Raw genomic sequence first — 72,089 nt, forward strand, 5'->3', positions numbered from 1 at the left:
CCAGAAGCATCAGATCTCATGGAACTAGTGTTATAGGCAGTTGTGAGCTGCCTCACATGGGTGCTGGGGTCTGAACTTAGATTCATCTAAGAAGAACAATATGTGGTCTAAACTGCTGAGCCATCTCTCCAACTTCACTTGTTATTTAAAAGGCTAAAACATTCTAACTCTTCATACTTACTCATATCAGTTGTTGGAGTTTTAACAGCATAGGTTCAATTTGTTGGAAGTTTCAACACAGATCCTGGAGATCCTCAGTCCATAGTTTTTATGCTGGTCAAACATCAAATTTTGTGCACATAGCATGCATAGCCTCATGGCCCATTTGGCTAGAAGCTTATCCTAGACTCTCCCAAAGATAAAGCTGAGATGTCAGGAAAGAGTATAGACAAGGAGAGATCTGATTACCAAAGCATTAAGGGAGAAAATTCTGGATCATATTAATCTACTAGCCATTGCTTTCTGGTCTGCTTTTGTGTTTGCCGTTGTTTTTTATGTACTACTTTTGCAATAATATTTACAGGTGACATTTTAAAATTAAAATAACCAAGAAATTAAAATGAGCAAGAATACGGTATATCTTATAGAAGGTAAGATAGCAGATGGAGGAGGCATTCTATTAATTTACGAGAGTTTGTTTAAGCTTTTGCATGTTCCTTGTTCCAGAAAATAGAGTTAAAGTTAGAAGTAGTAATTTATATGATTGGACCAATTGCTTTAAGTAAGACAGGAGGATGGGGTATACAAAGGTTTAAAATTAAACATTTTAACGTAAGGATTTAATATTAAAGTAAGGATATACACATCACTTTAAAAAGATAAAAGATAGAAACTTCAAAAGATGCAGCAAAGGCCTTTGATCACCTTCAACATCCATTTATAATGAAGGCGCAGGATAAATTGGGAATAGAAGCAGCATATATCAATATAACAGGTGATAGATACATTACAAACCAATGAACACCATTAACCTAAATGAAGAAACTACAGAGTATTTTATCTAAGATCAGGGTGTTCACTCCTGCTGCTTGTATTCAATGCACAGAAAGAAGCCAGTTTTCTTACTTGCAGACAACATGGTACTACACTTAAAAGACTGTTCAAACTCTTAAAGTCTCAGTTTCAAAGAGAGACCTTGCCTCAAAGAAGAGTGACAGAAAAGGACATCTGGTGCCTTCTTCTGGTCTCTGTGCTTTCATACAAGTTCGGTTGCCCCCCCTCCTCCCCATACACATATGCACACAACACACACAATTATACACACAACACTCACAATAAATAAGTAAATCTTTCAAAAAGAAAGGAAATGAAGGTAAAGTTGTTATGATTTGAATCTAAAATGCCTTCCATGGACTCATGCTTTAGTGGTCATTTCCCAGTTTAATGGCAGTATTTTGGGAGGCTGTGGGGTTTCAGGAAGTGGACCCTGGCTAGCAGAAGAATGAAACCAACATATAGGAACCCCTGGGTGCAACACATTCCCTCTGTACCTGCCTTTCTTAACCTTTTAAAAGAATTTTGGTGATGCCTATATTTCTGCGTCTAGCTTGGTTGGATCTTGATTAACTTAATTTATCTTTCTTCACTAGAAGATTGTTGACAGAAACTGTGATGACAGAGAATTCACTGCTCAGTCATGTTTGGTCCTTAAATATTCTCCTATACAAGTAATACTGCAGAAATGGGGGGAGGTGATATCATTATAGTGCCATGCTAGGGATGTCATTATAATGCTGTGCTATGTCAGGTGTGTAATAAACTCTGGTAATATGTAGCATCAGCAATAGAATCTCCATTTCACAGATGAGGTCATAGGCACTCAGGTAAATTTCAGGATTTTGAGGGCCACACCAAAAGAAATTATATCCTTGACCTTAGCAAAACTGTTAATTTTCGTTTTTCGAAAAAATTTGTGCATATGTGTTTTTTGGTTAAATTCATCCACACTCCCCCTTCTACCTTTACTGCTTCCAACATATCTCCCATTTGCCTCTCAATTTCATACACATTTTGAAAGTAACTGTGGTAATTACTTTCCTTTTACAGTGATAAAGCACCACAACCAAGGCAATTTGTAGAAGATGAGCTCATCAAGCCCACCACAGCAACAAGTGGCAGCAGTAACAGAAGAGAAAGGGTAGGTGAACTGGACATTGGTCAAGCTTTACGTATTCAAAGCTCATTCCCAGGTATGCACTTCATACAGCACCTTGCAAATCTCCCTGAAGAGCCATCTGAGGACTAAGTTCAAATACCAGCACTTGTGGGGGGGACACTCATTAAAAACCACCACAATATCCTATTAAGTTTAATTAGTGGGGCCCATCTACATGTATTTGTGGTGTCAGCCACTAGAACATGAACAACCCAGCAATAGCTGCACTTTCCCCCTTCCCCAAAGCAAAGCGATTCTTCCTCCCTCAGCAGCTGTCTGTCCATCTGTCTGTCAGCTTCGGGGGTCGGGGGCTGGAAGCCTCTTCCACCTCTATGCTGATATTTTAACTATCTGGGTCCTGGGACAGTCTTGGGTGGGTACAGCTTCCGTGAGGTTATGTGCATAACAGCTGTTTGTGTCCAGAGGATGGCACTTCACAGCACTCCTCCCCACCTGACTCTTCCTCAGCGTTCTCTGAACCTGATGGGGTTTGTTAGATGTGTTCCATCTAACAGCTTATTCTCAGCATTGTGACCAGTTATGAGTCTGCATTAACTGCTACATTCCTCAATACAAAGCTTCTTTGGCCAGGCCAAGAGAAGCATAGATGTACAGATATGAATGTAAATATTTGGAGGGGAGTTTGACAGCATGGCAGTCATCCACACACAGTGTCAGCTTTTAACTCCTCACTTTGAGAACCAGGGCAGTAGCTCTCTTCTTCATTAAATGTGTTCATTGATATTTTAAAAAATATAGTTGACATAAAAATTGCATAGTTGAGGGATAAATGATTTTTCAATACATGTATAGAATATGTGATGATCAAGATGAAGGAAGTTTGAATTTCTTCACCTCATTCATAAGTTCTGTCTTCAATGACTGCTTGCTCAATATTGCTTATGTCATTCTGTGTCAGAGTTAATCAGACCTATCAGACTTGCCAGCCTCGTAGGTCTCCTTAGTACTTTAAGAATTTATACCCACAATATAACCGCGAAGTCTCACCTGAGGCAGGCATTTTTAAGGAAGGAGGATTAATTTGGATCACAGTTTGAGGGCACACTCCATCACAGCGGAGAAGATATGGAAGTAGAAGAGTACCAGGATGCAAAGACAGAGACGTGTATTTTAGCTCATTACTGCCTTTCTCCATTTTTTCTGCAGTCCTGGCCACCATCCTGTGGAGTGGTACTGCCCATATTTAGGGTACTTCTTCCCACCTGTCTAAGTTAGGGTTTCCATTGCTATGAAGAGACCACACCATGACCAAGGCAACTCTTACAAAGGACAACTTTTAATTAGGGTTGGCTTACAGGTTCAGAGGTTCAGTACCATTATCGTCAAGGTGGGAAACATGGTGCCAGAGAAGGAGCTGAGAGTCCTATATCTTGATCGAATTGCAGTCAGGAGAGAACTGTCTTTCAGGCAGCTAGGAGGGTCTCAGAGCCCACTCCCATTGTGGCATACTTACTCTAACAAGGCCACACCTCCTAACGGTGCCACTGGGTGGGGAAGCATATTCAAACCACCGCTCCACCTCAATTAACATAAGCTAGAAAGTCTCTCACAGGCATGTCCAAAGGCTGAGACAAAACTCAAAAGAATTATAAATCATCATTTTATGTTCAAAACTGGTATCTGTTTTTTGAAGGAAAAAAGTAAGATGGCTGGTCATGGTGGTACATGCACTAGGGAGGCAAAGGTAGGCAGATAGAACTCTGGGGCAGACCTGGTCCACATGGTTCCAGATCAGCCAGGACTGCATAGTGAGAACCTGTGTAAAATAAAAACAATAATAATAATACAGTTTAAAATGTACTTGATAGTGTATATAAATACTTACTAGCAAAGACTTATTATGTAAAAAATAAAATTGATGATCTCATGGCAATTTATCTGAGGCAGTCCATCATAGAGTTCACCCCGAATGGGCCTGATTCTATTTGTGTTTATGTGTTTGTTTGCTTTTTCCCTTGGATAGAGTGGCGATGGTAGTAGTGGGATGGTGGTGGTGTCTTGTTATGAAGCTCAGGATGGCCTTTAACTTAAATATTTCTCTGCCCCAAGACTCCAGACTGATGGGGCTGCAGGCCTGAAAATCTATGCCCCTGTCTTCCCACCATCCCTCATCCATTTCCTGGGACTCTACCTTGAGCCTCACACTAAGCTAAGCAAGTACTTTCCCACTGGGTTAGAGCTTCAACCCTGACTCCTACTGTTTGCGATCAGTTTAAATGGTTCAGATGGTATGACATGGTTTTACTCATCAATTTGAAAGGTTTAAACAATGATCAAACAAATGTGAACACTATATGTGCTGTGCTTTATGACCTTGGAAATAGGGAATCGGAAGCCCTGGCTGGCTACACTCATTTCTTACCTGGGCCCAGCCTGCTGAAGACACTGTGTTCAGCTGTACATTAGTGTTGATGAGCCAGTCACAGACAAGAGCACTGATAGGCAGCAGGCTCCTCGGGGGTTTATGTGCCCTGCAGCTACCTTTTTGAGATGGCTTTATAAGATCATACACTGCTGCCTCGAGCACCAGGATTGAATTCTCAGAAATACTCATTTCAAATTTAGAGATGCCCTTCAAGTTTAGTGTAGCCCTTGCTAAAGCCTTGTTAGAAATGAAAGAAATCCTGTCCTCTCTCTTTTACCAAGCAGCAAAGGTGTGAACATTATTCCAAATGCCAGTTCTCTTTGCCTTGGCACTTTGTACATAATCATTCCAGCATTTTTATGTTCCTCAGGTATTAATCTTAGGGTGATTATCTGGTCCACGGTTGACAAGTCAAAGGTTTATATAAAGTAATAATATACAAGGATTACTGATATTAGTATTAAAAATAATACTGTACTTTTGTGGGTATGCTTTGTTATGTGGTCATGTGCTTGGGTACATGACTTCTGAAGAAAATAAACGTCAAGGAAAATTTGTCATGTACCTGAAGTGGATTTTTGTTTTGTAGGATTTTATTGTTCAATAGCAATGTAATTAATACAAAATGCCCATATGATTATGAGTTACATTTATTTCATTTTTGGTAATAAAGTAAGCAATAATAACAAAAGAAAATATACAAAGAAACTTTTACTTCATCACTTTGAATAAAGATCTATGCATGAGAAAAGGTGAATGAGCAGTATGACTTTATCAGTGTGGGTGATCGAATGGTAGAGGCCTTATGTGTGTGGGTGTATGAAAGCAAACATACATAGGTAATGTGTATAGGTCCAAGTACATGTGTGCATACTGAATACCTCTCCTGATTGGCTCCTCCTACTTAATTTCCTATTTGGATCACTCTTCATATTATATTGGGGATGGGGAGGAGTTTCACAGTTGTCAAGGCTGGCAGTGAAATGATCCCAGAAGAGACAAAGAGGAAAACTCATTTTACCCCATGTAGTTGGGCCACATCGAACTTCAGGAGTTTGATGCTAGTTGGCTATTGTCAGCATATTTAAACTCAGTACAATTTGGATAAAAGTTTCTAGGCAACGATGATTTTAATTCCAGGTTTAGAGTAAAGCTTAAGACTTGGCTACATAGACACTTTTTTACAAAGTGCATACGATCATGAAGGTGACTTCTTTAGTTAAAAGACCTAGAATATAATGTGGTCTCTGACTAAGATAGCATACAGGGTAGCTATAAAGTACAGCAGGCAGTAAAGTAAATGGGACAGATCTAGAAAAGGAGAGTCTGGAGTAAACACTCTAGGGGATTTGGGTGATGTTTGGCTCTACAGAGAGCAAAATTCACTAGGCCGTTAACAACATTCATTCCCAACTTTCTGAGTAGAAACCTTTTTCTTCCTTTGAGGATACAACCATGCATGATCATCATTCCCCATAGAAAGAATCTCTTGAATATTGTATGGATATATCTCCTATCAATAAAATAACCTATGACCTATAGGAAAGGATAGAATAGAAGGTGGAACATCTGGTAGGCAGAAAGGATTCTGGGATACATCTATACATGAGAGGATTCTCCCCAAGGTGTGAGAGAGGATAGACACATGGAACCTGAACAGAGGTAACTAGCCATGTGACAGAACATAGATTAAAATAAGTGGGATATTAAATTATGAGCTAGTCAGAGAGCATGCCTTGCTACGTGGCCTAGGTATTTGTAAGTATATTTGAGTCTTAGAATTGTTATTTTTGGGAACAGGGTCACAGCTTCTAGTAAATACCCCAAAGCAATTCGTGATTTTCTTAGTGATTTGTGGGCTCAAGGACCTTTGTAATCCCAAAATAATATTAGTTTATATGTGTGTGTGGGTATATATGAAGGTCACAGACATGGAGTCTTTGGTTGAGTAGGAAGGGAGTTGTTTTCTCCTTTCACCTTTACACTTATGTTTCCAGACTTTTGGGTCAAGCACCATATTTGTTGATCTATCTTGATGGTCCTGGATAATACTTCTTAATATGTTACAGTAACAAGGCATTGTCACACATATAGAAAACCATTTTTGTCCTTATAAATGGAGAAATTAATACAGAAAAATACAAATATATAAACTTTCTGTATGAGCTAGGTTTCTCTAAAGGAACAGAACTGATAAATGACATTTATTAGAATAGCTTACAACTTATAGGCTGTGGTCTGGGTAGAAATCCTAATAAAAAGGCCAAGAATCCCTTCTTTAGTCCAATAGATTGGATGCCTCAACAGTCTCAATTAGGCACTGGAGTCCCAGATAATTTCCAGAGAGCTGCTAATCTTCTGTTAACAATAGTGTCTTAGTGTTTTTATTGCTATGAAAAGACAGCATGGCCACAGCAACTCTTACAAACAAAAACATTAATTGGGGCTAGCTTGCAATTCAGAGATTTAGCCCATTATCATCATGGCAGGAAGCATGGTGGCACACAGGCCAATATGGTGACAAACAGGCAGAGAGGTAGCTATGAGTTCTATATCTGGATCCTCAGCAGCAGACAGAGAGAAAGAGAGCGAGAGAGAGCGAGAGAGAGAGAGAGAGAGCGAGAGAGCGAGACAGAGAGAGAGAGAGAGAGAGAGAGAGAGAGAGAGAGACTGGGCCTGGCTTGAGGATTTAAAACCTCAAAGCCCACCCTGATAACAAACTTCCTCCAACAGGGCCACACCACTCCAACAAGGCCACACATCCTAATAATGCCACTTCTTATGACCATTGAGGGAGCTAAGAAATACCTCAGCAACAGGACAGATAAACTTGCCATTGAGAGTAAGCAAGAAGCCAAAAAGCAAAAGCTTCCTTCTTCCATACCTGTTTACATGAATTGCCAGTGAAGGAGCAGCCTAGATTTAGGGTAGATTTTTTCACCTTCCACAGTCCAATCGAGAAAAATTTTTATAGGCATGTTTTAGATATAACACACTTTGTATCTTCAGTTTTGATATAACAGATATAGTCAAGTTGACAATCATGATTAGCTATCATTCTCTCCTTAATTCATTGAAAGAAATAAAAGGAGACTGATTTGCCTTGATGTGGACTTGGTCATCAGTCAATACAAACTTGGTTAGTTTATATTAGTCATCAATCAAGACAATGCCCTACAGACTTCTAACAGGTCAATTTTATGGATGTATTTTCTCAATTAAGATTTCTTCCCTATTAGATGAATCGATCTATGTCAAATTGACATAAAACTTAATATCACAGTTGGATTAAAATATCATTAGTCTCGATAGTATAGACTTTTGGTACTGTTTCAAGTCTTTATGTCTCATGCTATGGGTCAGTACATTCTCCAATTCCAGCCTGGCTATATCATTCTTTTTTTTTTTTTCCGGAGCTGGGGACCGATCCCAGGGCCTTGCGCTTGCTAGACAAGAGCTCTACCACTGAGCTAAATCCCCAACCAATATTTTTTTTTATTAACTTGAGTATTTCTTATATACATTTCAAGTGTTATTCCCTTTCCCGGTTTCCGGGCAAATATCCCCTTCCCCCCTCCCCTTCCTTATGGGTGTTCCCCTCCCAACCCTCCCCCCATTGCCGCCCTCCCCCCATAGTCTAGTTCACTGGGGGTTCAGTCTTAGCAGGACCCAGGGCTTCCCCTTCCACTGGTGCTCTTACTAGGATATTCATTGCTACCTATGGGGTCAGAGTCCAGGGTTAGTCCATGTATAGTCTTTAGGTAGTGGCTTAGTCCCTGGAAGCTCTGGTTGCTTGACATTGTTGTACTTTTGGGGTCTCGAGCCCCTTCAAGCTCTTCCAGTTCTTTCTCTGATTCCTTCAACGGGGGACCTATTCTCAGTTCAGTGGTTTGCTGCTGGCATTCGCCTCTGTATTTGCTGCATTCTGGCTGTGTCTCTCAGGAGCGATCTACATCCGGCTCCTGTCGGTCTGCACTTCTTTGCTTCATCCATCTTGTCTAATTGGGTGGCTGTATATGTATGGGCCACATGTGGGGCAGGCTCTGAATGGGTGTTCCTTCAGTCTCTGTTTTAATCTTTGCCTCTCCCTTCCCTGCCAAGGGTATTCTTTTTCCTCATTTAAAGAAGGAGTGAAGCATTCACATTTTGATCATCCGTCTTGAGTTTCCTTTGTTCTAGGGATCTAGAGTAATTCAAGCATTTGGGCTAATAGCCACTTATCAATGAGTGCATACCATGTATGTCTTTCTGTGATTGGGTTAGCTCACTCAGGATGATATTTTCCAGTTCCAACCATTTGCCTACGAATTTCATAAACTCGTTGTTTTCGATAGCTGAGTAATATTCCATTGTGTAGATGTACCACATTTTCTGTATCCATTCCTCTGTTGAAGGGCATCTGGGTTCTTTCCAGTTTCTGGCTATTATAAATAAGGCTGCGATGAACATAGTGGAGCACGTGTCTCTTTTATATGTTGAGGAATCTTTTGGGTATATGCCCAAGAGAGGTATAGCTGGATCCTCAGGCAGTTCAATGTCCAATTTTCTGAGGAACCTCCAGACTGATTTCCAGAATGGTTTTACCAGTCTGCAATCCCACCAACAATGGAGGAGTGTTCCTCTTTCTCCACATCCTCGCCAGCACCTGCTGTCACCTGAGTTTTTGATCTTAGCCGGCTATATCATTCTTGACACAAGCCCATGTTTTATGAGCTCAGTCTTTCTGGAGCTGTGAGCCTCCTCTGTTGTGGTTAGGTGAAAGCTCCCATCCTCATTCAGTACTTGATTTTGTTGTAGTTTGCACTTACTTGTCCTGGACTTGACTTAGACTGTTTCTTGTGTAAGTCTCTGCAGTGACATCTGCCAGAAAATAAAAGCATTAGAAGATAGATGTATTAATTCCTTGGGAGAATTAAAGAGGTGACTATTCACATTCAAATAATAATGAGGGAAGCTCAATCTTAGTACTGGGAATGAAGTTAACGTCCCTGGGCAGAGCCCTGCTTCCTCAGGGAAACACCAGCTCTGGCTTTTCACCTGTTCGAATCAGGCCCCTCAGATGATCTGGGCAAACCTCCCCTGTCTTACTTAGTCAAGTGACTGTGGATGACGATCACATCTGTAAAGCACTTAAATCAAGGTGCAATCACAGAGACATAGCTTGACCATGTAAAGCTATCTGTGCCAGTCCTCAGGAGTTTTGATGAGGCCATATCCATGTGAGATTCTCTGAAAGTGCGGTAACTCATAAAGTTCAACAGCAATGTGTTGCTGAGTGTGTTGGCTTGTTTTGTTTTATTGCCTGACACAAGCTGAAGTCACTGGAGAAGAAGAAATCTCAATTGATTAAAAATGGAGAAAACTTTCAATTAATTGTCCTATAGGCAATGTTGTGGGGGCATTTTCTTGATTAATTATTGATCTCGGGGGAAACAGCTTGCTGTAAGCAGTGCCATCCTTGAACAGGTGCTCCTAGGCTGTATAAGAAAAAGACTGAATGTGTTATGAGGACCGAGCCAATGAACAGCACTCCTCTATAATTTCTGCTTCAGTTTCTGCCTCCAGGTTCCTGTCTTGAGTTCGTGCCTTGTCTTCCCCTGATTATGACCTACAACATATGAGTCAAATAAAGTCCTTGAATTGCTTTTGGTCACAGTATTTTGTCAGCAATAGAAACTATAATAATAATAATAATAATAATAATAATAATAATAATAATAATAATAATAATAACAATAAAAAGCATTTTTAAAGCAGGGTTAGTACTCCACATGCAAACTTTCCTTAAGTCGCTTGGAAGAGCCCGTCAGTAGTATTTGTTTTTAACAATACATGGAGCAACAGTATTATTTTCTAAAACTTTAAATAAACTTCTTAAAATGTAAAACATATTCAATCTATACTAATTTCAAAGTCATTAGAGAGGCAGAATTTTTAATGCCCCCTGGACTAGAGAACAAGGTGGGGAAGGAAGAGGGAGGTAAGAGGTCCTTTCTCTCTGTCTCTCTCTGTCTCTGTCTCTGTCTCTCCCCATGAAATTTGAAACTGTGTCTTGGTAGCCCCTATTGCTCTTTTTGCCTCTGTGCCTAGAATCTTGTGGCTTCCTGGATACCCTAGACCTTGCAGATCACGCCTTTGTGTCCACTGCTGCTACCAAAGGACAGAATGCTGCAGCTCTATGCAAGGCCTACCCAAAGGTCAGCAGATACCCTTCTCCTACCTCTTCCCCTCTTCTGTCTTTCCTAACTTCTCTTCAGCTTTCCTCTACTCTTATCTTCTGTCTTTTCCCAGTCATTGTCTTTGTACTCTCATTAGTTCTGTGTTGCCCTTTTCAGTGCCCCTTTATGCCCTGCTTCTGGGTGCTCTCCCCTTCTCAGCATGGAATGAGTGGCTGTTACTGTTGAGACCCTGCATTGGTCATCGCTTGCTTTTCTCCTGCACTCAGCACAATGCCTTCTGAAACAGGCATTCAACGAATGTTTGTGCAGTGATCTTGAAAAAGCGGTGGCCTGGGTGACTGACACTTCTGAAGTCTGAGTAGTGGTGGAGGTAGGAGACCACAATTTCAATTTACAAATGCTCTTCTGTGGGAAATGAACAAGAAGTTTAAGCTATAACTACTCTTCCTGGGTAATTAAACAGAAGAAAAGATAATAATAGTTAGCCCAAAACGCAATCACATTTTAATAGATTCTGGAAATTAAACAGGCTTTCTGACAATACATCTGAAAACACACATTAGAGAATCATAATTCCTGATGCTTTAAATCACCCAGTTCTTTGAATTATACTGAAGTTATTACCATAAAGCCTGAAAACAGTTTCGTTGGTATTAAAAAATCAAATGTGGTTCCTCTGAACCACCAAATGCCAGATGTTGCATTGGTTTAATCCCACATACCGAGCTTGTAAGTTATCCTGGCAGAGGATACAGACTCCTGTGATAGAGGAAAAAAGTATTTCAGCACAGTGAGTTACTTCATTGGCTCTGGTTCTCTTGGCCTCAAAGTCCAAAGGGGATGAACATCCAAGCTGGGCATCTGCATGTGGAGTAAGAGGGGGGTCAAACAAGAAGGAGCCTCCACCAAGTCAGCGAATCTGAACTGCAAAGCTCCAAAGAAGGCATTATCTATCCTTCAAGATGGGTCACTGCAGACAACCCAGAGGATTGACTGTGGTAGAGTTAAGACTTTTAATAAAAGTTTTTGTTGCTGGGGTTGGAACCCAGGGCCTTGGACATGCTAAACAAATGACCTACCACTTAGCTACACCCAGACCTGAGTCCTGTACTCATGAGAGATCTTGACAGTCTGCAGTGATGGTTAATGTTCCTGGAGGATAGCCTTTGCCAGTATGTGTTAGAGAATTTATATTCAAAGGAGCAAGAATGTCATTTACAGCTTAGTGATCTAAACATAGGTATTATTATGATCAGAGAGAAAACAGTACTGCAATTAGAAACTTGGTAATCATTAGAACCAATTTATCAAAAATATATCTAAATATAGAGTGTAAAGAATGATCAAAGCTATAACTTAATATTTTTTTATTAATGAGATATTTGTTTTGTTTATGTTTTGGATAAGGCCTTGTGTGGTACAGGCTGAGTTTAAAATTACTAAGTAGTTAAAAGTCACTTTGAACTCCTTTTCCACTCAAGTCTCCAATTTGCAAGTGCTGGCATTTATAGGTATGTGCCATTATACCCAATTTCAGTAGCAACATTGATCACCAGTGCATCAAAATGAATCAAATGAAACCTTCAGTCAGACACATACTTGTGACGTTTTGGAATACATCTCTTTTATGAATTTTTAGTCAGCTGTTTGTAACTGTGACAAGGTACCTTATGTAATGTAGGGAAGACTGGTGTGTCTTGGTTCACTGTTTCAGAGGTTTTACTCCATAGCTCTTTGGCCCTGTTGTTTTGGGTTGGGATAGCATAATATGTCAAGGAAGGAGTTCATGATGAAGAAGGGATGTTCAACACATGGTGTCCAAGAAATAAATAGATAGGACAGTGCCAGAATCCTAATATCCTATTCAAAGGTCTTTCCCAAATAGCCTGACTTTCTTCTCTTAGTACCTTTGCCCTAAAGCTTCTTCTACCTCTCAAGATCTCCATAGACTGGGAGACAACAGGGCCTTTGGGGACATTCATGATCCACACATGCTGTGCTTGATTTTTCTTTGTGATGACTACTACACTGTAGAAGTGTCTGACATGATTGCTAATAGAATTTATTTATAGGACTTTTGTTAGGAACACAAATATCCTTGAGCTCAGAGTCAGCACAGGGGAAACTAAAAATGTTAAACATTTAGGCTTATCTTTTCAAAGAAAAGATGTAGAGAGTACAGGGAAAGATGACTAAAATAGGTGATATTTAGGGGTAATATTGGAAGCCTAGTGCAGTGAAGACTTCCTGGAACCTATGAGGTCAACTTGAGCAAGGACTCACAGTAATGGAGGATATGGAGACTGAATCACCATCTTCTCTAACTAAGCGAGGTTCCCAGTGTTAAGACTGAGATACCAACCCAGCCACTAAATTTACAACCTACACCTTGCCCTGCCTGCAAGATATTCTGGGGCAATGGTGGTTCAGAGCTTGTGGGAATCACCAACCAAATGACTGGTCTAATTTGAGGTTTATACCATGAGATGGAACCCATGCCTGATACTGCCTACATGGCCAGGATCAGAAAGCTGGATGGCTCAGAGACCTAGGCTAGGATAGAATCAAACATGACCACCACCACCAAAAACAACAACAACAATGTCAATAAAATGATTCCTATTCATATTTTGCTATACATATAAATTGATACCCAGCCCAGTCATCATTAAAGAGTTATCTTCCAGCAGCTGATGGGAGTAGATATGAGACCCACAGCCAAACATTAGGCAGAGCTTGAAGAACTATGCAGAATATGGGACAAAATGACTGTTGGAGCCAGAGGGGTTGAGGATACCAGGAAAATGTCCCACAGAGTCAACTAAACAGGGCTCAAATGGGCTCCCAGAGGCTGAAGCAGCAACCACAGAGCCTACATGGGTCTGTACCAGGCCCTCTGCATACAAGCTGTGGTTCTGTAGTATTGGGTTTTTTGTTGGACTCCTAACTTTTTTTGGTGATCATTAAATTTTTTTTTATTCATTTAGTATATATAAGTACACTGTAGCTGTCTTCAGTACACCAGAAGAGGGCATCAGATCTCTTTACAGATGGTTGTGAGCCACCATGTGGTTGCTGGGAATTGAACTCAGGACCTCTGGAAGAGCAGTTGGTGCTCTTAACGGCTGAGCCATCTCTCCAGCCCCCAACTTTTTTTCTTCTTTGCTTAAGGGACCTATTTTTTTCTTACTGGGTTGCTTCGTCCAGCCTCGATATGGGTTTATGACTAGTCTTATTGCAACTTGATATGCTGAGTTCGGTTGACATTTCTGGGAGGCCTGCTCTTTTCTGAATGAAAAAGGAAGAGGAGTGGATCTTGGGGAGAGGGAACATGGGAGGGGTGGTGGTGAAGCTGTGGTTGGGATGCATTGTATGAGAGAAGAATACATTTAAAACTTAGGAAAAGAAAGATGTACAACCTGTTTTCAAGCCAGAAGGCTGGGAATGGAGGTGGCTAATAACTAGGTAAGTCTGTAATGACTGTAGGACCAGGCCATAACTGATTCTCCCAAGCTCCCACAATACAGGCCAAAGGTTGCTAATAGTTTAGATCACCTCCACACAGTCTATATGACCAAACATACACCAGAGGCCTCCCCTCGGCCCTCAAAATAACACATATAACCTATTTTAGGACCTCTCTTCATGGAAGACAGGACAGGTACTTTGAGAACATTTCATTGTAATTATGTCTCTTTTGGTACAGTGGGTTATGTTACACCAGGAAACGTTTTCTAAATTGTATGTATTTATATATGGCTAAAATAAACTGCCAGACTGTAGAAGTTTGAACCAATACTAGCTACTAAATCCTGTTGAATCAGATTTCCTTCCTGCCTCACCAGTCTGCTAGCTGGTGTTATGCAGAGAACACACAGACTCTTACTTTTTTTTAAAATTGCATTTTTTGTTTGTATGTAAATATGTGTGTGTATGAGTGCATGTGAATGGGAGAGACATAGAGATAAAAAATAGAGAGAGAGGCAGAGACAGAGGAAAAGAAGGTATAGAGGTCAGAGGACAACTTGTGGGAATCAGTTATCTCTTTCCATCATGTGGGTTCTAGGGAAAGAATTCAGATTATCAGGCTTAGCAGTGAGTACCTTTACCTGTTGAGTCATCTTGCTGGCCATTGTGGAACTCTTACTGCATATTGCAAATTATATTAGCGATGCACATTTAGAAAAGACTAAATTACTCCTCATAAAGAGATGCTGAGTTCAGTAGGCAGCATTGGTCAAAGTTCTTGGTATCTATTCTGGAACATTTAAGCTTACAGGAACATCTTAAACCATATGTATGTTGCAAATGGCCCCCAAACCAGGGGGAGATGCTGAAATTCAAGAAAGAATGCAATGAGGAGCAACACACCTAGGAGATATCCTACTACAGGGCAGTTTGACAGAAGCCACACAGCTGCCATGGTCCTTGGCTTAGCACTGAGAGTGGATGTTACCAGAATCCAGAATTTCAGTCAGGGATGCCCAGAAAGTAAGGAGCTTGTATTGTTATACCCATGAATCTTCCCTGCACATCGTCTTCTTTTTCTCATTGCTGCTACTAATTTCTAACCACATAGTGCGAATATGGAATCTGCCCCTCCTACGAAACCTGGCTGCAAAGGTCTTAGGAATTTAGGTTAGATCTGTATGTGCAACTCAGAGAGAACAGGCTAGGAAGATTGTTGAAACAGTGGAATCAGTCTCTATGCACTGTCATGAGAAGGTAGAGTACACAGTATATGCCTATGGCTGGTGGCTTTAGTGAATGGTTGCAGAAGAAGGGCCCACTGTGATGCACACTGTCTGATGCTGACTGAGTGTGCAGAAGCCCTGTCCAACTGACACACAACATGAGCCACAAATGCGGTTTCCTGTCTTACAATAACCATATTAAAAAGAAAAATTAATTTTCTTACATATTTAACTCACAATGTCCTATATATGATCATTTTTATAGGAAACCAATTAAACATTATCAAAGTAATTTATATTAGTTCTTCATACTAAGTTTAAGACCTGGTATATATTTTTTCCTACTAGAACACCCCTAAGTTTCCACTAGCACAGGATCTGAGCTCTGTGGTCTAGGGGGTCTACAAGAGAGGTGACTCTGCCTAGCTGTTACATGTCCAAAGTTCTGGGGAGCTTACAGAGAAAACAGTAGGCCCGAGTTAGAGCTGTTAGGACAAGCATAACAAGACCTGAGTTTGAAATTGTGCCAATTTACTTACTACCACTACTTATTTCTTTGCTGACACTAAATTCAGCTTCTTCTGGCTTCCCTTGTGGATGGAAGACCGATAGTTCTCCAGGCAGGCCCCAGGGACCAGGATCAGCTGCTGAGATACTCAGCCTTGTGGATGGAACAACGACCTAGTTCTTGATCTATTGGGTGTGAAACAGCCATGGTTACACTCTCCTGTGAGTGTCAAGTAAGCCAAGCTAACACCCCCTCTGTCAATACATACATTTATTCTGTTGGTTCTCTTCCTAGTGAATACAGAGAATATCCTCCAAAGAGGCGGAACTGCACGTTTCCAGCATCCATGTGTGAACGGTGTCAGTTGTCTACATCTTTCACAGCCTTTGCAGTTGTCATAGTTATTTATCTTAGCCCTTCTCTGTGGCATTTAGTGACATTCATTGCAGCCTTAATTTGCATTTCTCTAATGGCTAAAGATATTGAACACATTTCCATGTGATTAGTACCATCTGCATATGTCCCTTAGTGAAATGTGTCTTTATGCCTTTCAACATTTTATAACTTGATTATTTCTTTATTTTTTCTATTGCATTTTAAGAGTTACTTTCCTAAACATATTCCAGATGTTTGTCTTTATTTGATGTACAGTATCATTAGAAATTAGAAATATTCTTAGGGTCACAAAGAAAAAGACCACCCCTCTGAATAAGATGACACAGAAAGGTAATTAAATGTAGTTCTAATCAGAAGGGTACACAGCTTCCAGAAGCCAGGGTACATGACTAAGGTGGTACCCTTATTCCTATCTCATGGGGAACTTGGCTGTTTCTTACTGGTGAGGTTTAACCTCACAATCTACACCAATTATCTACTTGAATAAAACACAGCAGAGATGGGGGGAGGAAAGAATTCAGGACAGGGGTGGAAGAACAGGGTGTCTTGACAGTTGAAAATTTTCAGGACAGTTACATCTGGCTGAACAAGCATTCTTTCCTTTGGCACAGGGGTCAGAAAGAAGAGGAACAGAAAGACGTAGGTGGGAAACAGCCATAGCATTGTTTTATAGAAAATCTCTTTACATGGGATGCTTATGAGTTGTGTAGACAGTTCTGAAAACATGTAAATTATTCAGAAGTAATATTTCTGAGGTAAAACTGGTTTTGCACAACTTGGCAGAAAAAAATTACTTTACTATGTCTTACCACATGTAAACATTTTTCCATGCTCTTATTAACTCATGTTTTAACTGTCTTTAACAGAGCAAAATTTTTAATTTTCTTTTTATCGATCAATCTTTTTGTAGGTGTTCAAGGCTTTCTTCTCCTCATATTAGAGCTCAATATTTTCTTCTATATTTTCCCCTAAAAGTTGTATAATCTTTATGTTTTTCAATTTCAAAAGACATTATTGTCAACAGAAGGCTTCATGCACGCTAGGTAAGTTCGATCCTGCTGTATTAAAGACCCTGAACCCATGCTGGTTCATTTTGAACTTTTTTTAAACATATAATGCTTAGGCAAATGTTCATATTTTTTTGCTTATGGATACACAATTACTTCTGCCTATGCATTGAAAGTAGCTTTATTCTATCAGATTGGTTTTGAACTAAGGTCTTCACCGGAGATGCTGGACAAGTTTGTTTGTTAACATGGCTTTATCTATGTCTTGCTCTGCTAGAGACCCACAGTTTTTAATGCTGGAACTAAAAACAGGACTTCAAAAGAGTTCAATTGTTTCTTCTTTATTCTCTTTCAAGGTTGTTTTAATTATCCCTTTTATGAATTTGATATATCCTTTCATGAGCTCTGTATATGCATCTCATTGCCAAGATTTTAGTCTGGGATTGGCTTCAGTTATTCTCATCAGTTTGGGAGAAGGTACATCCTTAGCTCTTGTGACTAATGTTAAAGCGTGTGATATATCTAATGTTAAAGGCGTGTGATATATCTCATTGTGTCTCAAGTGCTTCTTTCATTGGTGTGGTGGAATTTAGATTTTAATTGTAATCTTAATTTCCTATTAAAAATAGAATCTTGCCTAGCTCAGCCTGGTTTCAAAATCACTATGCAGCTGATCCTGAACTCTCTCTTCCTGCTCCTACCTACTAAGCGCCAGGAGTGTAGGCATTATTTTTAAAAACGTAAATCCTGTTAATGCTCTGGTAGCTTTGCAGTTAAAGGTATTCTGTTGCTGAGCAGTTGAACACAGTAGCACATTTTAACTTACTATATGTCTATGACTGCTAGAATAATCTCAGTTCACACAAAGAAACACGAGTGAAGTGGAAGTAGCACATCTAGATAATGATCTTCAGAAAAAAGGGACACCAAGGACCAACTCAGGCTGGAAAACACACAAAGGGGAAGGGAAATTTCAGGAAATATGAGTTCTTGCTGGTCTGACTACCTTTGATAACATTTTTCTTACAGTTATGCATAAGTAACTATAATTACATTTGCATGTTCATTTTTTATTGGATTTTTAAATTTACATTTCAAATGTTATCCCCTTTCCTGATTTCCTGTCTATAAACCCCCGATCCCATCCTCCTTCCCCTTTCTTCTATGAGGGTGTTCACCCACCCATCCACCTACACCTTCCTCCCATTCCCCTACACTAGGAGGTCCAGCCTTGACTCGGCTTCTCTTCTCCTTGGTGCCCGACAAGGCCATCCTTTGCTACATATGCAGCTGGAGCTATGGCTCTGTCCATGCATACTGTTTGGATAGTGGTTTAGTCCCTGGGAGCTTAGGTTGCTTGGTATTGTTGTTCTTAGGGGTTACTAACCACTTCAATTCCTACAATCCTTTCTCTAAACTCCTCCAATCGGCACCCTGTTCTCAGTTCAATGGTTGGCTGTTAGCATTTGCTTCTGTATTTGTCATGCTCTGGCAGAGCCTCTCAGGAGACAGCTATATCAGTCTCCTATCACCATGCACTTCTTGGCATCAGCAATATTGTCTGGGTTTGGTGGCTGTGTACGGGTTGGTGAGGTGAGGCAGGCTCTGAATGGCCATTCCTTCAGTCTCTGCTCCAACTTTGTCTCCATATCCCCTCCTATGAATATTTTTGTTACCCTTATAAGAAGGACTGAAGCATCCGAACTTTAGTCCTCCTTCTTATTGAGTTTCATGTGGTTTGTGGATTATATCTTGTGTAAACTGAGCTTTTGGGCTAATATCCACTAATCAATGAGTGCATACCAGGTGTGTATTTTTGCGATTGGGTTACCTCATTCAGGATGATGTTTTCTAGTTCCATACATTTGCCTATAAATTCCATATAGTCATTGTTTTTAATAGTTGAGTAGTACTCCATTGTGTAGATGTACCACATTTTCTGTATTCATTTCTCTGTTGAATGACATCTGGGTTCTTTCCAGCTTCTGGGTATTATAATAAGGCTGCTATGAACATAGTGGAGCATGTGTCCTTGATATATGTTGGAAGATCTTTTGGGTATATGCCCAGGAGAGGTATAGCTGGGTCCTCAGGTAGTACAATGTCCAATTTTCTGAGGAACAGCCAACATGTGTTGGCACCTGAGTTTTTGATCTTAGCCATTCTCACTGGTGTGAGGTTGAATCTCAGAGTTGTTTTGATTTGCAATTCCCTGATGACTAAGGATGTGGAGTATTTCTTTAGGTACTTCTCAACCATTCAATATTCCTCAGCTGAGAATTTTTGTCTAATACTGTACCCTATTTTTTAATAGAGTTATTGGATTCTCTGGAGTTAACTTCTTGAGATTTTTGTATATTTTGACTATTAGCCCTCTATCAGATGTAAGTTTGGTAAAGATCTTTCTCCAATCTATTGGTTGCTGTTTTGTCCTAATGACAGTGTCCTTTGCCTTACAGAAGCTTTGCAATTTTATGAAGCCATTTTGTCGATTCTTGATCTTAGGGCATAAGCCATTGGTGTTCTATTCAGAAAAATTTCCCTAGTGCCTGTGTGTTCAAGGCTCTTCTGCACTTTCTCTTCTATTAGTTTGAGTGTATCTGGTTTTATGTGGAGGTGCTTGCTCCACTTGGACTTGAGCTTTGTACAGAGTGATAAAAATGGATCAATTTGCCTTCTTCTACAGGCAGACCTGCAGTTGACCAGCAGCATTTGTTGAAAATGCTAGCTTTTCCATTGGATGGTTTTAGTTCCTTTGTCAAAGATCAAATGATCATAGGTGTGTTGGTTCATTTCTGTCTTCAATTCTATTCCATACATCTACCTGCCTGTCTCTGTACTGATACCATGCAATTTTTATGACTATTGCTCAGTAATACAGCTTGAGGTCAAGGATGGTTTTTCCCCCAGAAGTTCTTTTATTGTTGAGGATAGTTTTCAATATCCCGGGTTTTTGTTATTCCAAATGAATCTGCAAATGCTTTCTCACTTTATGAAGAATTGAGTTGGAATTTTGATGGGGATTGCATTCAATCTGTAGATTGCTATTGGCAAGATGGCCATTTTTGTAATATTAATCCAGCCAATTCTTGAGCATGGGAGATCTTTCCATCTTCTGAGATCTTCAATTTCTTTCTTCAGAGACTTGAAGTTCTTGCTATACAAATATTTGATTTACTTGGTTAGAGTCATGCCGAGGAATTTTATATTACCTGTTACTATTATGATGGGTGTCGTTTCCCTAATTTCTTTCTCAACTTGTTTATCCTTTGAGTATAGGAAGGTTACTGTTTGTTCGAGTTAATTTTATATCCAGCCATTTTGCTGAAGTTGTTCATCAGGCTTAGGAGTTCTTTTGTGAAACTTTTGGGGTCACAGGTATAGTATCATATCATACATAAATAGTTACATTTGACTTCTTCCTTTCCTATCCCTTTGACTTCCTTTTGTTGTCTGAGTGCTCTGTCAAATAGGTAGGGAGAAAGTGGGCAGCCTTGTCTAGTCCCTGATTTTAGTGGGATTGCTTCAAATTTCTCTCCATTTAGTTTGATGTTTGCTACTGGTTTGCTGTATATTCTCTTACTATGTTTAGGTATGGGCCTCGGATTCCTGATCTTTCCAAGACTTTTAACATGAAAGGTTGTTGAATTTTGTCAAATGCTTTCTCAATATCTAATGAGATTATCATGTGTTTTTTTTCTTTCAGTTTGTTTATGTAGTGGATTATGTTGTTGGATTTCTATGTATTGAACTATCCCTGCATCCCTGGGATGAAGCCTACTTGATCAGAATGAATGATCATTTTGACGTGTTCTTAGGTTCTGTTTGCAAGAATTTTGTTTAGTATTTTTGCCTCTATATTCCTAAGAAAAATTGGTCTAATGCTTTCTTTCTTTGTTGAGTCTTTGTGTGGGTTAGGTATAAGTGTACTTGTGGCTTCATAGAAGGAAATGAATAGTGTTTCTTCTGTTTCTATTTTGTGGAATAGTTTGGACAGTATTTGTATTAGGTCTTCTCTGATGATCTGTTAGAATTCTGTACTAAACCCATCTGGTCCTGTGCTTTTTTTGGTTGGGAGACTTTTAATAACTGTTTTTATTACTTTAGGAGTTATGGGATTGTTTAGATGGTTTATCTGATTCTGATTTTACTTTGGTACCTGGTATCTATCTAGAAAATTGTCCATTTCCTCCAGATTTTCCAGTTATTTTTTTGGAATAGGCTTTTGTAGTAGGATTTGATGATTTTTTAAAATTTCCTTAGGTTCTGTTGTTATGATACCTTTTTATTTCTGATTTTGTTAATATGAATACTGTCACTGTGCCCTCTGATAAGTCTGGCTAAGGGTTTATCTATCTCATTGATTTTCTTAAAGGACCAGCTCCTGGTTTTGTTGATACTTTGTATAATTCTTTTTGTTTCTTGGTTGATTTCAGCCCTGAGTTTGATTATTTTCTACCTTCTAGTCCTCTTGGGTGCATTTGCTTCTTTTTTAAAAAAAAATTTATTATATATTTCTTTACTTACATTTCAAAGATTATTCCCCTTCCCGGTTTCCTGTCCATAAGCCCCCATTCCTTCCTCTCCCCCTCCTCCATACGGGTATTCCCCCCATACATCCCCCTTATTGCCCTCCCCCATATTTTCCTGCACTGGGGGTTCAACCTTGGCAAGACCAAGGGCTTTCCCTTCCACTGGTGCCACAACAAGGCTATTCTCTGCTACATATGCGGTTGGAGCCTTGGGTCAGTCCATGTATAGTCTTTCAGTAGTGGTTTAGTCCCTGGAAGCTCTGGTTGGTTGGCATTGTTGTTTTTGCGGGGTTGCAAGCTCCTTCAACTCTTCCAATCCTTCCTCTAATTCCCCCCAAGGGGGTCCTGTTCTCAGTTCAGTAGTTTGCTGCTAGCATTGATCTCTGTATTGGACATACTCTGGATGTGTCTCTCAGGAGAGATCTATATCCAGTCCCTTCCACATGCATTTTTTTTTAAACTTCATCAATCTTATCTAGTTTTGGTGGCTGTGTATATACGGGCCACATGTGTGTCAGGCTCTGAATGGCCATTCCTTGAGTCGCTGCCCTAAACTTTGCTTCTATATCCCCTCCTATGAATATTTTCCCCCTTTTATGAAGGAGTGGGAGCATCTGCATTTTGGTCATCCTTCTTCTTGAGCTTCCTGTGGTCTGTAGATTGCATCTTATCGAGGATGTGGAGAAAGAGGAACACTCCTCCATTGTTGGTGGGATTGCAAACTGGTACAACCACTCTGGAAATCAGTTTGGAGTTTCCTCAGAAAATTGGACATGGCACTACCTGAGGACCTAGCTATACCTCTCTTGGGCATATACCCAAAAGATGCTCCAACATACAACAAAGACACATGCTCCACTATGTTCATAGGAGCCTTATTTATAATAGTCAGAAGGTGGAAAGAAGCCAGATGCCCTTCAACAGAGGAATGGATTAAAAAAATGTGGTACATCTACACAATGGAGTATTACTCAGCTATCAAAAACAATGACTTCATGAAATTCATAGGCAAATGGAATTAACTAGAAAATATCATCCTGTGTGAGGTTACTCAATCACAGAAAAACACACTTGGTATGCACTCATTGATAAATGGATATTAGCTTCTTTTTTTCTGGAGATTTTAGTTATAATATCAAGCTGCTAGTGTATGCTCTCTCTAGTTTCTTTTTGGAGGCATTCAGAGTTATGAGTTTTCTTCTTAGCACTGCTTTAATTGTGTACCATAAGTTTTGGTACGTTTTGCCTTCATTTTCCTTAAATTGTAAAAGGTCTTTAAATTGTTTCTTTTTTTCTTCCTTAACCAAGTTATCATTGAGTAGAGCATTGTTCAGTTTCCATGTGTATGCATGCTCTCTGTGGTTTTTGTTGTTATTGAAGACCAGTCTTAGTCAGTGCTCTGATAGGATGCATGGAATTATTTTGATCTTCTTGTATCTGCTGAGACCTGTTTTGTGACCAATTATATGGTTAGTTTTGGAGAAGGTACCATGAGGTGCTGAGAAGTTATTTTCTTTTGTTTTAGGATGAAATGTTTTATAGATATCTGTTAAATCCATTTGGTTCATAACTTCTTTTAGTTTCTCTGTGTCTCTGTTTAATTTCTGTTTCCATGATCTGTCCATTGATGAGAGTGGGGTGTTGAAATCTCCTACTATTATTGTGTGAGGTGCAATGTGTGCTTTGAGCTTTAGTAAGGTTTCTTTATGAATGTAGGTGCCCTTGTGTTTGGAGCATAGATATTCAGGATTGAGAGCTCATCTTGGTGGATTTTTCTTTTAATGAATATAAATGTTTTTCCTTACCTTTTTTGACAACTTTTGTTTAAAAGTTGATTTTGTTGGATATTAAAATGACTACTCCAGCTTGTTTCTTGATACCCTTTGCTTGGAAAATTTTGGGTCCTCTTTACATATCCAGTCTGTTAGTCTATGTCCTTTTATTGGCAAATTGAGTCCATTAATGTTGAGAGATATTAAGGAATAGTGATTGTTGTTTCATGTTACTTTTGTTGTTAAAGGTGGAAATATATTTGTGTGGCTCTCTTCTTTTGGGTGTGTTGCAAAATTACTTTCTTGCTTTTTTAGGGTGTAGTTTCTCTCCTTATGTTGGAGTTTTCCATTTATCCTTTATAGGGCTGGATATCTGGAAAGATATTTTGTAAATTTGATTTTGTTGTGGAATATATTGGTTTCTCCATCTATGTTAATTGAAAGTTTTGCTGGATATAGTAGCCTGGGCTGGCATTTGTGTTCTCCTTCGTTCTTTATGACATCTGCCCAGGATCTTTTGGCTTTCATAGTCTCTGAGAATTTGGGTGTAATTCTGACAGGTCTGCCTTTAAATGTTACTTGACTTTTTCCCCTTACTGCTTTTAATATTCTCTCTTTGTTTTGCGCATTTGGTGTATTCACTAGTATGTGGTGGCAGTAATTTCTTTTCTGGTCCAATCTATTTGAAGTTCTGTAGGCTTCTTGTATGTTTATGGGCATCTCTTTCTTCAGGTTAGGGAAGTTTTCTCCTATAATTTTGTTGAAGATATTTACTGGCCCTTTAAGTTGGTAATCTTTGCTCTCTTCTATACCTATTATCCTTAGGTTTGATCTTCTAATTATGTCCTGAATTTCCTTGATGTTTTGGGGTATAAACTTCTTGTCTTTTACATTTTTTTTTGGATGGTTGTGTCAATGTTTTCTATGGTATCTTCTGCCCGTGAGATTCTCTCTTCTATCTCCTGTATTCTGTTGGTGATGTCTATGTCTATAACTCCTGATCTCTTTTCTAGGTTTTCCATCTCAAGGGTTGTCTCCCTTCATGGCTCTTTATTGTTTCTATTTCCATTTTTAGATCCTGGATGGTTTTGTTCTATTCCTTCACCTGTTTTGTTTGATTGTGTTTTCCTGCAATTCTTTCTTGTTGCCTTTTTAAGAGCTTTTATTGTTTACCTCGTGTTGTTCTGTATTTGTTTAAGGGAGTTATTTATGTCTCTCTTAAAGTCCTCTATCATCATCATGAGATGTGATTTAAATAAGAATCTTGCTTTTCCAGTGTGTTGGGATGTCCAGTATTTGCTTTGGTGAAAGTACTGGGCTCTGTTGATTTCTAGTAGTCTTGGTTTCTGTTGCTTAGTTTCTTGCACTTGCCTCTTGCCATCTGATTATCTCTGGTGTTAGCTTGTTTGTCTTGCTATCTCTGACAGTGACTTGACCCTCCTGTAAGCCTGTGTGTCAACACTTCTGGAGCCTGATTTTCTCCCAGCGGGATCTGGGTACAGAGAGCTTTGTCACATGGTCCCTTCAGGGCATAGGCAGAAACTGGAAGGATCCTGTTCCAGACTCCTCTGTTCCTGTGTCCAGTTGGCTCTAGATGGGTTCCTCTTTGGCCAGGAATGTAAGCAGAAGTGGTAGTCTCTTCTGTGCTCCTAGAATTGCCCACATTTTTGACAGTCCAGCTCTCTCCCCCATGGGATCTGGGTACAGAGAACTGTGGGACTGGGTCAGCTCTGGGTGCAGGTGGAAACAGAAAGTGAATGTTTTTTTTTTTTTTTTTATGAACTTTTAAGAGTCTTTTTGAAAGACTTCAGTTTTTTATCAAATATGTCACAGAGAGGTTTTATCAAGAAGAATAAAACCCACATAGTCACATGTCTCCTTGGATTCCTCTTCTTCAGTTCTATTTTCTTCTGTTCAACTGAGTCCACAGTGTAGAGGGCTTAGGACATCCAAATAGAGCACTAGCTGGGAAGTAACCCACCAATCTCTAAATTGTAGATGAAGCTAAAAATGTTGATAACTAACCAGTGGCTATGCAAACAAGCGAGGCCCAAAATGTCCAACATGTATATCAGTTGCTTTAATGAAACCATTGATCTTACAGTTTGTGATGGTCACTTTGTTATTATGTGAGATGGGGATGCAGAGAAGTAAGCCACACAGCAGATTCCAGACACAGTGTTGTCTTTAACCACTGGATGAAGTGAGGGGCATATTAGTTATTTTTCATTGCTGTGATAAAATACCATGACAAAGGTATTTATAGAAGAAGTGAGATGTGGATATGAACCCACAGACAATTGGAGACGAGTACTCAACATTGGTTTGTTTGCTCCAAACATTTCCATTGAGAGAAGCTTGCCCAAGAACTGCTTGTGAGGTTCCTGTGGTACTTTGCTCTGTGTGGCCTTACTTTTTGCCTGTTGGTGACATAATAATTCCTTCAGGACTGGACAGCAGCTGCTGGTTTGTGTCTGGTGCCAGCTTGCTTAAAGGACTGGTCCCTTAGTCTTATTTGGTATTTGCTAGAGGACAGAACTGCTATCAGAGATGACTGAACTCCTCCTCTCCCCCCCCCCCCGCAAAGAACTATGACTGAACAGGTCCATTTCCCCCTTATCCTAATAACTTTTCTCTTCCATTACCTCTGCAGGATGATGGGTTAGAGCAGAAGTTGAACCCTCATTCAAAGTAGGCTACAAAATATTTAAGCCTACAGGAATGGTTTATTTGGCTTATGGTTCCTGAGGAATATGTGTGGCAGTAGGCAGATCTGAGGGCAGGAACAGGTGAGTTCACATCTCAACAAGCATGATGCAGAGGGGGGACTGGGAATGGCCTCGGGCTTTGAAACCTAAACAGATATACTTTCCAACAAGTACTTTCCACTCCAAGAGACATACTTTCTCCAACAAGTCTATCAAACAGTGCTACCGACTGGGGCCCAAATATTGAAATGCCTGAGACTGTGGAGCACAATTCAGTCAAATCACTCAGAGCCTCTTTGACTCGACTGTGCTGGTTAATCTCATGTCAACCTGACACACAAACTACAGTTATCTGAAAAATACATACATAAGATCCAAATCTAAAGCATTGTCTTAATTAGTGATTGATAAGGGAGAGTCTAGCTCATTGTGGGTACAATCCTTGGGCTGTGGTTCTGAGTTATAAGAAAGCAGGCTGAGCAAGCCTTGTGAAGCAAGTCAGTAAGAAGCTCTCCTCCATGGCCTCTGCATCAGTTTCTGCCTCCAAGTTCCTGTCCTGTTTGAGTTCTTGTCCTGTCTTCCTTTGGTGATGAACAGGAATGTGGAAGTGTAAGCCAAATAAACCCATTCCTCCACAACTTGCTTTTTCATCACGGTGTTTCATTACACAGGAATCCTAACTTATACACTGACCTTAGCTTCCTGGGAAGAACTAATTACCCACGAGTTGAGTCTTATGACTTTTTCTGGGAATTTGTTGTAGATACTGTGCAGGGTTTTTTTTTTTTTTTTTTTTTTTTTTTTTTTAATCCTTTTATTTTCTCCCAGTTTGTTAAACTTGTTACTGCTGTTGGCACAGTATTGAATGAGATGGCAAGATTCGACATTCTTATGTAGTATAACTGGGAAGAAACGATCACCCATCACTTGAGGAAGGGCAGGCTTCTATTTTATTATGTGACTCTATAAAAGTTTTTCTGGGAATTTGTTGTAGATGCTTTTCAATATCTCTTGCCTCTTAGGACCATCACCATCATACTAGGCACAAAAGCCAAAGTGCCCTAAAGAAGACCTTGACCTAAGTTCATGTCAAGAACACAAAACAGTGCTACTGACAGGTAAATCTGTAGTAATAGTAATGATGTTGCTAATACCCCCTCCATGAACAAGTGGAAGGGCAATAAGGTTCCCACTTAAAAGTCCAGTACATAATCTTGCTGGAGATGCCTGTTGGCCATTGGGAGGACACATTTAATACTACCTTTTCTTCTTTATGGGTTGGCTCTTTTATCATTCTATAACTTCTCTTTCTTCATATCATATTTACTCTCTGAGTGCTACTTGACCAGTATAGGGTGGCACACACCTGCAATCTAATGTGAGAGGCTGAGGTTGAGAATTTCAAATCAAGGGCAACCCCACAGTGAGTTCAAATACAGCTCATCTATAAGTGAGACTTTAGCCTAAAAAGTATAAATTAATTAATTAACTAAAAATAAATAAATCCTATTTGACTTGCTGTTAGTGGGGCCTGTCTAGCTTTCCTCTGGTTAATCCTTGCATGATCTATCTTCCTATGCACTCTACTTTGAGCTTGTGTACAATTAGCTTTTGAAGATAGTAGTATATATTTGGTTTATATTTTTAAGGATTATCATTTTTTGGTCATATGTACAAAACTTTAACTATAGCAGGTAACAAATAAATAAACCCATGCCACATATTTTAATTACAATACAGTAAATAGGAATTTGAGTGGAAAAGAAGGTTGTTTTATTTTCAAATTTGATATTCAGATATTATTTTTAAAAACGTAGTGAATGAAGAGGAAGAATTGAAGCTTTCCATGTCCATATTTCTTTTCCCTGGTGGGAAACGTTGACTTTTCATTTAAAAATAACAGATGTAAGTAAATTCAATGGAAACTTTTAAAAGATTTATTTTTGAGAATTTTATGCACATATACAATTGGATATGATTATGTTTATTCATATTATTCCCCCAAGGTTTTTCCAATATGACCTCTTCTACACTTCATGTCTTTTTTTTTTTTTTATTTGATTTTTCTTGATACCTTACAATTGAGTTAGTCCTGGCCCTATGTGGACTGATGGAAGATCACCCACTGAAGTGTGGGAAACTCTCCAGTGGCCACATCCTTAAAAGGAGATTGATTTCCCATCGCCAACAGCTATGTACTGCCAATCCAGTAAGGGGCAGGACTTAGACATCATTTATACCTGTGCCAGAATTTTGGCTGGCTTGATGCTGTGACTTCACAAGCCCTACCTGTTTGTTTACATCTTATGGAGCCTTTTATTTTCAACTGGCTCCCCTTCTCTGAAGACTTGATATAATACTAGCCAGTGAATCATATCAGTTGGATAATTTGCTATTCCGAACACTTATCTTCCACTTTACTAATTCTTTCCTTCTCTCATCAGTTTTAAGAACATCCATTATGTTTTAATTACATTCCTGTGTTTTCACTGCTCAAATTGACATTCGATTTTAACAGTGACATTATAAGAATTGCTGAAGGTTAGAGAGTAATTCTGGAGAAGAGAATTAAAAGGAGGCTGTGAGTGGTGGGAGGTCCTCTGTTGGGGTACTTGTTGATGTGCAAATGAAAGACCCCCCGGGGCGGGGAGGCCCTCACTCAAGCCTCAGGATGACACGACCCCCCCCCCCCCCCAAGAACTCATGTAAGATGGTCCTTGTTGTAATCACATGAGGTTTATAGATAGAAACCAGTGCACTGGGTTCGAGACTCAAATCCCATGCAGGGGCAGAGGAGTTCGATCTTCAGTGGCTGAGAGAAGGAGTATTTAAAGGAAGAAGCCATAACCCAAGGGGGCAGGGATGGCATCATTGGAAAGTGTGGAGAATACCAGTGAAAATTCACAAGGAGAAGCTTCCTGTCTCTCAATATTGCTTTTAAGATTGTAATCTAACTTTATGGTCAGCTAGTTCCTGGGAGAAGCTTCCTCTTATCTTTACTAGGTCAGGATCACATACCTAAGGGCCTTATCTTAAGCCCTTTTATCTAGGGGAACAGGCTCAAGAAATGTGACCTTTTACCTACTCACTGAAGGAGAGCAGGGTCTGGAATCTGAGGTATTTAGGGCTTCTTAGGGGTGAGATAGCATTTCTAAACTTCTGACTTCTTGACTGTATTTTTATTCTTTTACAAACTCATCTTCTAATACTAGAAAGAGTGTTATGAGACAGGAAGAGTCAGATTATCACACATCTTAAATGCTTTTTAAGACATTTGAAATTGGGCTGTGGGCTGGAGAGATGGCTCAGCAGTTAAGAGCACCAACTGCTCTTCCAGAGTTCCTGAGTTCAAATACCAGCAACCGCATGGTGGCTCACAACCATCTGTAATGACATTTGATGCCCTCTTCTGGTGTTTCTGAAGATAGCCACAGTGCATTCATATGTGATAAATAAAAACAAAAGAAAGAAAGAAATTGGGCTGTAATATTGGTTTAGAGCAGAAATTAACATTCTTGTATGTCCTCATGCCTTTTGATAATCTAAGTTGAAAATTTACTTTCTAATAACGTTTAAAGTATATAGAATTGGGGATAAAGAAATGGCTCATTTGTTATAAGTACTTGATAGTCTTGTAGAGGACCTGGGTTTCATTTCCAGCATCCACATTAGGCTTTGCCAGGCACCAATATCCCACCTCAACATATAATTAATGAAAGTAAAGTAAACATGCTTTAAAAAACCACATAAACCAAAATCCATAGAATTATATAAGTAACAAATTACAATAAAAGCTTCTGATACAAGTAATCTAAGGCTGGTAGCAAGCCCATAACTACTGACACTCACTGTGACCTATACTCCACATTTATAGCAAATAATGTATGTAGGTTAAAGGTTTCTTTCCAACTGAATTTATAACTCTGGTTCTTCTTATCTACAGAGTCAGTGCCAATTTTTGTATGTCTCCAGTAAAAACTCTGTGGGTAATTTGGTTTGGTGTGTCAAGGCTCAGTATTCCTAAGAGCAACAAAGATCTAGTCCAGATCAATACCTGCCGCAAGGCATGTCAACAACCATGCCATTGTCTTACAAATTGACAACCTGAGAAGCCAAGAGAGACTGATGAAAGAAAGACTGAGGCATTTTTCTTCTGGATCTAGGAGGCTCTAAGGAGCAAATAAGGTAAAATGCTGGGTACATTTTTTTTAAACTTTTATTAAGCATGCTTTTATTTAATTTTTAAAAACATTAAAGGTAAAAGAAGGAAGTTCATAAAACAATATGAAAACAGATTTACTTATGCTGGAACTAAATAAATTCACCAATGATGTCTGATACCTCCATGCATGGCATTCAGAGAAAGAAGAAAATGTATAATTTGAACCCAAGCTGAGCAAATCAATTATTGATGAATCACAGTAAGTAGCCTTCCTGAGCTGTTGCCTGAACACAGGGATTTAAATGAATGCTGGCCACTCTCTGGTGACTTACAAAAGTTAAATATAAACAGAAACAAGCAGACATTGTTAATTGGAGCCTACATTTGATCCTAGAAAATGGGTCACTTTTTCAAGATATGGATTCTCTGGCTGCACATACATAATTCTAAGAGTTGTCTCCAAATTAAAACAATCAGAATCACGAGATTAACATTTGTGCCACATGGATATTCCTTTGCTGTTTATATAGCTCATAGTTTTTATCGTATCAGTATGGTTGAAGGCTTTACTATAGGGAGGGGATATTACATGTATATTTGTAAATAAGCATTGTAGTTGAAGAATATTGATTTCTCAAGATTTGCTTTCTCATTGCTAGCCAGTGTATTGAACACTTAGCATCCCTAAGTCACTGTTCTGATACTATTCATTGACTTGAGTTTCTTGATTCTCTAGTAACACTAATTATCCTATTTCATAGAGAGTGGAACCAAGGCAACAAATATCAGCGACTTTTTCCACACAGCTGGAGGTGGACTTGAAAAGGACACCCAGAGTTGAGTTTGCCTGTCTGCACATCTGCATAACCATGGAATCATTATTTGTTCTCTGGATCTCTGTCCTCCCCCCCACCCCCCACTCCCTTTCTCCCTTTGTAGGGAATGGAGAAGCCAGGGCCTCATGCATATGGGTCAAAGCACTCCACCACTGAGTTTTCACACCTTTTTTTTTTTTCTTCTTACAACTTGTGAAGCTGGGTAAAAGTGGATAAGAAACTGATAAATGTTCAAAATTTTCTGCTACATTTACTTCCAAAGGGCAATAAGATGGGAGTTACAATTTATGGACACAGAAATTGAAACTGAATTCAACCTGAAAGACCCTCGGAGTGGGGAGACCCTCACTCAAATCTTGGGATGACGCAACCCCCCAAGAACTCACACAAGACCGTCCTTGTTGTAATCACATGAGGTTTATCGATAGCAACCAGTGCACTGGGGTCGAGACTCGTATCCCACGCAAGGGCAGTGGAGTTCGACCCCGAGAGGCTGGGAGTAGAGGTATTTAAAGGGAGAAACCACAACCCGAGGGGGCAGGGATGGCGTCATTGGAAAGTGTGTAGAATAACAGTGAAAAATCACAAGGAAGAACTCTCTGTCCCGCAAGATTGTTTCCTAGGAGAAGCTGTCTCCTACTTCTCAGATTGTTTAACTTCATGGTCCGCTAGTTCCTAGGAGAAGTTGTTTCCTGCTTCTCAAGATTGCTGTCTAAGATTTATGGTCAACTAGTTTCTGGGAGAAAGCTGTTGAGCTGGCCAATGTAATTATACATTCTATAGCCCTAGGAGAGGCTTCTTGGAACATACAATTCTGGGGCCTAACCTTTTTTTTTTTTTTTTCTGCTCTAAACTTTGTGTCTAGGGAGGCAACTTTAAAACTTTTACATTTCAAACCCTGTGTGAGTCCCTTGAGGCATCGTTAGCCTGAAAAAAGGAGGTCTTTGATAAGAAAAATATAAAATATTACAGTCATATTGACCTGAGCTTTATACTTTCTGCTTTTGAAAAAAGCTATAACTCCAATACTATTAAAATAAGCACCTATATTTTCTTCTGCTTTTGCAAGTAACGGATATTACATTAATTTCTAATCATTTTTTTTGCTTTGTTTTTTTCCTTTATTGGAGTTTTTTTTTCCATTTTAAATGTTATCCCCTTTCCCAATTTTCCCTCCAGAAACCTGCTATCCCATCCCCTCACTCCTACTCCCATCCTTCCCATCCACCCACCACCCATCCCCCACCCCTGACTTCCCACAGATTCTATGAGATTGCTCCCTGACCCACTCACTCATTCACTCCCACCTCCCTGTCCTGACATTCCCCTAGAGTTGGGTATCAAGCTTTGACAGGACCAAGGGCCTCTCCTCCTATTGATGCCCAACAAGGCCATCCTCTGCCACATATGCAGATGAAACCATAGGTCTATCCCTTTGTTTTCTTGGGATGGTTGTTTCCAGTTTCTGGCTATTATGAATGAGGTGTTAGGAACACATTTGAGCAATAGATACTGGAGGTTGATGGAAGGAAGGAAGTGGATGGAAGAGGCATGGGGAGGAGAGGGGTATCATATGTAGGGAGAGCAGCAGAGGGAGAAGGGAAATCGGGTGGGGGAGGAGGGCAATCTCTATGACATGCCAGAGATCTGGGATAGAAGAGGTCCCAGAGAGTCTATGGGGGCAACTCTAGCAGAGATTCCTAGGAGTGGGGAATATGGAAGTGGCAACTTCCTGTAGCCAGGCAGGACTCCCAGTGAAAGGATAAGAATAACAGCCCACCCACAAAGCCTTTGAACCAAAATGTGTCCCGCTTACAAGATGAGCAAGGACAAAGATAGATCTGAGTCTGAGGGAATGCCCAACCAATGAGTCACCCAAGTTGAGACCCCATGGGCAAGAACTAATCTCTGACACTATTAATGATACTCCATTATGCTTACAGACAGAAATCTATCATAATTGTCCTGTTAGAGGCTCTACCTAGGAGCCAATGGGAAAGAAAAATGTAGAGACTCACACCGAAACATTAGATGGAGCTCAGAGAGTCTTACAGAAAGGTTGGGAAAATAATGAGGGACCTGAAGAGCACAGGGACTCCACAGGAAGACCAATAGACTCAATTAACCTAAACCCTTGAGGGGGCTCCCAGAGACTAAATCACCAACCAAAAAGTGAGCTTGGTCTGGACCTAGGACCCCTGCACCTAAGTAGCAGATGAGCAGCTTAGTCTTCATATGTGTCCCCCAAAAACTATGGCAGAGGCTGTCACTGAACCTGTTGCCTGCCTGTCTCTGGATCCCATGCCCTGAAATGTCCAGCTTTGTCTGGCCTCAATGGGAGATGTTCCTAGTCCCACATGAATTGATTGGGATGGGGGTAGGGCACCCAGCGGAGGTCTTCCCCATCTCAAAAGAGAAGTGGGAAGCATAATGGGAGAGGATTTGTGTGAGGGGTACTGGGAAAAGAAGAAAGGCCAATATTGGGTTGTTTAAATGAATAAATAAATTCATTAAAAAACGTTGCCACAGTCATGGTGTCTCTTCACAAAAGAAAATTGACTAAGATAGGGCCCATCCATAGGTCAACAGCATTTACATGCATATCAAGCACATTTAAGCTGCAAATGTCTTAGTAGAGCTAAATCCAATTATAACCTCAATAAAAACATACTAAGAAAATTTTAAGGAATGATTACAACACAGGAAACTGAAAGAATAAAAAATGCAGCTAAGAAGTCAGAAGTTTTAAAAAGCCCTAAATAACTCAAATTCCAGACCCTGCCCTCTACCTGTACTAGCTGACCATAAAGTTAGATTAAAATCTTAGAGAATAATCTTGAGAAGCAGGAAGCTTCTCCCAGGAACTGATGGACCATAAAGTAAACAATCTTGAGAAACAGGAAGCTCCTCCTTGTGATTTTTCACTGGTATTCTCAACATTTTCCAATGACACCCTCCCTACCTGCTTGGGTTGAGGTTTCTTCCTTTAAATTCCCCTTGTCTTAGTTACTGGGGGTCGAACTCCACTGCCCCTGCGTGGGATATGAGTCTCGACCCCAGTGCACTGGTTCCTATCAATAAACCTCATGTTTATTACAGCAAGGATGGTCTCACGTGAGTTCTTGGGGGGTCGCATCATCCAGAGACTTGAGTGAGGGTCTCCCCGCTACGGGGGTCTTTCAAAACAAGGAGCAGTCTGTGATAAGATCCTTCCTGTTTCCATCTGCACTCAGAGATGAACCTGTGCCACAGCTCTCTGTACCCAAATCTAGCCCTGAGAGAGCTGATCTCCCAGAGTGCTAACACCCAGACTTACAGGAGGGTAAGGCCACTGTCAGAGATAGCAAGACAAGCTAACACCAAAGATAACCAGATGGCAAGAGGCAAGTGCAAGAAACTAAGCAACAGAAACCACGGCCACTTGGAATCATCAGAACCCAGTTCTCCCACCAAAGCAAATACTGGATATCCCAACACACTGGAAAAGCAAGATTCTGATTTAAAATCACATCTCATGGTGATGATAAAGGACTTTTAGAAGGACATATATACCTGTCTTAAACAAATACAGAACAATACAGGTAAACAGGTAAAAGCCCTGAAAGAGGAAACACAAAAATCCCTTAAAGAATTACAGGAAAACACAATCAAACAGGTGAAGGAATAGAACAAAACCTTCCAGGATCTAAAAATGGAAATAGAAACAAATAATAGAGAAAGCACAAAGGGAGACAACCCTGGAGATAGAAAAACCTAGGAAAGAGATCAGAAGTCAAAGATGCATGATCACCAACAGAATACAAGAGATAGAAGAGAGAATCTCAGGAGCAGAAGATATCATAGAAAACATTGGACCAACAGTCAAGAAAATACAAATGGCAAACGCTCCTAATCCAAAACATCTGGGAAATCCAGGACACAATGAGAAGATCCAACCTAAGGATAATAGGTATAGAAGAGAGCAAAGATTCCCAACTTAAAGGACCAGTAAATATCTTCAACAAAATTGTAGAAGAAAACTTCCCTAACCTAAAGAAAGACATGCCCATAAGCATATAAGAAGCCTACAGAACTCCAAATAGATTGGACAAGAAAAGAAATTCCTCCTGGCACATAATAATGAAAACACTAAATGCACTAAACAAACAAAAAATATTAAAAGCAGTAAAAGGAAAAGGTCAAGTAACATATAATGGCAGATACATCAGAATTACACTAGACTCCTCAACAGGGACTTTGAAAGCTAGAAGACCATGGGCAGATGTCATACAGATCATAAGAGAGGGTTGGGGATTTAGCTCAGTGGTAGAGGGCTTGCTTAGCAAGCACAAGGCCCTGGGTTCAATCCTCAGCTCATACAAAAAAAAAAAAAAAAAAAAAAAAGACCATAAGAGAATACAAATGCAGCAAAGCACTCGATTACCATAGATGGAGAAACCAAGATATTCCATGGTAAAACCAAATTTACACAATATCTTTTCACAAATCCAGCTATACAAAAGATAAGAGATGGAAAACTCCAACACAGGGAGGGAAACTACATCCTAGCAAAAGCAAGAAAGTAATCTTTCAAATAACCCAAAAGAAGATAGCCACCAAAAAATAATTCTACCTCTAACAACAACAACAGCAAAATAGGAAACAACAATCATTCGTCCCTAATATTTCTCAATATCAATGGACTCAATTCACCAATAAAATGACCTAGAGTAACAGAGTAACATAACATAGGACCCAGCATTTTGCTGCATATAGGAAACTCACCTCAGTGACTAAGATAGACACTAACTCAGAGTAAAAGGTTGGGAAAATTTTTTCCAAGCAACTGGTCCTAAGAAAGAAGCTAGAGTGGCCATTTTAATATCCAATAAAATTCACTTTCAACCAAAAATTATAAAAAAGATAAGGCAGGACACTTCAAACAGAAGTCCTAGCCAGAGCAATCAGACAACAAAAAGTGGTCAAAGGGATATAAATAAAAGTCAAACTATTACTTTTTGCAGGTGATATGATAGTATATTTAAATGACCCCAAAAATTCCACCAGAGAACTACTAAACCTGATAAACAACTTCAGTAAAGTGGCTGGATATAAAATTAACTCAAACAAATCAGTAGCTTTCCTCTACTCAAAGGATAAACAGACTGAGAAAGAAATTAGAAAAACAACACCCTTCACAATAGTCACAAACAATATAAAATACCTCGGTATTACTCTAACCAAGCAAATGCAAGATCTGTATGACAATAACTTCAAGACTCTGAAGAAAGGAATTGAAAATCTTAGAAGATGGAAATATCTCCCATGCTTGTTGATTGGCAGGATTAATATAGTAAAAGTGGTCATCTTGCTAAAAGCAGTCTACTGATTCAATGCAATCCCCATCAAAATCCTAAGTCCATTCTTCACAGAGTTAGAAAGAGCAATTTTCAAATTCATTCATTAAAAAAATCCAGCATAGCCAAAATTATTCTCAACAATAAAAGAACTTTTGGGGGAAATCTCCATCCCTAACCTCCAGCTGTATATAGAGCAATAGTTATAAAAGCTGTATGTTATTGGTACAGAAACAGGCAGGTAGATCAAAGGAATAGAATTGAAGACCCAGAAATGAACCAACACACCTATGATCATTTGACCTTTGTCAAAGGAACTAAAACCATCCAATGGAAAAAAGATAGCATTTTCAACAAATGGTACTGTTTCAACTGGTGGTCCTCATGTAGAAGAATGCAAATTGATCCCTTCTTATTGCCTTGTCGAAAGATCAAGTCCAAGTTGATCAAGCACCTCCACCTAAAACCAGATATACTATAACTAATAGAAGAGAAAGTGGGGAAGAGCCTCAAGCACATGGGCACAGAGGAAAGTTTCTTGAACAGAACACCAATGGCTTATGCTCTAAGATCAAGAATTGACATATGAGACTTCATAAAATTGCAAAGGTTCAGTAAGGCAAAGGATACTGTCATTAGGACAAAATAGCAACCAAGAGATTGGAAAAAGATTTTGACCACTCCTGCAATTGATAGAGGACTAATATCCACTATATACAAAGATCTCATGAAGTTAGACTCCAGAGATTCAAATAACATTCTTAAAAAATGGGCTACGGAGCTAAAGAATGAATTCTCAACTGAGGATCATTGAATGGCTGAGAAGAACCTAAAGAAATGTTCAACATCTTTGTCATCAGGGAAATGCAAATCAAAACAACCTTGAGATTTCACTTCATACCAGTCAGATGGCATAGTTTAAAAATACAGGTTACAGCAAATGCTGGCAAGAATGTGGAGAAAGAGGAACACCCCTCCATTGTTGATGGCATTGCAAGCTGGTACAACCACTCTGGAAATTATTCTGGTGGTTCCTCAGAAAATCGGACATAGTACTACCTGAGGACCCAGCTATACAACTCCTGGGCATATATCAAAAAGATGCTCCAACATATAACAAGGACACATGCTCCACTATGTTCATAGCCTTATTTATAATAGCCAGAAGCTGAAAAGAACCCAGATGTCCTTCAATGAAGAATGGATACAGAAAATGTGGTATATTTACACAATGGAATGCTATTCAGCTATTAAAACAATGACTTCATGAAATTCTTAGGCAAATGGATGGAACTAGAAAATTGTTGGGCCCAGCCTCCACCCCTGTGGGATGAATTGCTCCACTAGCTTGTTGCCCAAGGCTGTAGCATACAATGTAGCAGGTACGGTTAAAATGACCAAACAACAAAGTCCTGAGTCATTTCCTTGTTCCTGTTTTTATCCTGAGCACATAAACTTGTTTTTCCACTGTGCTTCAGGGTTTTTCCACCAAAGGCTAAGACTGTATATATTGTGTGAACCTCAGTACAGCTTTAGCATTCTCTTAGCCCAAATGACCTGAGTCTGTGTCTTTTGTTAAATCCCCCAGGCCTACGCCCAGTTCTTGGTACCATGGCAGTGCAGGCACCATCAGAATATATCATTCTGAGTGAGGTAACCAATCAGAAAAGAACACACATGGTATGCACTCACTCACTGAAAAGTAGATATTAATCCAAAAGCTCAGAATAATCAAGATACACTTCACAAACCACATGAAGCTCAAGAAGATGGAAGACCAAAGTATGGATGCTTCTAAGAAGTGGGAACAAAATTACTCAGAGGAGGAAATATGGAGACAAAGTGTGCAGCAAAGACTGAAGTAAAGGCCTTCCAAAGACTGCCCCACCTGTGCCATACATCCCACATACAGATACCAAACCAAGACAATATTTCTGATGCCAAGAAGGGCATACTGACAGGAACCTCACATAGCTCTCTGCTGAGTGGCTCTGCCAGAGCTTAAAAATATATAGACAAATGCTTGCAGGCAATCATTGAACTGAGAACACGGTACCCAATGGAGGAGTTAGAGAAAGGATTGAAGTAGCTGAAGGGGTTTGCCACCCATAGGAAGAACAATATCAGCCAACCATATCCCCCAGATCTCCCAGGGACTCAACCAACTGAGATGTTTCTCAAGTGAATTATGGATACAGAAAATATGGTATATCTACACTACTCAGCCATTAAAAACCAGAACATCATGAATTCAAGAGGGCAATGAATAGAACTAGAACATATCATCCTGACTGAGTTAACATAGACCCCAAAGGACATTCACTGTATGTACTCACTGTTAAGTGAATATTAGCCATAAAGTAAAGGAGAACTACATTATAATCAACAGACCCAAAGAAGCCAAATAACAAGGAGGGTCCAAGGGAGGATAGTCAAACCATCTTATAATTCTTATAAAGGAAAGAATTGAATTGGGGACTTGCTTACAGTTTCAGAGGTTTATTCCATTATCAGCACAGAGAGAAGCATGACAGCATACAGGCAGACATGGTGCTGGAGAAGTTGTTGAGAGTTCTACATCTGGATCTGCAGGCATCAGGAATAGAGAGCCACTGGTCCTGCTATGAGATTTTGAAACCTCAGAATCCATCCTCAGTGACACACTTCCTCCAACAAGGCCACTTGTATTGCAACAACCCCCCCCTTCTAATGCTTCTCAACTAATGCTACTCCCTGATGACTAATCATTTAAATATATGAGCCTATGGGAGCTATTCTCATTCAAACTACAACAGGCAACCTTAACCCTACATGTTTCCTTTAGCATTTTGCAGGTAAGATATACTTTCTGTACGGGTTCAGCATGGATGAGATGTGTAAAACTGTCTTGAGCATTGAATCCTGTTTATTTGTAGGGGTTAAAGATTCTTAAACTTTGAAATGGCAGGGAAAGGCAGGGAATCAGTCCAGGTCTAGATGGTGATCTTTTTCATTGATTTTGTTGTGTGCAAGGTAAGAACCTTGATTTACAATTTCCAATATGTTATCTTTGGTAACTGATTTTCTTTGCCAGGCTGTGTGGTAGAAAGATCTTCAAATCATATAAATCTGTTGCCTATTGGGGAAAACAAACACCCCTTCCTTAACCACGGGGGCATTTGCAGTCCAGGCCTTGTCCTAGCCCTCCCTAAGGCTTCCAGACTGCACTTTACTTCTGAGCTCTCAGACTTCCTTTGTGTGGTTTCCTCTTTAAAGCTCCTGATAATTGCCACTGTAATTCTGGCTTCATTAATAAATACAGACTACACAAATCAGGCTATGTGTGTGCACATTCCCATTGATATGGGGTCTACTGTGTGGTTCAGGATGCTCTATTCTCACCTCAGCCTATTAAGTATATAAGGAATTCAGATAAATACAATTGTATCTGCTTATTGTGTTCTTTTAGTAAGGTATAGTATTTGGCTCTCAAGGAATGCATAGCTATTTTGAAATCCAGATATGTAAATAAGTTACTTTACATGCAGTAATACCATCAAAAATAACAGAGACGTGCCATGGGGAAGAGACCTGGACCACAACAAAAAATGTCATCATTATGGGTTGTCCTACCAATTATAATTTGAATATAAAATTACTCTACTCAAATTCTTTGTGTACTTGAAGTTTGTTTACTCATTGGTGGCAGTGGCACTCTTTAGTGAGACTTTGGAAACTTTAGGAATGGGTATAGGTGGAGAACATCGGTTTCTGGAAGTGTGCCCCAGGGACTGTATCTCTCTGTTCCTCTTTCTGTTGTTCTCTGTTTTCTGGATATCATCATGTTAACTCCTCTCTTCTGCTGCCCACCTTTTCTACCATGTATAGTGCTGAAATTGTATACTAAATTACTTTTTGTTCCCTTACTTTGTTTATATAAAATATTTGGTTACAGAAATGTGAAAGGGCCTAATATAAAACATTTGTTCTAGAAGTGTACCTGTAGAATCTCATTACTCTGAGTAAACCTGACCATCTGGTCCTTAAGTCTGTGGAGTTGGCTTGTGGGAAGAATTTACTCAAGTCCATAGTTTTGTAAACAGTGCAATAAATAGGAGGATGCACTGACAAGAACTCCTAACACCTAAACTCTGATGACAGTGTACATAGTAGGTCTCCAATTTCTCCTCCCTTTCCCACTTTAGCCAAGATATTTGACACAAGGATTATTTTTAGATGCAACGATAGGGGAATAAGTACATGGAATACTCCAATGACCATAACTCGGAGCCAAATGTGGATTTGAAAAATGAGTATTGTAATCCCAGAGTATTAACAAAAGACCCCTAAGTATCAGCAAGTACCTTCTAAAGGTTTTGAAACTAGAAGATGAAGATAAACTCAAATTGACAACGCTTTTCAGGAATGAGAATATATAGCAGGAGTTGACCTATATTCCAAGTGCAAACAGGACACTGAAAAACAAACAAACAACAACAGCAAAATAATGAATTCTGTTCTCATGTGTATCTGCACTTCCAATAAGATGGTTGCACAGCAAAGATTTTCTGAAACAACATTGGAAGCTTTGAATGATGTAAGACTGACCAAAAACAAAGTTTGGAAAATTATATTTAGAATGGGAAGAATATCAAAAGCTCAGCAACTTTTATGCTCATTATATGTCTTGTAAGACTGAGAGTGAAGACTTTTAAAAAGTCGTCCAGTTATTAGAAACATGGGCTTTAGAAAAACCAAACGTATACAACATAGAAAAATAACAAAACCTTCATGTACATATAAATACATTCAGTCTACCATTCCTCATCCACTGATCAAGGAATCATCAGAGAATGTATTTTAAAATATACTTGAGAGAAAGTAATTTGAAAAGATGTGCATATTATTAGCCTTACAATGACAGATGAATCAGCAAGACCAAGGCAAGCCCCTATTTAAACCTTTGGTCTGAGCAAACATGCTAATGAAGTTAAGAATAAGTGTAATTGACTCACAGATGTATAAAGTGATCAAGAGGGCTAGCTGTGATGGGTTTGTCAGAATAGTGATGTCACTGAATTTGAAAAGCGTCTAAAAATAAGCTACAGCATCATCATGGATGATCTGCTCATGTAAGCACACACTGAAGAGCTTTCGTGAAACATCTGAACAGACGTGCTCATAATACTAATCAAGTCTTGCACTGGTATTCACAGAGCTGGTATTTCTAAGGAGTTAAACATTGGTGTAGCCAGTGTGGAAAGCTTGCTGCACAGTGGATATTGAATATCAGTGTTCGTGGCTAAAACGAGGCCTCCTTCTGGTATGTCTGAAGACAGCAACAGTGTGTGTGTGTGTGTGTGTGTGTGTGTGTGTGTGTGTGTGTGTGTGTGTGTGTGTATAAAGTAGGAAAAGATTTTAAAGATCTAAAAGCCTGAGAATGACCTGTTAGCATTTTTATTTGTTTTTGACACAGGGCCTCACTGCATAACTCTCAATGTTCTGAAACTTAGTATATACACAGATGGCTTTGCATTTACAGAAACAGTCTGCTTTCTGAGTACAAGAGAGGGCAGGTTGGTTTCAACTGACAAGGCCATAGTGATAGGGCTGCCCATACCCACCCTACTGTCATTTTATGTAACTATATGCCTGGATGCCAGAGTGAACTACAGGATTTAGTGTTTGCCTTATTGAATTCTGGTCTTGCTTTGGTCTGACTTGCAGGATGAACCTTGTATGCTAGTTTTCTGCTCTTCTTTGAAACAGAAATTTTACTTTGGACTTAGGTACTTGAACAGTGCTGGAAGTGTCAAGACTTTGGAGTCTCTTGGAGATGGACTAAATGTATCTGTGTTAGTTAATCATCAAACTTTGGGTACAGGGCAGAAGTGTTTAATGTTTGAATATGCCATGTGTGCAGTTGATGGCCCTAAAGTGGAAGGCTCTGAAGCTTTAGGAAGTAGACGTAGGTGGAGAAGGCAGGCCACTAACAACATATTCTGGGAGGTTATGTACTCTCTTTGGTCTCTCTCTATCTCTCTCTTTGCTCCATGGCCAGTGTGATGTGAACTGTTTTGTTCCACCAGACCTTCATCATGGTGTACCAAAGCCCTAGAAACCACAGATTATACAAATCTTTCCTCTCTTAAGTGATTTCTGTCAGGTTTTTGTTCACAGCAAAACAGACAAATGAACAAGCAAACAAACAAACAACATGACCCAGTGTTTTAATTCATTCATTTATATAATGTATGGTTTTCAGAAAACATCATGGGAAAGTTTAAGCCACTAAAAACACTGGGGTTTATCTTATGATAGATATTGTTTCACCCTTTTTTATAAGTCCAGCGTCAAAAGTTACATCTTTTTCTTACCATAACTCTATACCAAAGACAAAGTAACTCTAAAAATGATCCAGTTTCTTCACACATTTGGAGGATCAAAGGCATAGTGATGGCCAGTTCTTAATAACGTCAGTTCATGGTGATGACAATGGTGGGAGAGAACGTGGAAATAAGAAACTGCATCTATGTACAGGAGGCAAGACAGAACTGAGTGACACCAGGCTCAGGTTTATCATCAACCTTTCCTCAAGACTAAAAGGGTATCACACGAGAACTATCTTTTCTATAGTTTGGACAAGTGTCCTTTGAAAGGCACAGTGTTAGTCTCATCCCAGTCTGTGCCAATACTGTGAGGTCTAGTAGAAAAATACTACTAGGATACTGTCCTTGAAACAACATTGCTACAGTGACTCCTTTCATTATTCCCTAGCATTTATGGAGTTTGATACCACATTTGCCATACTCTGTCCACCATAATGCATTGCCTTTTAGGCCCAGCTATAAAATGGACAAACAATCACATGTGGTGGTTTGAATGAAAATTGAGCCCCCACAGGCTCATGTATTTGGACATTTGGTTCTCTGTGGGTGGTGATGTTTGGTGAGGTGATGGACTACCTCCACTTCCAGTTTGTTCTTTTTGCTATCTCTGTGCAACTGGGATGTGATCTTTCTAGCTTCTGGTTTCAGTGAGGATGCCATCTGCTCCATTATGGACATCTGAACCTTCTGGAATTATAAACGAAAATTAAGTGTTCCTTAAGTAGCTTTTAGTTATGGTGTTTATCACAGCAACAGAAAAGTAACTAATGCTCATGGACTGAAATGTATGAAATCGTGAACACAAATAAACATTTCCTCTTGTTAAGTATGGTATGTCAAGAATTTTGTCACATTAATTGAAAGGACACACAGCATTTTCCAATGGCACCATTATAGAAACCAAATTTCTAACACATACTCTTGCAGAGCCAACCACATCCAAACTACAGTCTCATCTCCCCAAACCATGTTCCTTACATCGAAGATCTCAGGGGGGAATATCCTAAACCATAGGTTCCATAAACAAAAATCCCAGTTAATAAGCAAAAATGCCAACTATGGGATACCTGTTGTTAAATATCAGCCTGTGCCCATCTGCTTAGAGCACACCAAACCAACACGACTCCACATGGAGAAAGATTTAATGGGAGAATGAGACAAGGGGAAGGGGCTAGAGAAAGAAGAGAAAGAGTGGAGATAAGAGAGAGAGAGAGAGAGAGGGAGAGAGGGAGAGAGGGAGAGAGGAAGAGAGGGAGAGAGGGAGAGAGGGAGAGAGAGAGGAGAAGCTGTCTGCCTTTTATTTGGAATATGACATAACTACTCACAGGGGGAGTTGCTAATTGAGCCAAAAGGTCTTCTGGGAATGTATGGCCGTTGCCATGGCAACAGTGACCAAAAGGTGTCCCTGCTGAAGGCAATTCCTGAGACCAACAATACCTCTTTGTGAGTTATTCATTAGGGAGGCTCCATCCCCATTACAGGTCATTGTTATTGCTCTTGATCATTCATCAGAACCAGAAGGTACAATCTTCTTTTTGAAAATAGTGCATACTTGGCTTCAGGATACCAAGAAATTCATCTGGAAATGAGATGGAAGAGTTGTCTCTGCTACCTAATTTTTATAATCTTAGAGCTGCTCTTTGGACACAGGTGAGAGAATTTATTAATAATTTCACCAAGCTGTGGACCCTGCATACTACAATATTGATCTATGCAATAGTATAATGGAATGACTATTATGGGATATGATAGTTGGTGTTGTCAACCTGACATAATTTAGAATCATCTGGAAGTAGGCTTCTAAGCATGCTTGTGGGGATTGTCTCGATTATACTAATTGATACAGGAAGACTCATCTTAATTATGGACGGGACCATTCCCTGGTCTGGGGATCTTATATAAAACTGACAAAGTAAGCTGAGAAACTGTATGTATACATTGATTCTTATTTGCTTCTTGACTACTGATACTATGTCACTGGATAGATCCTCCAAGCTCCTGCCACCATTCTTTTTTTTTTTTTTTTTTATTTTTTTATTTTTTTTATTATCTTGAGTATTTCTTATATACATTTCAAGTGTTATTCCCTTTCCCGGTTTCCGGACAGACATCACCCTCCCCCCTCCCCTTCCTTGTGGGTGTTCCCCTCCCAAACCTCCCCCCATTGCCACCCTCCCCGCATAGTCTAGTTCACTGGGGGTTCAGTCTTAGCAGGACCCAGGGCTTCCCCTTCCACTGGTGCTCTTACTAGGATATTCATTGCTACCTATGGGGACAGAGTCCAGGGTCAGTCCATGTATAGTCTTTAGGTAGTGGCTTAGTCCCTGGAAGCTCTGGTTGCTTGACATTGTTGTACTTTTGGGGTCTCCAGCACCTTCAAGCTCTTCCAGTTCTTTCTCTGATTCCTTCAACAGGGGACCTATTCTCAGTTCAGTGGTTTGCTGCTGGCATTCGCCTCTGTATTTGCTGTATTCTGGCTGTGTCTCTCAGGAGCGATCTACATCCGGCTCCTGTCGGTCTGCACTTCTTTGCTTCATCCATCTTGTCTAATTGGGTGGCTGTATATGTATGGGCCACCTGTGGGGCAGGCTCTGAATGGGTGTTCCTTCAGTCTCTGTTTTAATCTTTGCCTCTCCCTTCCCTGCCAAGGGAATTCTTTTTCCTCATTTAAAGAAGGAGTGAAGCATTCACATTTTGATCATCCGACTTGAGTTTCCTTTGTTCTAGGGATCTAGGGTAATTCAAGCATTTGGGCTAATAGCCACTTATCAATGAGTGCATACCATGTATGTCTTTCTGTGAGTGGGTTAGCTCACTCAGGATGATATTTTCCAGTTCCAACCATTTGCCTACGAATTTCATAAACTCGTTGTTTTTGATAGCTGAGTAATATTCCATTGTGTAGATGTACCACATTTTCTGTATCCATTCCTCTGTTGAAGGGCATCTGGGTTCTTTCCAGTTTCTGGCTATTATAAATAAGGCTGCGATGAACATAGTGGAGCACGTGTCTCTTTTATATGTTGAGGCATCTTTTGAGTATATGCCCAAGAGAGGTATGGCTGGATCCTCAGGCAGTTCAATGTCCAATTTTCTGAGGAACCTCCAGACTGATTTCCAGAATGGTTTTACCAGTCTGCAATCCCACCAACAATGGAGGAGTGTTCCTCTTTCTCCACATCCTCGCCAGCATCTGCTGTCACCTGAGTTTTTGATCTTAGCCATTCTCACTGGTGTGAGGTGAAATCTCAGGGTTGTTTTGATTTGCATTTCCCTTATGACTAAAGATGTTGAACATTTCTTTAGGTGTTTCTCAGCCATTCGGCATTCCTCAGCTGTGAATTCTTTGTTCAGCTCTGAACCCCATTTTTTAATAGGGTTATTTGTTTCCCTGCGGTCTAACTTCTTGAGTTCTTTGTATATTTTGGATATAAGGCCTCTATCTGTTATAGGATTGGTAAAGATCTTTTCCCAATCTGTTGGTTGTCGTTTTGTCCTAACCACAGTGTCCTTTGCCTTACAGAAGCTTTGCAGTTTTATGAGATCCCATTTGTCGATTCTTGATTTTAGAGCATAAGCCATTGGTGTTTTGTTCAGGAAATTTTTTCCAGTGCCCATGTGTTCCAGATGCTTCCCTAGTTTTTCTTCTATTAGTTTGAGTGTGTCTGGTTTGATGTGGAGGTCCTCGATCCACTTGGACTTAAGCTTTGTACAGGGTGATAAGCATGGATCGATCTGCATTTTTCTACATGTTGCCCTCCAGTTGAACCAGCACCATTTGCTGAAAATGCTATCTTTTTTCCATTGGATGGTTTTGGCTCCTTTGTCAAAAATCAAGTGACCATAGGTGTGTGGGTTCATTTCTGGGTCTTCAATTCTATTCTATTGGTCTATCTGTCTGTCTCTGTACCAATACCATGCAGTTTTTATCACTATTGCTCTGTAATACTGCTTGAGTTCAGGGATAGTGATTCCCCCTGAAGTCCTCTTATTGTTGAGGATAGCTTTAGCTATCCTGGGTTTTTTGTTATTCCAGATGAATTTGCAAATTGTTCTGTCTAACTCTTTGAAGAATTGGATTGGTATTTTGATGGGGATTGCATGGAATCTGTAGATTGCTTTTGGTAAAATGGCCATTTTTACTATATTAATCCTGCCAATCCATGAGCATGGGAGATCTTTCCATCTTCTGAGGTCTTCTTCAATTTCTTTCCTCAGTGTCTTGAAGTTCTTATTGTACAGATCTTTTACTTGCTTGGTTAAAGTCACACCGAGGTACTTTATATTATTTGGGTCTATTATGAAGGGTGTCGTTTCCCTAATTTCTTTCTCGGCTTGTTTCTCTTTTGTATAGAGGAAGGCAACTGATTTATTTGAGTTAATTTTATACCCAGCCACTTTGCTGAAGTTGTTTATCAGCTTTAGTAGTTCTCTGGTGGAACTTTTGGGATCACTTAAATATACTATCATGTCGTCTGCAAATAGTGATATTTTGACCTCTTCTTTTCCGATCTGTATCCCCTTGATCTCCTTTTGTTGTCTGATTGCTCTGGCTAGAACTTCAAGAACTATATTGAATAAGTAGGGAGAGAGTGGGCAGCCTTGTCTAGTCCCTGATTTTAGTGGGATTGCTTCAAGTTTCTCTCCATTTAGTTTAATGTTAGCAACTGGTTTGCTGTATATGGCTTTTACTATGTTTAGGTATGGGCCTTGAATACCTATTCTTTCCAGGACTTTTATCATGAAGGAGTGTTGAATTTTGTCAAATGCTTTCTCAGCATCTAATGAAATGATCATGTGGTTCTGTTCTTTCAGTTTGTTTATATGATGGATCACGTTGATGGTTTTCCTTATATTAAACCATCCCTGCATGCCTTGGATGAAGCCTACTTGATCATGGTGGATGATTGTTTTGATGTGCTCTTGAATTCGGTTTGCCAGAATTTTATTGAGTATTTTTGCGTCGATATTCATAAGGGAAATTGGTCTGAAGTTCTCTTTCTTTGTTGGGTCTTTGTGTGGTTTAGGTATAAGAGTAATTGTGGCTTCATAGAAGGAATTCGGTAGGGCTCCATCTGTTTCAATTTTGTGGAATAGTTTGGATAATATTGGTATAAGGTCTTCTATGAAGGTTTGATAGAATTCTGCACTAAACCCGTCTGGACCTGGGCTCTTTTTGGTTGGGAGACCTTTAATGACTGCTTCTATTTCCTTAGGAGTTATGGGGTTGTTTAACTGGTTTATCTGTTCCTGATTTAACTTTGATACCTGGTATCTGTCTAGGAAATTGTCCATTTCCTGAAGATTTTCAAGTTTTGTTGAATATAGTTTTTTATAGTAAGATCTGATGATTTTTTGAATTTCCTCTGAATCTGTAGTTATGTCTCCCTTTTCATTTCTGATTTTGTTAATTTGGACGCACTCTCTGTGTCCTCTCGTTAGTCTGGCTAAGGGTTTATCTATCTTGTTGATTTTCTCAAAGAACCAACTTTTGGTTCTGTTGATTCTTTCTATGGTCCTTTTTGTTTCTACTTGGTTGATTTCAGCTCTGAGTTTGATTATTTCTTGCCTTCTACTCCTCCTGGGTGTATTTGCTTCTTTTTGTTCTAGAGCTTTTAGGTGTGCTGTCAAGCTGCTGACATATGCTCTTTCCTGTTTCTTTCTGCAGGCACTCAGCGCTATGAGTTTTCCTCTTAGCACAGCTTTCATTGTGTCCCATAAGTTTGGGTATGTTGTACCTTCATTTTCATTAAATTCTAAAAAGTTTTTAATTTCTTTCTTTATTTCTTCCTTGACCAGGTTATCATTGAGTAGAGCATTGTTCAATTTCCACGTATATGTGGGCATTCTTCCCTTATTGTTATTGAAGACCAGTTTTAGGCCGTGGTGGTCCGATAGCACGCATGGGATTATTTCTATCTTTCTGTACCTGTTGAGGCCCGTTTTTTGACCAATTATATGGTCAATTTTGGAGAAAGTACCATGAGGAGCTGAGAAGAAGGTATATCCTTTTGCTTTAGGATAGAATGTTCTATAAATATCCGTTAAGTCCATTTGGCTCATGACTTCTCTTAGTCTGTCTACATCTCTGTTTAATTTCTGTTTCCATGATCTGTCCATTGATGAGAGTGGGGTGTTGAAATCTCCCACTATTATTGTGTGAGGTGCAATGTGTGTTTTGAGCTTTAGTAAGGTTTCTTTTACATATGTAGGTGCCCTTTTATTTGGGGCATAGATATTTAGGATTGAGAGTTCATCTTGGTGGATTTTTCCTTTGATGAATATGAAGTGTCCTTCCTTATCTTTTTTGATGACTTTTAGTTGAAAATTGATTTTATTTGATATTAGAATGGCTACTCCAGCTTGCTTCTTCTGACCATTTGCTTGGAAAATTGTTTTCCAGCCTTTCACTCTGAGGTAATGTCTGTCTTTGTCTCTGAGGTGTGTTTCCTGTAGGCAGCAGAATGCAGGGTCCTCGTTGCGTATCCAGTTTGTTAATCTATGTCTTTTTATTGGGGAGTTGAGGCCATTGATATTGATAGATATTAAGGAATAGTGATTATTGCTTCCCGTTATATTCATATTTGTAAGTGAGGTTATGTTTGTGTGCTTTCATTCTCTTTGTTTTGTTGCCAAGATGATTAGTTTCTTGCTTCTAGGGTATAGCTTGCCTCCTTATGTTGGGCTTTACCCTTTATTATCCTTTGTAGTGCTGGACTTGTAGAAAGATATTGTGTAAATTTGGTTTTGTCATGGAATATCTTGGTTTCTCCATCTATGTTAATTGAGAGTTTTGCAGGATACAGTAACCTGGGCTGGCATTTGTGTTCTCTTAGGGTCTGTATGACATCTGTCCAGGATCTTCTGGCCTTCATAGTTTCTGGCGAAAAGTCTGGTGTGATTCTGATAGGTCTGCCTTTATATGTTACTTGACCTTTTTCCCTTACTGCTTTTAATATTCTTTCTTTATTTTGTGCGTTTGGTGTTTTGACAATTATGTGACGGGAGGTGTTTCTTTTCTGGTCCAATCTATTTGGAGTTCTGTAGGCTTCTTGTATGCCTATGGGTATCTCTTTTTTTAGGTTAGGGAAGTTTTCTTCTATGATTTTGTTGAAGATATTTACTGGTCCTTTGAGCTGGGAGTCTTCACTCTCTTCTATACCTATTATCCTTAGGTTTGATCTTCTCATTGAGTCCTGGATTTCCTGTATGTTTTGGACCAGTAGCTTTTTCTGCTTTACATTATCTTTGACAGTTGAGTCAATGATTTCTATGGAATCTTCTGCTCCTGAGATTCTCTCTTCCATCTCTTGAATTCTGTTGGTGAAGCTTGTATCTACAGCTCCTTGTCTTTTCTTTTGATTTTCTATGTCCAGGGTTGTTTCCATGTGTTCTTTCTTGATTGCTTCTATTTCCATTTTTAATTCCTTCAACTGTTTGATTGTGTTTTCCTGGAATTCTTTCAGGGATTTTTGCGATTCCTCTCTGTAGGCTTCTACTTGTTCTCTAAGGGAGTTCTTTATGTCTTTCTTGAAGTCCTCCAGCATCATGATCAAATATGATTTTGAAACTAGGTCTTGCTTTTCTGGTGTGTTTGGATATTCCGTGTTTGCTTTGGTGGGAGAATTGGGCTCCGATGATGCCATGTAGTCTTGGTTTCTGTTGCTTGGGTTCCTGCGCTTGCCTCTTGCCATCAGATTATCTCTAGTGTTACTTTGTTCTGCTATTTCTGACAGTGGCTAGACTGTCCTATAACCTGTGTGTCAGGAGTGCTGTAGACCTGTTTTCCTGTTTTCTCTCAGCCAGTTATGGGGACAGAGTGTTCTGCTTTCGGGCGTGTAGTTTTTCCTCTCTACAGGTCTTCAGCTGTTCCTGTGGGCCTGTGTCTTGAGTTCACCAGGCAGGTCTCCTGCAGGGGAAAAGCTGGTCCCACCTGTGGCTCCAAGTGCCACCATTCTTACTATGGTCAGTAACCTGGATCTGTGAACTAAGATAAATATTTGTTACATTGTATTTGCAAGCATTTCATAGTCAGGTGGTACTCAACAATTTTCTGATTGCATTTGAGGGCTGCTCCACAATTAGAAAATAATTTTTTTTTCCGGAGCTGGGGACCGAACCCAGGGTCTTGTGGTTGTTAGGCAAGCGCTCTACCACTGAGCCAAATCCCTAACCCCTAGAAAATAATTTTTGATGCTGAAAACTTGGTCAAAACCATTCACCTAGAGAAGTCATCATCCTAGAGAGGAACTAATTATTGTTGCCTTGCTAAACAGAAGTTACTGTCAAACTGCCTTCAAAATATTTCTTTACACTCATAGATTACTTCTGTCTTAAACCTTGATAAAAGCAGGGTTTTTTTTCTGAGCACAGCAGCTAATGGGGAGACTCATAACTGTTCAATGTGCTGAGGAGAGTGACTATTGAGTTCTCAGCATTAAAGCCAGTTCATGCTGGCTTTTTGACTCAGGGGCCATTGCACTCACAAACTCACGACAGCTATGGTTAACTGTATAAGACCTACACCATATAAAGCCAATCTAGAATGCAGGACAAGTGGGAGGGGCTTGTGAGGCCACACCCCCATGTGAGGACTGGCTGGTAAATGATGGCTCCTGGGAGATGGGAGTCATTTTTCTTCAGGGGTATAGCCCCTGGTAAGTAATTCACACTTTAGTAAACATCATCCTGTGCTCAGCCAAGCAACCCCAGTAAGATTCAGTTGTCAATAAAAAAGATAGTAAAATAGAGATGGAGACTTGTTGGGAGGAAGAAAATGGAGTGCCAAAGGAGTGGCAGCAGATACATAAAGGTAACAGGATAAATATGAACTAATAAATTATATATGTACGTGATTGTCAAAGGTATAAAAGCATTTTTTAAGTACAGGAATTAAATAATTAAAGGCATATAAAAAACAGACTGGTTAGCAATCTGATCTCCAAAATCAGTAATTTTTTAATGGATTTTTTTCTTTACACTTCAAATGTTATTCCATTTCCTTGTTTCTTGTCCATAAATACTCTATTCCATCCCCTTCTCCTTTCTTCTATGAGGGTGTTCTTCCACTTATCCACCCACCCATTCCTGTCTCCCGTCCTGATATTCACCTTTATTAGGGCGGGGACGGGGGGTGTCAAGCCTTGGCAGGATCAAGGATTCTCCTCTCATTGGTCATCAAGGGTCATCCTCTGCTAAGTATGCAGCTGGAGTCATGGGTCTGTCCAAGTGTATTCTTTCGATGCTGGTTTAGTCCCTGTGAGCTCTGTTTGGTTGGTATTAATGTTGTTCTTATGGGGTTGTAAACCCCTTCAGCTCCTTCAATTCTTTTTCTAACTCCTCCATTGGCTGCCCCATTCTCAGTTAAATGGTGGGCTGCCAGCATCTGCCTCTGCATTTGTCATGCTCTGGCAGAGCCTCTCAGGAGACAGCTATATCAAGTTCCTGTCAGCATGCACCTTTTGGTATCCACAATAGTGTCTGGGTTTGGTAGCTGTATGTTATATGGGCTGGAACCCCAGGTGAGGCAGTCTCTGGGTGGCCTTTCTATCAGTCTCTGCTCCAAATTTTGCCTCCATAGTTCCTCCTATGAGTACTTTGTTCCCCCTTCTAAGAAGGTCTGAAGGTCTGAAGTCATTGTTTTTAATAGCTGAGTAACACTCCATTGTGTAAATGTACCACATTTTCTGTATCCATTCCTCTATTTTGGAATATCTGGGTTCTTTCCAGCTTCTAACTATTATAAATAAGGCTTCTATGAACATAGTAGAGCATGTGTCCTTGCTATATGTCAGAGCATCTCTTGAGTATATGCCCAGGAGTGGTATAGCTGGGTCCTCAGGTAGTAATATGTCCAATTTTCTGAGGAAACTCCAGACTGATTTCCATAATGGTTGTACCAGCTTGCAATTCCACCAGCAATGGAGGAGTGTTCTTCTTTTTCCACATCCTCACCAGCATCTGCTGTCACTGAGTTTTTGATCTTAGACATTCTAACTCCTCTGAGGAGGAATCTCAGGGTTGTTTGGATTTCCATTTTCCTGATGAATAAGGATGTTGAGCATTTCTTTAGGTACATCTCAGTCATTCGATATTCCTCAGCTGAGAATTCTTTTTTTAGCCCTGTACCCCATTTTTAATAGGGTTATTTGGCTCTCTGAAGTCCAACTTCTTGAGTTCTTTGTATATAGTGGAAATTAGCTCTGTATCAGATGTGGGATGGGTAAAGATTATTCCCAATTTGTTGGTTGCTATTTTTGTCCTATTGCCTTACAAAAGCTTTGCAATTTTTACACTCCATTTGTCGATTCTTGATCTTAGAGCATAAGCCATTGGAATTCTATTCAGGAAATTCTACCCTGTACCCATGTTTTTGAGGCTCTTCCCCACTTTCTCATCTATTAGTTTCAGTGTATCTCATTTTATTTGGAAGTTCTTGAACAAGTTAGAATTGTTCTTTGTACGGATGATCAAAATGCGAATGCTTCACTCCTTCTTTAAAAGGGGAACAAGAATACCCTTGGCAGGGAATAGGGAAAGATTAAAACAGAGGCAGAAGGAACACCCATTCAGAGCCTGCCCCACATGTGGCCCATACATATACAGCCACCCAATTAGACAAGATGGATGAAGCAAAGAAGTGCAGGCTGACAGGAGCCGGATGTAGATTGCTCCTGAGAGACACAGTCAGAATCTAGCAAATACATAGGCGAATGCCATCATTAAACCACTGAACTGAGAACGGGACCCCCGTTGAAGGAATCAGAGAAAGGAGTGGAAGAGCTTGAAGAGGCTCGAGACCCCATATGAACAACAATGCCAAGCAACCAGAGCTTCCAGGGACTAAGCCACTACCCAAAGACTATACATGGACTGACCCTGGGCTCCAACCTCATAGGTAGCAATGAATATCCTAGTAAGAGCACCAGTGGAAGGGGAAGCCCTTGGTCCTGCTAAGACTGAACCCCCAGTGAACGTGATTGTTGGGGGAGGGCGGTAATGGAGGGAGGATGGGGAGGGGAACACCCATATAGAAGGGGAAGGGGAGGGGTTAGGGGGATGTTGGCCTGGAAACCGGGAAAGGGAATAATTATCGAAATGTAAATAAGAAATACTCAAGTTAATAAAGAAAAACAAACAAACAAACAAACAAACAACAAAAAAAGAATTGTTCTTTGTCTCAAGGCAATAAGAAGGGATTGATTTGCATTCTTCTACATACTAAATACCATTTGAACCAGCACCATTTTTTGAAAATGCTATCTTTTTCCACTGGATGGCCTTAGCTCCTTTGTTAATGATCAAGTGACCATAGGTGTGTGGGTTCATTTCTGGATCCTCAACTTTATTCCATTGATCTACCTGCCTGTCATTGTACCAATACCATACAGTTTTTATGACTATTGCTCTGTAATACTGCTTGAGGTCAGGGATGTTGATTCCCCCAGAAGTTCTTTTATTATTGAGGATAGTTTTCACTATCCTGGGTTTTGTGTTATTCCAAATGAATTCGCAAATTGCTCTTTCTAACTCTATGAAGAATTGAGTTGTAATTTTGATGTGAATTGCATTGAATCTATAGATTGCTTTTGGCAAGATGGCCAGTTTTACAATATTAATCCTGCTAATCCTTGAGCATTGGAGATCTTTCCATCTTCTGAGATCTTCAATTTCTTTCTTCAGAAACTTGAAGTTCTTATCATATATGTCTTTCACTTGTTTGGTTAGAGTAACACCGAGGTATTTTACATTGTTTATGACTATTGTGAAGGGTATTGTTTTTCTAATTTCTTTCTCAACCTGTTTATCCTTTGAGTAGAGGAAGGCTACTGATTTGTTTGAGTTAATTTTATATCCAACCACTTTGCTGAAGTTGTTTGTCAGGTTTAGTAGTTCTCTGCTGGAATTTTTGGGGTCACTTAATTATACTATCATAGCATCTACAAATAGTGATATTTTGACTTCTTCCTTTCTAATTTGTATCCCTTTGCCCTCTTTTTGTTGTCTGATTGCTCTGGCTAGGACTTCAAGTATTACATTGAATAAGTAGGGAGAGAGTGGGCAGCCTTGTCTAGTCCCTGATTTTAGTGGCATTGCTTTATGTTTCTCTCCATTTAGTTTGCTGTTGGATACTGGTATGCTGTATATTGCTTTTACTATGTTTAAGTAAGGGGCTTGAATTCCTGATCTTTCCAAGGCTTTTAACATGAAGGGGTGTTGAATTTTGGCATTTCTTTCTCACACCTAATGAGATTATCATGTTGTTTTTTTCTTTGTTTGTTTATATAGTGGATTACATTGATGGATTTCCATATACTGAACCATTCCTGCATCCCTGTGGTGAAGCCTACTTGATTGTGATGGATGATTGTTTTGATGTATTCTTGGATTTGATTTGAGAGAATCTAATTGAGTATTTTTGCATTGATATTCACAGGAAAATTGGTCTAAAGTTCTCTTTGTTGAGTCTTTGTGTGGTTTAGCTATAAGCATAATTGTGGCTTCATAAAAGGAGTTGGGTAGTGTTCCTTCTGTTTCTATTTTGTGGAATAGTTTGGAGAGTATTGGTATTAGGTCTTCTATGAAGATCTGATAGAATTCAGCACTAAACCCATGTGGTCCTTTTATCTTTTTGGTTGGAAGACTTTTAATGATTGCTTCTATTTCTTTAGGAGCTATGGGACTGTTTAGATGGTTTACCTGACCCTAATTTAACTTTCATATTTGATATCTGTCCATAAAATTGTCCATTTCATCCAGATTTTCCAGTTTTTTTTGCATGTAGGCCTTTTAGTAGGATCTGTTGATTTTTTTGAATTTCCTCAGTTTTTGTTGTTATGTCTCTCTTTTCATTTTTGATTGTGATTTTTAAAACAATTAAAAGCCAGGTGTATGACTGGGTTCATGGAAAATCCCCAGCCAGCTGCAGAAGACTAATACAAATCTGGTGGTCAAAATAGTAATCATATGATAAAGATACCCAATGTGATGACATGTAACCTTTCTGAAAAAACCAACATCCTGCTGACTAATAGATATGACAAACCTGTGACTTTTCTAATAACCTGTCAACATCAGCCTACTCCCTGACCACACGAATATTGTGTCCTTGGCCTGCATAAATGTTTCTTATTTCCCCCCTCCCTCTGTTACCCATGTTATGGTATAAATTCAGCCTTGGGGAAAAATAAAATTGTCGCCTTGATCAGACTCTTGTCTTGGTGTCCTTCTTCGCATCCCTTGTCCCCCATTCTCTTCCAGGTACCTTCAGACCCTTCGTTTACAGCCAATGCTACATAAAGAAACTGTATTGAGAACAAAGAAATAAACAAAGCTGAATCATCCCAACAAACAAACAAACAAACAAACAAAACTCAACTAAGTGCAAGTAACTAGAGGCAAATAAAGGTAGATTCATTTCAGTTTTCAGTTGAATTCAAAATAACTGTTCCAATTGTACCATTGCTTTAAGATTCTGTTAGGGTGCTGGATAATGATTGATAGGGGCATGTTGCTATGGTATGAACCAGAAAGCAGAAAGATAAAGAGAGAGAAGAGCACCATAGCCCCTCCAGAGCCATCTCCTGATGACTTCACCACCTCCCACTAGACCTTCTAAAGCAGACCTAGTGCTACAACTCTTTTACACAGTTCCTTATGTTGCGGTGTTCCCTAACCATAAAATTATTTTCATTTCTACTTCATAACTGTAATTTTGCTATTATTATGTTTCATAATGTAAATAACTGTGTTTTCTGATGGTCTTAGGTGATCCCTGTGAAAGAGTCACTTGACTGCCCCCAAAGGAGCATCAAGCCACAGGTTGAGAACCATTATTCTAAAGGTTCTTACTACCCTACAACATAATGGTACCCTGACACTCATGCCAATAATACATAGGCCTTTGGAGGGATGCTCATGTGACATCAAGGCTCATAAGCATGAAGGTAAACGTTAAATCTATGAGACTGTAACCGAGTGCTGAGGGTAACTTTGAATGATGAGAAGGTGATTATAATGGACAAGAGGACGTTGTGACAGACCTACTTGGGTTAGAGGCTACCACATAGTTGGTGATTATTTCTGTGTTTGCTGACTTGAATTAAGTTATCATTCAGAGTTCAGTTTTCCTGGAATTGTAACATTAAACAATTCAGCCCCACTAGTGCTAAGGCCAAAATGTGTTCGTTAAAGGTTAAATACTTACAAAGGTAACAAGATTTCCTAATTTGTGCTTCCAAAGTAAATGCTAAGATGCATGTTTAAATGTGTCACCTAATTGAAGAGTATAGAAAATACTAATACATTCTTGATCAATTTAGAACTATTCAGAAGGTCAGCAGCCATGCCATCCAGAGCATTCCTGGTGAGAGAACATTACCTTGAACTGTCTGCAGCTGGCAACCATTAAAGTAACACATGACTCAGCATCCCTTCCAGATGATCTCATGAACTTTATTGTTTAAGAGTATTTCTTTGTATTTTTTTTAATCTTAACAACCCAAAGACAAAGTGACCTGAAGACTGTTAGTCACTGTTTTCTAAATGATCTTGGGTTGCATAAAATTTGTCCCATATGTAAATATGAGTTTAAGTATACTTCAGTGTAAACCATATGCTTTAAATACTATTAATAACTTTCAATTCATGCTGTCAGCTTCAGTTGTCTTCCTATGAAAGTAAAACTTTAAGATACGAAATAACTTGCTCAACTCAAAGTTGTTCAACTCTCCCTGAACAAACTGAAGCATATATGTCATCATTTGTTTCAACAAGCCATGCACGAAATGCCAACCTGCTCTCTTGGCCTTTGTCAAATAATATACATTTGTACGACTGAAGCTCATAAAAATTTAGGCAAACAGTTTGAGTTTGCATTATTTACTTGCATTTCTTTTTGGTAAAGCGTATGGTAACAATAATATTTAGATAAAATTGCTCAAATGTACACAGGTGTCCCCATTAAAAATCACCCCTTACAATAATGATTCTGTGTCTTTTCAATGTCTAAAATAAACTTGATATAGAAGAAAGAAAAATAGGACCGCTTTCCTAAGTTGTATAAATCCCAACTGCGTTCTAAATTCTATCCTTACGCCCACAGATAAGAGTAGTAGCAATTTCACATCAGAGAATCTCCGTGTTGCAGCAGAGAAAATGTATTAATATACAGAGCTCTGAAAAGTCTTCAGAGAACTGACCATGGGCATGTCCATCGTCAATTGATACATCTGTATCAGCACTCTACACTTAAGCCTCAAGGAATTTTGTGGAAGACACTGCAGGGTTGTGTGTAATTTTAAAAACACGCTTGCTCCATTGCCTGGGGCCCAGCTCTGCTTAGCTCTGAGATCGGTTGCTGCTGGCTTCACTTTCAATTTGCCTGTTCCTCCTGTCTAGTTTGACAAGCTGCCAACAACCACCCTAGCGGCTCTCTTTCTCTTCCTGTCCACCTTATCTCTGCATATGAAAAACACTAGACAGTTTTATTATTTTAAAACTCAATGATTGGGCGAAGAAGCTCTTGCCCCAAGCTTTTCAGCTAGCTCCCCGCAAACCTCCTTGGCTCCAGCCCGAGGTGGAGGCTGCAGGCTCTAGGTGCCCCCAAGACTTTACATTCTTTACTTTATTCTCCCCAACAATGCTTGGCTCCCAAGCCTGGCCTGGGTCTGCTTTTCCTCCTGGGACCCGGAAATTTCACCTTTTCTGCTTTACCCAGCAATAAGCTTCCACCTTCTTTATCGACACAATCAAGACCAATTAAGGAAGCAGATTTTAGTATCAGCTCTTCCCCTACAGAGCAGAAAGAAAATCCCCTATGAGGGTGATGCAGTATGGAATGGACTCAACATTGTCTACTTATGTATTTATTTTTGCATTAAACTTCGTTAAATAAGACCTTTTTTATTTATTTTGTTGTTCTTTTGTTGAGACAGAGTCTCATTATGTAGCCCTGGCTGGCCTGGAACTCACTATGTAGATCTGGTTGATTTCAAATTCACAGAGATATGCCAGCCTTTGTCTCCTGAGTGATGGAATTAAGGGCATGCACTGTGTACAATATTTTGTGGTGGTCTTGGGTTCAATGCAAAAGCAGGCTGAGCAAGCCGTGGAGAGCAAGCAGTCAGAAGCACTCCTCCATGACCTCAGCCATCAGCTCCTGCCACCAGGTTCACGCCTAGTTTTGGGTTCCTGTTTCTACTTGCTTCAGTTGACTGTGATTTAGAATATGTAAACCAAATAACCCATTCCTCCCCAAGTTGCTTTTGATCATAGTGTTTCATTCCAGCAATAGTAACCCTAACTAAGACAGTAATAGTAACCATAACTAAGAAAGTAAAACTAGGAAATGTTGGGGGTGAGTGTGATCAAAGTACACTGTATTAAATTCTCAAAGCATTAATAAAATACTAAAAAATAAAAATTATTTTATCTTTTGGAACAATGTTTAAAAAGACCAAAAAGTTGATTTCATGTAAGTGGAAAGTAGAATGGTAAACAGGAGAGTTTGGGGAGAGAAAAGTGAAAGTAGTTATGAAGACAGTAGATGATTGAAGAGTCCTGGATTTTTGCTTCACGGTGCCATAAGTATTAAAATTAATATATTGTGTATTAAAAAATAGGTAGAAGATTTTGAATATTGTTAGCAAACAAAAAAAAAAGAAAAAAAAAGAAAAAAAAAAGAAAGAAACATGAGTGTGGTGGTTTCAATAGGAATGGGCCCCATAGATAAGTGTGTTCCAATGCTTGCCCATAGGGAGTGGCACTTTTACCCCATATGAACAACAATGTCAACCAATTAGAGCTTCCAGGGACTAAGCCACTACCCAAAGACTATACATGGAGTGACCGTGGACTCTGACCTCATAGGTAACAATGAATAGCCTAGTAAGAGCACCAGTGGAAGGGGAAGCCCTTGGTCCTGCCAAGACTGAACCCCCAGTAAACGTGATTGTTGGGGGGAGGATGGTAATGGGGGGGAGGATGGGGAGGGGAACACCTATCGAGAAGGGGAGGGGGATGTTGGCCTGGAAACCTGGAAAGGGAATAACAATTGAAATGTAAATAAGAAATACCAAAGTTAATAAAGATGGAGAAAAAAAAAAGGTATTTGAGTAGGTGTGACCTTGCTAGGGGAAGTATGTCACTGTGGAGGTGGCTTTGAGGTTTCTTATGTTCAAACTACACCCAGTTTGATACACACTGTCCTTTTGCTGCCCGTGGAACAAGATGCAGTATTCTTAGCTCCTTCTTAAATACCATATCTGCCTGCAAGTCACTGTGCTTCCCACTATGAACCCCTCAAACTGTACTCCAGCCTCAGATTAATTGTTTTCCTCTTTAAGAGTTGCCATGGTCATGGAATCTTTTCATAGCAATAAAACTCTAAGACAGTGAGGTAATGGATATGCTAATTACTCAAGTTTAATTAATAGACATTATATACATGTTCAGGATCACTTACAATTATATGTTACTTAAAAGCATCACTCTTAAGCTAATGAGAAAAGGCATTAATATTTCACAAACTAATTCACTTACAACTGACACTTATTTCTATTTCTCTAATATATGCGTAATGTTCTACTCTCATTTGATTAAAGTCACAGTACTTGTTAGTGTGGGAACCAAAACCAGAAACTAGGTCTCTCACCTACCTGATAATAAATTATACTCTCAGTATGACCTCAGTAATGCACTTTCAAACACATGTCTGAGTAGTTACTCCCTTAAAAAGTTGAACATCTTGGGCTGGAGAGATGGCTCAGTGGTTAAGAGCACCGACTGCTCTTCCCAAGGTCCTGAGTGCAAATCCCAGCAACCACATGGTGGCTCACAACCATCTGAAACGAGTCTGATGCCCTCTTCTGGTGTGTCTGAAGATAGCGACAGTGTAATCATAATATATAATAAATAAATAAAATATAAAAAAAAAAGTTGAACATCTTGCTTTGGCCTAATGTTCCCTTAGTTTTGAATATATACAATATTCAGCTTTTGCGAAAACAGATCTTTTTCTGGTCCTTTTGTCTTGAGTCAACTCTTGCTGATATATCATTGTTAAGTCTGTTCTTTAATCATATTGACTTCATTCCAATACTGTGTAGAGGCACACCTTCTTGTGCCTTGAGACTTTCCCCTACCATGTGAACCCCCTTGCATTACATTGCCTCATCTTTTGGGTCCTAGTTCCACTGACAGTTCCAAGTGGGCTTTTCCCATACTCTGCTCACCACTTGCAGCTCCTGGAAGATCTGGCAGTGGTTAATGAATGAATGAATGCTGTAGTTTTGAAGTGTCCCCTAAAGATACACATGTTGAAGACCTGGTCCCAAGCCCATGGTCCCATAGAAGCAAGTGGAGACCAATGGGAAAGGTTCTGATAATCAGTAGAATAACCTTCATAAGTATGTTAGGTCTTCCTTTTCCTTACTTCCTACTAGGAGATAAAGACTGTCTTATACCCCAACATTGATGCTTCCCTCCTTCTTAACCCATAGTTCATTTATAGACTTGTGTCAATACATTTTGGAAAGAATTGATGATTAAGGATGAATTGGGGACATATGGTTGAATCCTAACCCCACCAATCTGTAAACTTGAAGAGAGGGAACGTTAGGACACAAAAAATATCAAGAGGTAACCATTTTAGGACAAAGAGAGGGGAGAAGGCAGAAATTGCAAGCTGTGGAAAGAGTTCTTAAATGAATCATTCTATTAATGGCTTATTCTTAGACTTTAAGCATCAAGAACTAAGAGAATATGTTTCCTTAGATACTCAGACCATGGAAGTTTATATTTAGCATCCCCAGTAAACCAGTGAGTACACAAAAGAATACCCACAGTGCTCAGCAAGCTTTTCTGGACTTACAGTGAGTTTCAAAGAGACTTCTTAATGTGTATTTCTTTCTCAGTGTTGGGATTGAACCATAGTTTTGTCATACATGTGTATATACATATATATGTATGATATATGTACACACTAATATGCCATATGTATAATTATATAGACATATATACACACATATATAGCATATGTATGTATATATGTACATATGTATGTATGTATAGTATGTATAGTATGTGTGTGTATGTATGTATGTATGTATGTATGTATGTATGTATGTATGTATGTATAGTATACACCAGGAGGTCTAGGACTCAAAAGTCTTCCACTTCAGCCTCTTGAGTGTTTATACCACAATGCCTTGTTTGTTTGTTTGTTTGTTTTTGAGGCAAAGTCTATTTATGTAGCCCAAGTTGGCCTCAAAGACACTTTGCAGCCCAGTCTGTCCTTGAAATGCCTGTTTCTAGGTATGTGCCACTACATCCAGCTTTGATTGCTTTTAATCTTTCTTTAATACATAAAATCTAAGTAAATTTTAAGCAGCTACAAATGTTGGTCCATATCAAAATTATTTTTTCTAACCACCTAAAAGAGAAATGTTTTTCATTACAGAAAGTTAGCATGTCTATTCCAGGATTGCTGGAACCTATTGGTTCTAGCAATTCACATGCAGAGTTTTGCTTAGTGGCTCAAAAATGTTGTGGTGGATTGACTGAGAATGACCCTCAGAGACCCATAAATTTGATTGCTTGGTCAAGAGACCCTATGATCAAGGCAGCACTTATTTCTAAAAATAAATAAATAAAAAAAATCCAAAACAAATCCCCCAAAACCCCAAACATTTAATTGAGGTTTAGTCTGTTGCTTTCATGACTGGGAGCATGGTGGGTTATATGATGCTGGAACAGTAGCTGAGTGCTACATCCTGATCTATAGGTCAAGAAAGAGAGCCTGGGCCTCACATGAACTTCTGGAACCTTAAAATCCATCCCCAGTGATATATCTCCAACAAGAACACATCTCCTAATCCTTCTAATCCTTTCAAATGGTGCCACTCATTGGTGATTAAATATTGAGATCTATGGGGACCATTCTCATTCAAGCCATCAAACAAGATGTTTCTAGAGATAAAGCTGACTGACAGGAGTGATGGATTTCATCTTGCAAAGTGACCAGATAGAGGGTAGTCAAACACATGGGTGAGGTAATATTTGTTCCCACTAGGGAATAGCCATTCTGACTGAAAGAAGGATTCAACCAAAGGTAATTCAACAGGAGGAATAATTTAAAAGCCCACTCAGAAGGCCGTGTTACTTTTCCACTGCTGTGACAAAGCACCATAACCAAGGCAACTCATAAAAAATAGTTTATTGAGGATAACAGATTCATGTTTATGATCCATGATTATTATGGTAATTGAGTAAGTGAGTATGCCAATAGATAAGGAGGCATGGGATTTGAGCAGTAGCTAAGAGATACATCTTGATAAATAGTGCAAATGGAAGGCAGTGATGGTTAAATGGGATGGTGTGGGCTTTTGAAACCTCAAAGCTTTCCCCAAATGACACATCTACTTAACAAAATCTGAACCCATCCAAAAGTTGTGAATATCTGCCAGAGAAGACTACTTGGACATGAATTTAAGCCAATAGAAAGTTGTTTTTAGCCATTCAGTGGCTATACTGGATATTTGAGAACCCAGTACACTTCTGAGACTTTCTCAGGGTGACCTTTGAAGCAAAATATTTTGGGTTGAAACACCTTAGTTAGCAAGAACAGTTACCCAGAAGCAGAACTACAGAAGCCAAAAAGCAAAGTTAACTCATATAGGGACTTCCCCAGACCTATGGACTTCAAGGGATTAGGTCTTTGCTCTTGCTTTGGTCCACGTTGCTTCCTACATGCTAGTTTTCGAGGCCTAAATGGTACTTCCATTGTTGTGGGAACATCTCAGACTTGACAGAGATGTAAACAATGACACAGAGGCTTTTTAATATTTTAAAGCCCGGGCCTTTTAACTAGAGCAGTCTCCCAGCCAGCTATCTAGCTTAACCTAACTAATCCTGGAACTACATCCTGCCAGGTGGTTAGCTCTACCTATCTGATCCACTCTGGTTTATGTCTTCCCCTCCATGTCTGCAGGTGAATCTCCTGAGTCTCATTTCATCCCTAGCATGCACCCCACTATGAAGTTCTGCCCTCCATTTTCTGTTGAGCTATTGACTCTCAGCTCTTATTACAGCCAATCAAATATAATTCTAGGTTGCCACAAGGCTAATGAGAAAGAATGAATATTTACAAAATATCAGACCAGTGATGGACCATAGAAATAACAATACCAAGATCCTGCCAGCACTTATCTCTCATCTAGTATGGAAGTAATAATTGAAAATACAGAGACACTCCTTCACACAATGTACCCCAGCATTCCATCACCTCTTTCTAAGTATGAAGTTTTTTCTGAGACTCAAGAAAATCTTTACTATAACCGTCTGTAGGATAAAAATAGCAAATCATATACATCCAAGGCACAATGGCACAGAATATACATTACCATCCCAAACAAGAATAAAGAAAACCTAGTAAGGAAACATTGGATGAAAGCCTGAACAAAACTCAGCAGGGCAAACTCCAAATCCAGTATCTTTATGTCTGATGATAAGGGGTTCTACCTTTCCAGCTTTGTTGAGTGCAACACTTTTTTCTCTTCTGCGCTATTGTCTCCTAGGTTAGTATTATGATGGCCTGTAAACCCCTGCTTACTGAATTCAACTGATTTCTTAGTCCTAAGCTTCAAAGTCTTTCACATTCCTTCAAAACACAACATGCTCAGGCCTGTCACAGAAACATCCCACTCACTGGTACCAACATCTATTTTAATTACTTTGGTATGTCCTAGGTTACAACCAATCACAATGCTTCTCCCAGTACCCTACCTCTCCTGACCCACAAGCCTCTTACATGCCACCTCCACCTAGCAAGACCTACCTACACCAGGCTTGGGTAGTGGGCTCATCCTGTATAGCATTTCAGCCTGCTCTTTGCTTCTGACTCCATCCTAAGCCAACTTCAAAGACCAGGCAAGTGTACATTCTCTCTTTTACTCCAATCTGCTCTGTCCATTTCAGACTTAGGACTAAAAAAGAACTTTATATACCTAGATATTATTGCAAAAATAGCAACCATATTAAAGATCAATCCAGTATTATCTCTCCAAAACTTATCAGTCCTGGATAAAAATTTGTCAGTGTCAATTACTTAGATGAGCACCAGAACACAAAATTTATAAGCACAATCATAAACTTCATCAAAGAACCCCAGAAGTTTAAAGAAGGTGTGCACGTGCACACACACACACACACACACACACACACACACACACACACACACTCAAACAGCTCAATGAAATTAAGGAGAATCTTAAGGAGAATAAATGCCTGAATAATACTCAAGAACACACAAACATGGCTGATGGAAATGATGAAGACAATCCAGGATTGAGAATGGAATTTCCCCTGCCTTGTCTCATCTTAGTGGGAGAGGATGTGCCAAGTATTACTGTGAGTTGATGTGCCAGGGTGGGTTGGTACACACCATCCTGAGAATAGGAGGGAGGAATGGGAAGTAGGTGGGGTGTGAGGATGGGACTTTGAGGAGATGAGGAGGTGGGGCTGTGATTGGGATATAAAGTGAATAGGTAAATAAATTATGGGGAAAAATCCACATTATTATTGTTGTGCTGAAGTAAAACTGACAGTAACTGATATAAAAAAGAAGATAGAAACATTGAAGAAGTTGCAAGCTGAGATGAAGATGGTATTGAAAAACTGAATAACAACTAGAAAGCTCAAAGGAAAGCCTTACAAGAATAATGACTCAATTAGAAGATAAAATGTCAGGACTTGCAGATAAAGTAGAGGATCTAGACCAAGTAAGCAAGGAATATGAAAATTAAGAAAATAGGAAAGAAATATACAGAAAATATGGATCATAAAGCAAAACTAAACAAAAATTATAATCACAGATGAGGGAGAAGTATGCCAAGCCAATGGTATAGACCATCCCTTAAACAAGATCACAGAAGAAAACTTTTCCAAACTAAGGAACAACACTCAAACAAAGAAGGACACAGAGCACCAACTAGATGAAGAAAAGAAAACCAACCCCTATAGCATATCATAGTTAATACACTAAACATATATAACAAAGTATTTTGAAAACTACAAATCACAACTTATATAATATATAAATATATTATCTTGTTACTCATATATATGAAAATTTCACATATATGAAAAAATCAAAATAATAATTTCAATGGAAATTTTGAATGTCAGAAAAGCCATGAGCAAGGATTGTCACTCCTAAAAAGACCATGAAGGGCATCCAGGACTAATACAATTCCCAAACCACCCGCCATAATTGAAGGAGAAAGAAAACCTTTCAATGACATAAATAGCTTAAAATTTTTTTCTACACTACTAACTAAACCTAAAGAAAGTACAGGAAAGAATATTTTTAAGGTCAAGAGGGGTATGGGCATAGCAGAGAGACTGTGAAAATAAATTAAAAGGTATAATTACCAAAGGGCAAAGTACCACTGAGAACACAAATAACAATTCAATAACAAACTAAGAACTGACTGTTGAATATGGCCAAAAAAAAAGAAAAGACTATGGTGAACAATGCCTTGGGGAACTGCAAGAGAGGCTCTGGGGGGATGGGGTGGAGTAAGGCCTTTACTTCAGGTACATTTTGTTCCCTGAATTGTTCTTGGATGTGATTTCTTGCTCCAGTAACTTCCCCCAATAATTTCCCTTCCTCCTTCCCCTCTCCTACTAGATCAATCACCATCCATATTTTGCATTATATAACACAATTTCAGCAAACCAAAAATAAATGTCTAGCCTGGCATTTCCTGTAGACATGGGTAGAAAACATGATTACATAGTTATGCAAGGTGAGAGAATGATTGAACATGTTAAGTCCAGTCATCAGTACACATATGTCATAAAACATTTTTAATCACAGAAAGAGACATGATCATTGTACAAAGTGACCTTTGCTGTTATACACTTATTGATTCCTAGTACTGTCTTTTGGAGAAACTTTTTTTTAAGTCTCCATTGATCAGACACAGCTTCTCTAAATCTCTGTTGATTAGACATAGCTTCCACATTTTAAGTATCTGTTGATCAGATATATATTCCTCAGAACAATTATGCAAACAGGACTTACTGCCCTCCACAACTGCCACAGGCTTATTCAGCATGACTGCAGATGCTTCTCATGGGACATGATTTCATGTCCCAAAATATCCAGTATTAATGGTCACATCTGGGGAATCAATAGAGGAAGAAAGAGGAGATGAAGGGTTTACTCCTCTAAAGAGTATTAAGAAAACTATAGAATCATCCACAGGGCTTTCAACCTGTGTGTTCTCAGTCTTGCCCATGAGTGACAAAGTGAACCTGTTGCTGTGAGTATAAACTGTATAGCAAAGACAAGGAGTGCTTGAGGTCCTTACCATGTGGGAAGGGGTTTCCATGGATCTTGCATCAGTGAAGTACTCATACTCATATGCTATTCTCTGTAGATGCTGCATTGCCACCACAAATTATTGTGGATATGATAGGGCCTTTTGCCTTGCTTTCATGCTTTCCAAGATCTAATCTTCATAAGTGCTAGGCAATTGTGTTTAAACTGGACTGTCCTGAGAATGTTCTGGGAAAGGTATTCTCGGTTAATATTTAGTATGTGCTTACTGGTGTTTATTTACATGTTTTTCTCATTATGTGGTTCTGAATTCAAACAACCTTGCTTGAATCATTGCTTTCTTTTTTGCATTCATGTATAAAAGTGCACTGAAACTGAAGAAAAATTGTCTACAACACTAGACTGTAGTCTGCCTAATTTTCTAAGGTCCTCAGATCCAAGGTCTTGAAGACATCTACATAGGTCGGTGAAGGTCAGTGATGATCATTATTACCAGATATTATTATAATATCATTAAGTATCAATGTCTCAAATCCCCTAAAGAAGCAGGATGACTGAATAGGTCAAGGATTAAAATCCATTTATCTTTTGTCTACAAGAAATACAACTTAGTTTTAAAAAAGAAGCACTGCCATAAAGTATATCGTTAAACAAAAGTACAGTCAAATAGGACAGGAAGCAAGCAGGCATGACTATCCTGATACATGAAAAAAGGACTTAGATTAAAACTAATCAGAAGAGATAAAGAGTTAATTCTATTCAATGGAACAATTAACCAAAAATGACAGTACTATCTGAAACACACACACACACACACACACACACACACACAAATATATATATATATATATATACCCCACGTCTGGGGTACTCAATTTCATAAAAACAAAAACAAAACCCAAAAATCACCACCACTACCACCACCACCAAAACACAAAACACAAAACAAAACAAAAGAGACAAAAACCTGCTAATGGTTTTTAATACACAGATCAACATAAGTCCATTAACAGGTATTTTCAGTACCCCACTTTCTCCAATTGGCAGGTCATATGCCCACAAAATAAACAAAGAAACATCAGAATAAATCACATCATACAACAAATGGACCTAACAGATATCTACAGAATCCACTCAAATACCAAAGAATATACATTCTGTTGAGCAGTATATAGAAGTTTTTCTAAAATAGATGACATCCTGGGACAGAAAACAAATCTTTACAAATTAAAAGAGATTGAAAGAACTCCTTGTATCACATTTTCCACAATATAATAAAACTGAAAATTGACAGAAAACAAATCTCTAGTAAATACACAAAATCATGAAGATTAAATACCTCATTACTGACTGATAGATATGATAAATAAGAAATCAAGCAAGATAGAAGCAAACAAAAATTCCTGGAACTAAACATAATTGAAAACACAATACAACAAAACCTCTGGGACACACTGAAAGAAGTCTCATTGGTGAAATTTATAACTATAAGTACTTATATCAGGAAGAAAATGCAAAAACAAATGACCTCACGATGCAACTCAAAATTTTAAAAAATAAGAACAAACCAAATCCAAATTCAGTCATTGGTAATACAAACAAACAAACAAACAAACAAATAATCAGAACAGAGATCAGTGAACTAAAAGCAATGCAAAGGCTTAAGAATCGAAGAGCTGGTGCTTTGAGAAGATAAAAAAGATTGATAGAGCAACCAGAGCTTCCAGGGACTAAGCCACTACCCAAAGACTATACATGGATTTACCCTGGACTCTGACCTCATAGGTAGCAATGAATATCCTAGTAAGGGCACCAGTGGAAGGGGAAGCCCTGGGTCCTGCTAAGACTGAATCCCCAGTGAACGTGATTGTTTGGGGGAGGGCGGTAATGGGGGGAGGGTGGGGAGGGGAACACCCATATAGAAGGGGAGGGGGGAGGGGGATGTTTGCCCGGAAACCGGGAAAGGGAATAACATTCGAAATGTAAATAAGAAATACTCAAGTTAATAAAAAAAAATAAAAATAAATAAAAATAAATAAAAAAAATAAAAAAAGATTGATAGACTGTTGTCCCAACTAACCAGAAAAAAGAGAGGATCCAAATTAAAAGAATTAGAAATGAAGAGGGTAACATTACACCAGACACCAAAGACATTCAGAACACTATAAAAGTATATTTTTAAAACCTGTACTTTATTAATCTGGCAAACATAAAAGTGAAAGGATGATATAAACCCCATTTGTCTCCATTTAAGGACCAGGCCTGATTTTGAAAAGGTCATAAGGCTCCAGCTCCAGTAACAGACCATGAAGTCTAGGAACAATGTCATAAAACCCCATCCCAAAGAACAGGCTGGGGATAACCACAGAAATGGGGAAATACCTTATCTCAGGTTGGGTCATCTTGTGCTGGACAGTCCTATCTCATCCCGTGATTAAATGTTCATGACATAGGAATGCAGACCACTAAGGAAATTTTAGATTACCTAATCTTTTTAGAAAATTCCCCTAATTTCTCTTTAAGAAGCCCTGCAGGCCTTTGTCTGGGCTTGCCATTTCAAAGAATGGTTGACTCTCACATGCTGGATGTTTCTGCAGAATAGATGCTCTTTGTCTTTGCATACTGAGTCTAGGGTCGTCCTTCAGTGATTTTCAGACCCTTACAAAAAATAGATGAATGTCTAGATTAAGCTAAACCACTGAAATTAAGCCAGAAAGAAGTCATCAACATAATCAGACCCACAGCAAATTAGGAGATTGAAATAGTAATTAAAAATCCTTTGAGATAGAAAAAGTTCAGGGCTAGATAGATTCACAGCAGCATTCCACTAGACTTTCAAAGAAGAGCTTAAACTATTAAAACAGACAGACAAACAAACAAACAAAAATACATAAAAACAAGACATGAAGCACTCCCAGAATAAAGGAAGAAAGGAAACTATTGACCAATATTTCTGATGAACATAGGTTCAAAAATACTCAGTAAATTACTTGCAAATAGATTACAGGTGTATGTCAGAAATATTCACTATGACTATGTTGGTCTTACCCCTGAAATGCAGGGATGATTCAACATACATTTGCCAATGAATTTATTTTTTATCTATCTATCTATCTATCTATCTATCTATCTATCTATCTATCTATCTATCTATCTATCTATGTATCTATCTATGTATCTATGTATCTATCTATGTATCTATCTGTCTATCTATCTATCTATCTATCTATCTATCTATCTATCTATCTATCTATCTATCTATCTATGTATCCCCATAAATAGACTTGATAGAAATCATAGGAGCATCTCCATAGTCACAGAAAAAGCCTTTGACAAAGTCTAACACACTTTGACAATTAAAGTCCTAGAGAATGTAGGGCTAGTAGAAATATAGCTCAACATAATGTATGAGAAGCCCAAGGCAACATCATCAAAAATGGAGGAAAACTTGAAATAACCCCACAAAAGTCAGGAATGAGACAGGGTGTTCACTATCTCAACTCCTTTTCAATATTGTATTTGAGCTGGAGCAATAAGGCAAGAGAAGGAAATTAAAGGAATACAAACAGGGAGTGAAGTCAAGTTATCCCCATTTGTGGATGGCATTAAGGATCTTAAAAATTGTGCCAGTTAACTTCTCAAAACTATATGCAAACAAATTCTCATGGAGTTAAGATTGTGAAAATGACCATTCTACAAAAAGATATTTACAGGTTCAATGTAATCTCAACCAAAATCCTCATCTCATTCTTCACTGAAATATAAACCAAAATCAAAACCTAAAACCACTTTCTAAATTTAAGATGGAGCCACAGAAGGCCCCTAACAGCCAAAACAACCCTGAACAGGGAGGACAATGCTCAGGCAATTACTATGCATTCACATGTGGAGGACTTGAAGTACATCTCTCTCTCATCTTGCTACGAATTCAATCTGAGTTGAATCAGAAACTTTATTCCAGAGCTGAAACTCTGAAATCACTAGAGAGAGCTATCACTTCACTGTGGAGACATTGAGAAAGACTTGGCGCTATGAACTCTGAGAGCTCAAGAGATAAATCCAGAAATTTGATAAAAGAATAGCATGAAATTCAAATGTTCCTCTGAAGCAAAGGAAATAATACATTGATTTAAGAGACAGTCCATAGAAGAGGAGAAAATCTTTGTTAGCTATGCACTTGATAGGAATTAATACTGAGAATCTAAAGAACTTTAAAAAATTAAACACCAAAAGAAAATCATTCATTAGTAAATGGATAAATGCTTCAGATACACAGTTCTGAATACAATAAGTATATGGAAAATCTCAACATCCCTAGTAATCAAGAAAGTGAACATTAAAACTAAATTTAAAGTTCATCTCATCTGAGTTGCATGTCAGTCATCAAGAGACAGCAAATGCTGGCAAGAATATGCAGAGGAACAATTTCATATTACTCATAGCATTGCACACTGTGGATATCAGTATAGAGGCTCCTAAAAAGTTTAGAACTAGAATCCTACGTGACCAGACATTCTACACTTGGGAATATACCGAAAGGACTACCAGTCAGTATACTAAAGAGATACATGCTTAACCATACTTACTTCAGCTCTATCCATAACAACCAAAATAAGGAACAAGCTTGGATGCTCATCAACAGACGAATGAATATAACAAATAACACACACACACACACACACACACACACACACACACACACACACA

At 39.2% G+C, this 72,089-nt stretch overlaps 1 long non-coding RNA gene across 1 annotated transcript; it reads left to right on the forward strand.

Annotated features, from left to right (window-relative positions):
• The first annotated feature begins 27,170 nt into the window (after nucleotides 1–27,170).
• On the forward strand, nucleotides 27,171–33,857 carry LOC120102812 (uncharacterized). The gene is made up of 3 exons (XR_010066824.1): nucleotides 27,171–27,455; nucleotides 30,281–30,522; nucleotides 31,261–33,857. It is a non-coding gene; the product is annotated as an uncharacterized LOC120102812 (long non-coding RNA).
• Nucleotides 33,858–72,089: the final 38,232 nt, after the last annotated feature.

The sequence above is a fragment of the Rattus norvegicus genome, chromosome 5 (assembly GCF_036323735.1).
Source record: "Rattus norvegicus strain BN/NHsdMcwi chromosome 5, GRCr8, whole genome shotgun sequence".
Lineage (NCBI taxonomy): Eukaryota > Metazoa > Chordata > Mammalia > Rodentia > Muridae > Rattus > Rattus norvegicus.